This window comes from Eublepharis macularius, chromosome 4 (genome assembly GCF_028583425.1).
Source record: "Eublepharis macularius isolate TG4126 chromosome 4, MPM_Emac_v1.0, whole genome shotgun sequence".
NCBI lineage: Eukaryota > Metazoa > Chordata > Lepidosauria > Squamata > Eublepharidae > Eublepharis > Eublepharis macularius.
This window is the reverse complement of record NC_072793.1, coordinates 161,992,780-162,064,868: the sequence shown is the minus strand read 5'-3', so window position 1 is coordinate 162,064,868 and position 72,089 is coordinate 161,992,780. Positions and strand designations below refer to the sequence as shown.

The 72,089-nt window shown below is 42.3% G+C and overlaps 2 protein-coding genes across 2 annotated transcripts in view; both read right to left on the bottom strand.

The window, feature by feature from the left end:
* LOC129327743 (vomeronasal type-2 receptor 26-like) overlaps window positions 1-9,742 on the bottom strand; it is a 21,390-nt gene extending 11,648 nt beyond the window's left edge. The window contains exon 1 of the mRNA XM_054976501.1: window positions 9,461-9,742. Coding sequence (XP_054832476.1) covers window positions 9,461-9,742 — 282 coding nt within the window. The remainder of the gene's footprint in view (window positions 1-9,460) is intronic.
* Window positions 9,743-14,762: 5,020 nt separating this feature from the next.
* LOC129327742 (vomeronasal type-2 receptor 26-like) lies at window positions 14,763-53,131 on the bottom strand. The gene is made up of 6 exons (XM_054976500.1): window positions 52,850-53,131; window positions 41,936-42,742; window positions 36,590-36,820; window positions 35,567-35,693; window positions 34,772-35,244; window positions 14,763-14,930 (listed from the first exon to the last, which is right to left on the bottom strand). The coding sequence occupies exons 1-6, from the start codon at window positions 53,129-53,131 to the stop codon at window positions 14,763-14,765; spliced, it is 2,088 nt and encodes a 695-aa protein (XP_054832475.1).
* Window positions 53,132-72,089: the final 18,958 nt, after the last annotated feature.

Here is a 72,089-nt window from a genome sequence, read left to right as displayed (position 1 = left end):
CTAATGTGAGAAAGCAGGGGCCCCTGAAGCAGAGCCTCTGAAGGTCACTGTATAAGGGTCAGGCAGGTTCATATGGGAGTAGGGAGTCCATCGTGTATGTTAGTCCCAAATCATTTCGGGTTTTGAAGGTCAACACCAGCATTTTGAACTGTGCCTGATAACAGATTGGAAGCCAGTCTAGATCAACCAAGACTGGTGTGACATGGTCCCTATGACCTACTCAGTCAACCTCCTGGGTGCAGCATTTTGCACTAATTGAAGTTTGCAAAAACTTTTCAAGAGCAACCCTGTTGTAGATGAGAGATATAAAGATGCCCTTTAATTACCCTCCCTTCAGATCCAGAGAAGACTCTTTCCCCGGAAGAAAGCCCTCAAAGTGCCAACCGAGCAGAGATGATGTTCCAACCAGTTGCTTCACCATAAATTGCCCTGGAAGGATGACTGTTTTCATAAACTATGCAGGGCAAGAAAGCCCTCTGACTATATGCCTTTTGTGTATTTCTGGTAAACCCACAAACCCACACATCCAGAAACTAGTATTAAAAAATGCTTCTGATGTTCTTCTCTCTTGTATTTTGTAGTATAATACAGATGGTTGCAGCAGGCCATGGACTGCACTCACACAATGCTCTTGGTTTCTGGATGTGTGAGTTTGTTTATTTACTATAAATATTGTACAATTGACCTTTGAGGAAGGTCTTGGGGATGAAAGGGGTATGATCTATTTTAGTGTTGGTCATTTGACATATCATTAACTGTATATGGAGAATGGTTTATCCTCTGGTTGGGGATCATGGTGGTCTGAAGCAGCTCAGGGTGCTGGGCTGTCCAAGCTGCTGTTTGTTTGGGATGGTGGGGTGCAAGATCACCCACGGCCCCCTGCTCTCAGGTGGAGAACAGGCAAGAACACTTGAGACCCCGAGAGTATGTAGATCTCGGCTGAGGGGGGGTTCTGCACAATGAACTCCCTCCCAGCCTTGAGGTTCCGCTCTAAGAAGCGTGGCAGAAATCTCTGCAGTGGCTTTGGAGTCATCGATTTGGCATAAGATCACCGTACCAAAGCTTCAGTAACTGATTTGGACTAATCTGAGCAGTCGAAACAGTGATTACAACCCATAAAAAGACTCGGCAAGGTAAAGATCGATATATCTCTTATGAAAATAAAAACTGAAGAGTTAAATTCAAGCGGAGAACTAAAGTGGAAGGTTTTTAAAGACTAATTAACTGTATTCCGGCAAAAGACGTGTTAGAAAAGAAGCTTTTATAAAAGAATTAGATCAGGAAAAAGATTATTATTTACATACCTGCAGTCTAAAGAGATAGTGAACTGTGGGAAACGAGAAAAATCATGAGAGAATAGCTGTGTTGAGAAGGAGAAGCAGGAAGTGCATCAAAAATGATAGAGTTGTGGGCTTGAAGCGGCCCTGAAAGATGAGACGGAAAAGGAAGTGTGCCATTTTGGAAGAGGGTAAGGGCACGGCCTCACCGCAAGTGGAAGTGTGCCATCTTTGAGAAGGGTAAGGGCAAAACTACGGACTAAAAACCATAGAGAAAAGTCGCCCGCCATTTTGAACAGCTAAAGTGTTAAACTGTGAAGAAATCGTGGAAAGTAAGTGTTTAAACTTTAGAAATAAAATACCTAAGCTACGGAGTCGCGAAAGAGAGCAGACTCATGGGAGCAAAGTAAATCAAGCCCCATGTTGTCAAAAAAGGACTGGCAGTCGGCGCTTGACAGCCTCAGTAAAAAAGTGGTGGAAGGTAATAAGGAAATTAAGGATATTATACAAGAGATGCTGAAGGATCTTAAAGAGACAATTAAATCTGAAGTGGCGGAGCTAACTAAAAGTATTGATGAGGTCAAGAAGGAGTTACAGACGACACAGCAGAAAGTTAATGAAGTGGAAGATAAGACAGACAAACTAACCACCTAATTTAAAACAGAAACCATGGGCTTAAACGAAAGAGTGGAGGTGATGGAATGTAAATACATGGAGAGACAACTTAGATTTTGAGGCGTCTCAGAGGAAGAGGGGAAATCAGCCCAAGAACAGATATCGGAAATATTTGCAGGATTCTTGAATTGAACGGCAGAGGAGATTACATGTTACCTGGATGTGGCGTACAGAATAAATTCAAGGTATGCAGCCCAAAAGAACCTACCAAGAGATATGATTGTGCAGTTCATCACAAGAAGAATGAAAGAAGATATTGTTAGCAGGCAATTCCAAAACCCACTTGTAATGGATGGAAAAAAGGTGAGAATAATTAAAGAGCTACCCAGAAGAATTTTGCTGGAGAGAAAGAAATACAGAGAATTGGTGCAAATCTTGAAGGAGTTAAATATAAGATACAGATGGGAGATTCCAGAGGGCCTGAGTTTTGAATTTCAAACAGTCAGGAAAACTATTAGATCGCAACATGAGATGGAGATGTTTCTATTGGACAATGAAAAAGACTTACCAAAAAGACCTAGAATTTGATCATGGAGTGCAAAGTGATATCTTGGAACGTAAATGGACTAAATTCACCCTCTAAACGTAAAACTATTTTTCATTCGCTATCTAAGCAGCATTGTAATATAATTTGTTTACAAGAAACCCATGTTAAGAAACAAGATATAAAATATTTAAAAAATATTAAATTGGGAAAAGAATTTGTTGCTGCATCGAAACAGAAAAAAGGGAGTTGTTTTGTATATCAAGGAGGAGTTGCAACCTAAAATGATATTTAGTGACTCAGAAGCTAGATATGTAGCGGTGGAAATTACTTGGAATTCCCAAAAAATACTAATGGTAGGAATTTATGCACCAAATGGAGCTAAAGAAATTTTTTTTTAAAGAGCTACAGAAACAATTAGGCGAAGTAACTTATTCACAAATAATCCCGGCAGGTGATTTTAATGGAATTGTGAACATACAGGATGATAAAAAAACAAAGGTTACCCCCCCAAAAAGAGGACTATTGCCAAAATCCTTCTTTGAAATACAAAACCAGGAGAATTTGGAAGATGTTTGGAGAAGAAGTAATCCCAAAGTAAAGCAATATACCTATTACTCGGCGAGACATTCATTGTTGTCAAGAATTGATATGATCTGGGCCTCTAAGGACTTGGTAATATGGTCTAAGGATGTGGAAATAATGCCTAAAATAGGATCAGATCATAATCCAGTTATGTGGAGATTTGGAAAGGGTATTAAAAAACAAAGATGGAGAATAAATGAAGACCTCCTGCAACAAGAGAGTAATATAGAGTTGTTACAGAAAGAGACCAGATTCTTTATACACTATAATTTAAACAAAACTGTTCCAACATACAAAGTGTGGGATACATATAAAGCTGTTATTAGAGGAGTGTTAATGGATCTAAATGCAAGAGATAAGAAGAAAAAAGAAGAAAAGAGGAAAGAAATTCAGGAAAAAAATAAAGGTTAAGGAGAGACAATTGAACAAAAGACCAGGGAAAAAGAAATTGCATCAAGAGATAAAGATCTTGCAAGAGCAATTAAAAACAATGGAGAATAAAGAATTGGAATGGGGATTGAAGAAACTAAACCAAAAAACATTTGAAGGCGCTAACTTACCCAGGAAGTATTTAGCATGGCAACTGAAAAAGAAAAGAGAAAAAAGGGTGATTACTAAAATTCAGGAAGAGGAAAAAATGTTAATGGACCAACCAGCCATAAGTAGAGCATTTTATAAATTTTATGCTAAATTGTATCAAAGTAAAGAGATAGATTTGGACATCATTGACCAATACTTGAGTAAAATCAATTTACCCAAGTTATCAGAGAAATGGAAAGAAAGATTGAATGCTGAAGTAACAGAGACGGAAATAAAAGAGGCAATATAGTCGACTAAATTAGGGAAGGTGCCAGGTCCGGATGGAATAACGGCGAAATTCTATAAAATAATGGCAAAGGAAGTGGTGCCTTTCCTGAAAGTAGTGATGAATGAGATTCTAAAAGGGCAAAAGATTCCTGAAACCTGGAACGAGGCTAATACATCATTGATTCCAAAAGAAGACCAGGATTTATGTAGTGTTAAAAATTATCGACCCATTTCGTTGCTAAATAATGATTATAAGATATTTGCAAAAGTATTGGCGGAGAGGCTGAAAGAATGGCTGGTTGAATTCATTGCAAAAGAGCAAGCAGGATTTCTGCCAAATAGATTAAAGACAATTTAAGAACTGTAATAAATGCTATAGAATATTACGATAGACACTGTGAGAAAGAAGTTGGTTTCTTTTTTGTTGATGCAGAGAAGGCCTTTGATAATTTAAATTGGAATTTTATGTTCACCACAATGGAAAAGCTACAAATGGGAAAAGCGTTCATTCAAGCGGTGAGAGCAATATACAAAGACCAATGTGCAGCAATTGTAGCAAATGATGAACTAACTAAAAAACTAGAAATAAGGAAAGGTACAAGACAAGGTTGTCCACTGTCTCCACTGTTGTTTATTATGATTCTGGAAATTTTATTGATGCAGATACGAGAAGATGATGCCATAAAAGGTATAAAAATTAAGGAATTTACATATAAAGTTAGAGCTTTTGCAGATGATGTAATGGTTATTGTAGAAGACCCAATTCAAAATATGCCGAGATTGTTGGACAAGATAAAAGAATTCGGTGATTTAGCCGGATTCTTTGCTAATAAAAGGAAATCAAAGATATTATGTAAGAATATGGTGAAACAAAAACAACGAGAATTAATGGAAATTACCAACTGTGAATTAACACATAAAGTAAAGTATCTAGGAATAGAACTTACTGCAAAAAATATTGATTTATTCAAGAACAACTATGAAAAGCTATGGCAACAAATAGGCAGAGATTTAATTAAATGGAATAAGTTAAATTTGTCATGGCTGGGAAGAATAGCTGCAATCAAGATGAATGTGTTATCACGGATTATGTTTTTGGTTGTTGTGGGTTTTCCGGGCTGTATTGCCGTGGTCTTGGCATTGTAGTTCCTGACGTTTCGCCAGCAGCTGTGGCTGGCATCTTCAGAGGTGTAGCGCCAAAAGACAGAGATGCCAGCCACAGCTGCTGGCGAAACGTCAGGAACTACAATGCCAAGACCACGGCAATACAGCCCGGAAAACCCACAACAACCATCGTTCTCCGGCCATAAAAGCCTTCGACAATACATCGATTATGTTTTTGTTGCAAACAACACCGATAATAAGAGACAATAAACAATTTGAAAAATGGCAAAGGAAAATTTCAGACTTCGTATGAGCAGGCAAGAAACCTAGAGAGAAAATGAAAGTTTTATGTGATGCCAAAGACAGAGGAGGACTGCAATTACCAAATATCAGACTATACCATGAAGCAGTGTGTTTGGTGTGGTTGAGAGATTGGATGTTGTTGGAAAACTGCAAGCTCTTAACTCTTGAAGGATATAAAAAATTATTTGGTTGGCATGGATATTTATGGCAGGATAAATTAAAAGCAGATTCTATGTTTCTGCATCATTATATTAGACGAAGTCTCTTCACAAGCTGGAAAAAATATAAAAAGTACTTGGGCGAAGGTATCCCCATGTGGGTGGTACTATTTGAAACTATTGATCCGAGAGCTATATATAACAAAGAACAGTGTTTGCCATATAAAGAGATACTGAAAATGGAGCAAAATATGATAAAGATTAAAACAGAAGATGAATTATCTTTTCACTATGTATGGTTCCAATACAGACAGATTAAAGATTTATATGTTTCGGATCGTCTAAAATGGGGGCTTAAATGGAAAAATTGAAAATTGGAAGAAAATATACTTCAAGAAGGCAAGAAAATGATATCTAAAATTTATAACATATTGCTAAAGTGGTACACAGAAGATGACACTGTTAAAGTCCAGATGGTGATGTGGGCCATTAATTGCAACAGAGATATAATGATGGAATCATGGGAATATTTGTGGAAAAATACATTGAAGATTTCAACCTGTACCAATATAAAAGAGAATGTATATAAGATGATATATAGGTGGTACTTAACGCCGCAGAAAATAGCATATGGGAATCCCAAAATGTCAGATAAATGCTGGAAGTGTAATAACCATGAAGGATCATTGTATCATATGTGGTGGACTTGCGAGGTAGCTAAACAGTTCTAGGGAGATATTTTAGAAGCTATTAATGAAATTTTACAATTTTCAATAAAAAAGAACCCAGAACTGTTGCTGTTGAACTTGAACATGGAAGAAATCCCTATGCAACACAGAACACTGCTATTTTATATGACAACAGCACCAAGAATTTTATATGCACAGAAGTGGAAAACACAAGAAGTGCCATCGATTGAAAACTGCATACAAAAATTGCTGTACATGGCAGAAATGGACAAAATGACGAGAAGGCTGAGAGATCAGAATCCAGAAGAATTTTTTAATGACTGGGGGAGACTAAAACAGAACTTAGAGAAAAAGTGGGACGTAAAGGGAAAATTATGGTTGTTAGAAAATTATTAATTTTGTAGAATGGAAGAGATATAGATCTTTGCTAGAGAAGAAGAAAGATAAAATATAATTGTTATCATTAGATGGAGGTTAAAGTATGTTGAAATTAGTAGATATTATCTAGAATAATAATATATTAGGATATGTAATAAAAGAATGGAGAGGTAGGTAATAGAATTTAACAAAGGGTTGGAAGACTGTTGGAAGTCTTAGATAAAGGGGGGGAGGGAAAGGGTGGGGGTATTAGAAATAAGAGTATTAATGGAAAATTTGTAATTGCAATTTATACTCACCCAATAAAAATTTCTTTAAAAAAAAAGAGAATGTAGCCTGAATAGCAGGCTATATGTAGCCTGCTATTCAGGCCTTATGTTTTTATGTTTTAAATTTAAAGTTTGTGTGGTTAATTTAAACTTTGTGAGGCCAGTTTGGTGTAGTGGTTAAGAGCACGTGACTCTAATCTGGAGAGCCAGGTTTGATTCCCCGCTCCTCCACGAAGCCAGCTGGGTGACCTTGGGCAAGTCACACTTCTCTGGAGCTCTCTCTGGAGCTCTCTCAGCCCCACCCACCTCACAGGGTGATTGTTGTGGGGTAATAATAACACTTTGTAAACCGCTCTTAGTGGGCATTAAGTTGTCCTGAAGGGCAGTATATAACTCGAATGTTATTATTATTACTGTCAGCACAGAATATGGGGAAACAGAATGGTCTCCAATTGGCAAGGGTGTCAGACAAAGATGCATATTAACTCCTTACCTGATCAACCTCTATGCAGAGTATATCATAAGGAAAGCTGGATTAGATCTAGAAGAAGGTGGAGTGAAAACTGGTGGGAGGAACATTAACAATTTGAGATATGCACATTCTCTGGAAAAGTCAATAATGCTAGGAAATGTGAAAGGCAGCAGGAAAAGAGGAAGACCTAAAATGGCTTGACTCAATAAAAGAAGCCACGTCCTCCAGTTTGCAGGATCTGAGTAGGTCTGTTAGCGACAGAACGTTTTGGAGGTCTTTCATTCATAGGGTCGCCATAGGTCAGAAATGACTTGATGGCACATAACACACACACAATTTAAACTTTGTGTACACTGATAATAAATACCTATTGTGAATATATTTTAATATTTTATTCTGTAGCATGACCCCTGTCTTTTTCCCTAAGAAGAAGGCTGTGTAAAAGTTTCCACCTGCCTAGATGTTCATCCATGCTCAGCACTCTGCACATACTCAGAGGTTCACCAGTGCCAAACTGCTGGTGAAATGATACAAAACTGAATTATTCAAAAGGCCTTTTTCCTTGGATAAGAGGGCTGTATTGTAGGGAAGGGGGTCTCAAAAGAGATGCTTCACTAACAAGTTAGGGAAACATAGACTTCAATGCTATGTTGCCTTATGCACTCTCTCTTGCTTTAAGTATGTGCTCATATGTACTATCTGTTACTTTCAGTATAGCCCTACTGGGATTGTCTAAGTTTTCTAAAGAATTCACTTCAAAAATTGTTCTCTTTGTGGTTTTTTTATGGGACCACTGCAGTGCCAGAAGCACATGTCATTTCCATTCAGTGCTTTGGATCCCCTGGAACATTTATACAGGCAGTGAGATCTCTAGGACTTTTTCTCCCCCCTCTTCGCCTTCAGCTCTAAAGGCCCTCCCTCCCCAAGGGCTGTTGCTGGGAGCACTGGGCTGGTCCAACACTCAGAAGCTCAAGCGAGGCAGCCTGGGGGAGGTGAGCGGCGTCAACATTCGTATCCAGGGGAAGCAAAGAAGAGCAGAGGAGTTTTCAAAGGCAGCCCTATGTAGAAAGCATTATAGTAATCTATAATGCATGGAGATGCATGGATCATTGTGATCAGTTGATGATTTTTTTTTCAGAAATGGCCACAGCTGACCCCCCCCCCTCAGCAAGACTTCCTGTCCTGCCAGCCGCTGCCATCACATCTGGAAAGAAAGACCCTCTGGGAGAAGCAGATCATTCCCCCCCCCCTTTTTAATTGATAACACACCTAAGGAAAAGACAAATCTTCCTGTTTAGTAAAATTGTACCTATTTATTTTCCTTTGTTACCGATATATTTGTTACCAATTACTCCCAATATAAGGAAAGATAAAAATTGCCTTTTCTGAAAAGTGGCATTTATTGGGCCCCTGCATCCATCTAAACCCTAAATATATCTTATGTTTACCAGTTTAATGTAGCAGTTAAGAGTAGCAGGACTCTAATCTGGAGATGCGGGTTTGATTCCCCACTCCTCCACTTGAAGCCAGTTGAGTGACTTTTGGGTCAGTCGCAGCTTCTAGGAGCTCTCTCAGCCCCACCCAACTCACAGGATGCTTGTTGTGAGGATAATAATAACACACTTTGTAGACCATGCTGAGTGTGGCATTATTGTCTTGAAGGGCAGTATATAAAGCAAATGTTGCTGTTACTAGGTTCAAGGAAAAGACATGAGAGGCTGGTTACCTATAATAATCTATCCAGAGTGAGTTTCCTAACTTCCAAGCTGGATATGGAGAAGGCAAAATGATTTTTAACATGGAGAAATAGAGGGTCTTGTCATAGGTCTCCAGACAAAAACACTTCTAGCTAATGACCAATTGGTGGCAGTGAAAAGTTAACCCATTTCTGTTCGGATAGAGTTCACAGCCACAGTCAGTGCCCCCCCTCCACTACCACCCCTGGGTGGCCTTCGCCCTGTTTGAGAGGGCAGGAGCTGCTGCCTAAAACCAGCTGTCTGAGCCCCAAATGCAGCTGGCATGATTGGTAGCAAGAACCTACTCTTCCTCTTCATCCCCCACCCACCCCTGTTGCTGATTGGCTCTAACTGCTTAAGACTGGGACAGATGAATACATTCCACATGCCAAAAACAAGGGCCTTTCGGGTCTGTTTTACCACATACACTTCTAAGTCCATTGAAGTTGATGAGCTGATAAGGGTGTAACATGGGTTAGGATGACATTGTTAAACACAGCTCCCCTCCCCATAAGACCCGTACCTGCAGCAATTTGTAGATGCTTAACAGGTCTGCAATCTGGCTGGAGGTTTCAGAGTCGGCCCCCTCAAGAACAGCCAAGAGATTATTCCTTCCTCCACAGCTGTAGTTTGGAACATCATTCTGCCCACCAGACAGCAGGTCTGTCACTGCCTCATAAGTCATTCTTGCATTGAAATAGTTCTCATAGACGTTGTACCCCAGAGTGATGTTGGGTAGGAGACTGGGGTCTTTATTGATTTCCTTAGTGGCAAACAGGAAGGGCAGGAGGTCAAAGTACTCCATCCCTCGTGCACTGCAAAGGAATGTATTTGGTCACCTTTCCTCTGATAATCAACATTCACATATCCAAACCCTGCTTTCTTTCCATTAAGGGCCTTTTCAGGCAATAGAAATCTCGGGCTTTCCCCTTTAGACTTAAATTTCTGCTAGTTCACATCCAGAGCCTGAAGTACCATAGCTGATCCTAACAGAGTAGTGGCAGAGACAGATTGGCTGCATTGCCAATGCCATTCCACTTTCAAAAACAAAACAGGGCACAGGGCATTCTTAAAGCTGGAGCAGAGCAGTGCGTAGCCTTGAAAGAAAGAAATTGTTGTAACAAGCCATGTTCACTTTTCTGGTGCTTGCTATGTTTAAATGATAGCATGGGGTGACGGCATTCAGCTTTTAAAAACAGTTGCCATTCTTGAAGCTTTCGGTGGAGAGTCTAGCCCTTCGCTCTATTAGCAAATTAAAGTAACAGCATCCTACACTGGGCCTTAGCCAGAGCGGAGCCAGCAGGTACAACAACTTCCTCGATCCTGTCCAGAGATCTCTTCCCAAGACAGGCTAAAACCAAACACTTTTATTATCACCAAGAACTATTGCCTGGGCTTGCTGCAGGCTCTTCTCTGCCCACTTGATGCTCTAGAGCTCTTCTGCAGTAGCCAGTCCTGCTCTGGCTCCTATCCATCTGCTAACTGCATTTTGTCCTTCCCTTCCTCCATGAAACTCACAGTCTCAGCAGCATTCTGTGACAGGTACCATTCAGCTGCCTCCGAATGCTACCTGCTAGGGGTCCAAAATAGAGGAAGGTTTTGCTCTCTGTGCCTTGTTTGTGTATCTTCCAGACAATTCGTTTGGTCCAATCCAGCATGGATCTTGTGACCTTATATTTCTCCATTTTATCTTCACAACACCCCAGTCAAATAAGGTCAACTGTTGTGACAGCAAAGGGATTTTAGCCTTGGTTGTTCTGAAGCAAATGTGTTAAGAAATAGTCCTGCCTTTCCAAAATTAACCAATATTCAAGTGAACGTTTCATTATACAGTGGAAATGGTTATACTTAGGACAGAACAGGCAGTTTTGCAGAGAACAGAAGGGAATGTGCATCGACACGTCATATCCAAATGATCCCGAAAGAATAATCCTATTCACAGAAAACAGCTTTTGATACAATAATGCATTATCATACTTAACAGCTGAGGATGAGCTCACCAGTTGCAGCACTAGCTGGGCATATAAATTGGGCATTACTGTTTATAAATTCACAGATCTCACCAAAGAACAAAAGCAATATAAGAAAATTAGAAGAGCCATGCTGTATCAGACCAGTTCAACAAAAGAGTGATAGAATTTTCCAAGGATCAATCCCAGAAACCAGGAACTGTCAGTGGCAAAGAGGGTATGAAATCATAATCTTGCTGAGTAGCACTAAATACATTGTTACTTACGCAGTAAAAATAGTAGAGGGAGGTTTGGAGAAAATATATGGACTAAAGATGGTGTTTGCTGTAGATGTGATCCCACTGATGACAAAGTCCCCTGGCCTGTAATAATTCAGCTGGCTCCTTCGATCACTGATCAGAGTGAAGGGGCACTTTGCCTTCAGAGCCCTGCAGGAGAGATGTGCAAGCAGCTGAGAGAGCAGCAGCAGCAGCAGTGCCATCCTGGATGTGCCAGCTCAAGCCATGTCTCCTGTGTGACAGCTCTCAATCACACAGCCAGTTAAATGAAAGAAGCCAAACCCTCTTCTGCCACCAAGGATCCAAGGGCTATTACCAGTCCAGGCGGAGGCTATTGGTGGCTTCATATGCAATGGGATGGTGATGAGTCTTGTCTCCCCCCTCCCCAGGTTCTCAGGAATTATTTGTGAACGTGCCTTTTCAAGCACAGTTCAAAAAGTTGCTGTCTCTTGCTCTTCTATAGTCCACTGTTTACGTTATTTTTTTCAGAGGTTGATGCTGGGAGAAATCCCTCAAGCATTAGTGAGAGGAAGAGTAAATTACCATAATTTTCTTCATTTTAGTGGAAAGTGCCACCTTTGCAACATCTTTGACACTGCTTGACTCCATGTGCAGGTGCATGGCAGGAAAAACATGTTTGTGACACTCATAGCAGTGGCTCTCTACTCTTCAATGGGTCAGATAGATGGGGGTCAGACTAAGGCGGCCAGGTCCCCCGATGGGGGCGGGGATTCTCTGCACCCAGCCTCTGCCCCCCCAACCATTCACCTGACCAGTGGGGGGGGGGAACGGCCCAGGGAATGGGCCAGGGATGCAAAAAAACTTCTGGTTTTTTACACATGTGTAGCAGTGGGCATGATGTTGTTGCAAGCTGTCTTGGACCTCCAATGCAGGGGAAACAGTAGGGTAAACGCATGGGACTCCACATTAAATTGTGGGGTCATAGATGAAAAGCACTGGTCTGCCAGTGGAGATGAATGTTGGCCTTTCACTCCTCTATTCTTAATCTAGAGAATTGCCAGGGAAGGAAAGGGGGACTTCCTTGGCTTGTCTGGCATGAAGACAGCTGGATGCCTCACACAGTAGCACCTTCACTGAATGTAAGGATGGCAGGAAAACGGAGCCCAACTCCTGCTTCTCCAGGAATATTCTTAGCATGTTGTGTTACATGTGGAAGGAATGTCCATGGCTGACAGAGCGCATAAGGGGGAGGGTCAAACACTGAACTATGGGTACTGCGCTTGCTGCCAAGCAACATATGAGCTGGGCCAAATCAAAGTGCTGCTTCTGCCAGCACTCCTCTGTCTTAGCCACTCGTGGAGACTCAGACCGCTGATGTACTGAGAAGGACAAGTAGAGCTTCCAACCCAAGGCTGGCAAATGGCAGGAGACTTCCATGGGGCTGGGCTATTTAGCAACTTTGTGGCAGCCGTTCCGGGACAACCAATAGAGTTTTAATGATAGCATTTGGGGTGAATGCTAAAGCAGGGTGATATGGCATCACCAGCAACACTGATTCCTCCCCCCATTTCTCCCTGGATTTTTCATCACTGCCCAGCTGAGCAGCCATGAGGAGAGCTGGCAGAGAGTGGGAGCTCTCCTGCCAAAATGGGAGGCCTGGCCTCCCCCAGGACAAGTTAGGAAATCATCTGGACTAGAACTTGGACTTGCGAAGTATATCAGGAACTCTTCTCAACGGTAGTTGTGAAACAAGGGTCACATTACTCATTAAAGAAGGGTGGTGAATTGTTCTTATTCACTTAATTTTTATATCAAAACTTTTTAGGCCATCCTTCTACTCAACTTCGGGTTCCCAAGGAGGCAAACAAGATAAACATTAATACACATACACATAAATTAAAACAGACACTTGAACAGACACATGAAGAAAGTCAGTAAAAATCAGTGAGAAAATACCAAACAAAAGGGGAAAGTGTTCATCTAATGGTGGAAAACAATGATAGAAGGCGACAGTCAGCTATCCCTGACAAGGAAATTTCATAATTTTGGTTTCACAAAAGGCTCTTTCTCAGGTTGACACCCATGTTAAAGAATTATATTAGTACTAGAAACATAGCCCATTGTGAAAATAAATACAACGGGCTCTAGAAAGCTGGGGCTGGGGAGGGCTGGAGGGGAGGGGGCAGTCTGGGAAGGGATGGCAGGCAGGTCCGGGGGGTCTGGAAAGGGAGGCAGGTAGGGGATTCTGGGAAGGGCTGGCTGGAAGGTAAGGGGTCTGGGGATAGATGGCAGGTGTGGGGGTCTGGTAAGGGCTGCGAGGAAGGAGAGGGTCTGGGAAGGGCTGAGAGGAAGGAGGGGGTCTGGGAAGGGCTAGCACTTAGGCAGGGCAAGAGGATCTGGGGAGGACTGAGACACAGGAGGGTCTCAGAAGGGCTGGCAGGTAGGGGGCAAGGGAGGTCTGGGGATGGCTGAGATGCAGGAGGGGTCTGTGAAGGGCTGGCAGGTAAGGGAAAAGGGTGTTCTGGGAAGGGCTGAGAGGCAGGAGGGGTCTGGAGAGGACTGGCAGGTGGGGGCAAGGGGGGTCTGGGGAGGGATGGCAGGTGGAGGGGCAAGGAGGTCTGGGGAGGAATAGCAGGTGGAGGGGGAAAGGGGGGTCAGGGGAAAGCTGAGATGCAGGAGGTGTCTGGGGAGGATTGACAGGTAGGGGGCAAGAGGTGTCTGGGGAGGGATGGCAGGTGGAGGGGCAAGGGGGTCTGAGGAGTGCAGGCAGGTGGAGAAGCAAGGGGGTCTGGGGAGAGCTGAGATGAAGGAGGGGTCTGGAAGGGCTGGCAGGTGGAAGGGCAAAGGGGGTCTGGGGAGGGCGGAAACACAGAAGGGATCTGGGAAGGGCTGGCAGGTGGAGGGGAAGGGGGTTCTGGGGAGGGCCGAGATGCAGGAGGGGTCTGGGGAGGGCTGGCAGGTGGAGGGGCAAGGGGGTCTGGGGAGAGCTCAGAGGCAGGAGCTGTCTGGGGAGGATTGGCAGGTAGGGGGCAAGGGTGGTCTGGGGAGGGCTGAGAGGCAGGAGGGGTCTGAGAAGGGCTGGCAGGTGGAGGGGCAAGGGGGGTCTGAGGAAGGCTGAGATGCAGGCGGGGTTCAGAGGGCTGCAGGCGCTTCACCTCTGCCCTGTCGCCCCGGCTCCACCAAGCACGGCCCAGCCCAGCTCAGCAGGGCTCAGAGGGCAGCGGGCACTTTGCCCTCGCCCCAGCTCCACTGAGTGCATCATGGCCCGGCTCCAGCAGGGCTCAAAGGGCAGCAGGTACTTTGCCCTCACCCCAGCTCCGCTGAGTGCGGCGTGGTCCGCCTCTGGCAGAGCTCAGAGGGCAGCGGGCGATTCACCTTCACCCCGTCGCCCTGGCTCCACCAAGAGCGGCACTGTCCAGCTCCAGCAGGGCTCAGAGGGTGGCGGGCGCTTTGCCCTGGCCCCATTGCTGTATCTCCACCAAGCGTGGTGTGGCCCAGCTCTGGCAGGGCTCAGAGAGTGGCAGGTGCTTCTCCCGTCCCCTGTCGGCCCGGCGGGGCTCAGAGGACAGCGGGCGCTTCACCCCAACTCCACCACAGTTTGTAGGCATGCCACTCTTCATTCACCGCCCTCCTCTTCCAGCTGGACTACGTAGCCTGGCGGCAGATGACTGGGCAGTCTCACCTGGCCATCCACCAGCAGCAGTGCTCTCCCAAGGTGGTGTTTGACAGCACACTTTTTATCCTGGTGCACCCGCACAGGCACACTGAGATAAACATGAGTCGTCTGAAACCCGTGAAGACAATTGTTATAGGATCATTCTATCCTGTAGGGTTGTATATGTGCCATACTACACCTAGTGTTGGTGGACCCATATCTTTAAAAATGGTTCTACCCCATTCACAAATACAGTAAGCAGTATGGTTCAGTACAAAAGGACATTACAGGTGGGTAATTCAGAATCCTTTCTCTGCTTTGCCTCTATGATTAATGTAATTTCTTTTCCCTTAGCTAATGAAATGAAATGTATGAGCTGAGGAAGGATCCCTCTTCAAAAATGTATACATATCTTCCAAGAGATGGCTTACAGGGTCTTATGGAATCATGGTTAAAGTCCACAAGGACTGCCCTTTTTTCTCTGGTGCCCCCTAACTTCCTGAGTGGACACAGTCCCCTACACTCTTGGAGCACAATCAAAGCAACAGAGAGACTCTTCTTCCTCTATCACCTTGGCGTATCCAGGATGGCAGCTTTCAGTGCACCTGGAACGAGGCACGGTCTAAACATAAATACAGGGAGTATCAGGCAAACTGTGTTAGGTGCATGTGATTATTCTGTAGAAACAACTTTGTGATTTCTAGTCCCAAGTGCAAGTGTGCCAGGCCCTCTTTTAGGACAGTATCTTTGACTCACATCTACATGGATGGGACAATGCTTTAATATATCTGCTTTGCTGCTCTACAGTAGCAGGACAGGGAGGAGATTAAAGTGTTAAGGGCAACCCTCACTCCCAGCCTCTGCCCCTCCCATATGGTCAGTGGGGGGAGGTGAGGGAAGGGAACCGCCCCCCTTGCACACTCCAGCGCTCTCCAGAGCACTTTTGCATCGTGCCAGGAATGACATCATTTGCAATGCAGAAGTGCTCTGGGGCATGCGCCAGAGGTAGGTCTCCAGAACAGGGTGCCCTACACCCTCCCTGTCACACGTTTTCATGGCTGGGAGACCTGGCAACCGTAGTTAAGAGCCTAATGACAGGTTTATGAAAGAAATGAGAAGCAGACCCCTTCTTTATACGGGTGAGTAGATGTCAGTAGCACCCTGAATTCCACAACTCACAGAGCAATGACGGGGAGGGAACTCTCTGGGGTTTAATATGAACAATTTTTTAGCTTTTAGCTATTCTGGCACCTCTTCATTGGTCAGCCCCAAAAGGTGACCTGCCTTCAAACAAACTGTCTTCAACATCATCTTCTCGTTGCTCCTCTGGTTGTGATCAGTGCACCATCAAAGATGTTGTGTATTTGGTGCACTCCAGATATGAGACATGATGTGCACAGCCAGCCCTGGTACAGTGGCAGTGGCCAGCTCTGCCTGCATCATTGCCGTGCATGCACAGTACAGGGATGGCAACACATTCCTGCTGTATTTGCTGCTTGATGGGATGTAGTACCCAGGCACACAGACTTCCACCAGCTGCCTAAATCGTACCTGGGCACCATGTTGAATGAGGCAACTCCCACTGCAATCAACTGACCAGTCAGCCTGGTTAATTCTTGAATAAAGAATAAGCCATGACAAGATAGCAAAGATAAATCTTTATACTACTTTCAGTCAACAATCATTTGTACAGAAGTATATCAATGGACCTTAATTTAGGAGAAAATGTATCAAGTGGTACACCTACAAGTGAAAATTATATATGGAAGGCAAAGCATCAAAAAAGTCAATATCACTTTAACACAACCATAGTTGTGTGCCGCCATGTAAACATGTATAATATAACAATATTCTTACAAAGAAAGTGCCAATGCCTATTCCTATTCCTAACAAACGTAGAATACAGTACCACAAGTATTTCTAAGAGTCAATCCAAAATTATTTCTCAGACGGAGCAGACAATTCCAGTCTGAATATAATTTATCAAGTCTATATCAACATTTGTAATACATCTTTTTATAGAAGATTCTTCTGTAGGGATCCAGTAGTAAGAGTTGGAAAGTTGTTGATAAAAACTGCCACAGGAAGCCAGCAAATAAACCCATTTCAAAATAATTTCTTCATCTAGGCAGTTATTAAAAGTATAAATAGATCCTTAAAAAAATCAAAAAAATACATTTAATAATAGTTATTACATAATATAAAATTCATTTAAATACAGGTAAATTTACACAAATATTCTCACAACTACAGCAAGCAAGTAATATATTATAGGTACAAACAGCAGCCATCCTCCATTTCAGCAAGTGTCGCAAGTTGCTTACTTCTCCATTTTAAAGGTATATATGTTGTAATTCTTTTTTTTTAAATAAAATTTGTATTGGATTAGAATCAATTAATTTCACATTACAATCAATTCCCCCATTTCCCAATTTGTAACCCCCTCCCTTTCCCCCCCTTTTTGTAGACTTCCAACAGTTTTCCAACCCTTTGTCCCTTTTCCCTTACTCCTTTTAGATTCTTCTATCTAACAAACATATATTTTCCCTTTATTCTAAGCAATAATTCTTTAACTATTTTTAATACTCTGTACCCTATCTTTAAATCCCTTCTTCCATATTAGACAAACAATTTGTCCCATTTTTCATAATTTCAAATATTTCTATAAACCATAAACTATATAAACCATACATTCATATAAGTCAACCAATTTAACTTATACTCTATATGTTACTTTTTCTGCATATCTTGTCTTCATTCTGCTTTAATTATATTTAATTATATTATTATTTTACTCTACTTTGATTATACATCTATATAACTATCATCAAAAATTGTCAATCAATTTGACCCATATATATCTTCAGGTAGACTTATTCAATTTAGTACATTATAGAATTTTTACCAAAAGTAATATTAGTTAGTCAGTCCTTGTAGTTTATTATTTTCTATCAATATTCTATGTATTATTCTATATATAATAATCTAACAAAATAACTGCTTAGAACTTCTCATTTACCTCTCCACCCCCCGGTAAAGTCACCCCCCTCTGCATTTTATTATGTTTCAATAGTTCTCAAACTGCCACAGTTCTCCTCCCACCTCCCATTTCTTCACTAGATATTGTTTCAGCTTCTCCCAGTCTGTGTTGAACTGTCCTGGGTCAAGGTTTCTCAATTTTCTTGTCATTTTGTCCATTTCCGCCATATACAGCAATTTATAAATCCAATCCTCAATGGTTGGCACTTCTTGTACTTTCCATTTTTGCGCATACAAAAGTCTAGCCGCTGCTGTCATGTAAAATAACAATGACCTGTGTTGAGCTGGAATATCCTCCATTCCCAAGTTCAGTAGCAGGAGTTCTGGGTTCTTATTAATTTGAAATTGTAGAATCTCACTTATTACTCTTATTATTTCCCCCCAGTACTGCCTAGCTACCTCACACGTCCACCACATATGATACAGGGAGCCCTCATGTTTTTTACATTTCCAGCATTTGTTAGAAGTGTTCAAATTCCCTAGCGCAATCTTCTTTGGTGTCATGTACCAACGATAAATCATTTTGTAAATGTTCTCTTTGATATTAGTACACGTCGTAGTCTTCATTGTAATCTTCCACAAGTATTCCCATGCCTCCATTGTTATTTCTTTGTTGAAATTTATGGCCCACTTCACCATTTGTACTTTAACTGTTTCATCTTCCGTATACCATTTCAACAGTACTTGGTATACCTTAGAAATTTCCTTCTTGTCCTCTTTTAAAAGTGTCTGCTCTAGTTCCGAATTCTCTGTTCTTATGCCTCCCTTTGCAGAATCCGAATTGTAGAGATCTCTGATCTGTCTGTACTGAAACCAGTCATAATTTGGTGATAACTCGTCCTGTGTCTTTATTTTAAGTTTAGAAGATTCTATTCGGGTTATCTCCTTATACGTTAAACACTGTTGCTCAGTATCGACAGCTCTCGGATCTATTACCTCATATGGAACCACCCATAGGGGGGTTCCTTCTTGTAGATAGTCTCTGTACTTCTTCCAAGTTGCGTATTGGCTTCTCCGTATATAATGATGTAAGAACATAGAGTTCGCTTTTACTTTGTCATACCATAGGTATGCATGCCATCCAAATATTTTTTTGTATCCCTCTAGGGCCAATAATTTCTTATTCTTCAGCATCATCCAGTCTTTCAACCACACTAGGCAGATTGCATCGTAGTAAAGTCTTAGATTGGGCAGTTGCATTCTGCCTCTTTCCTTTACATCTTGTAAAACCTTCATTTTCACTCGAGGCTTCTTGATAGTTTCCTCTGCCATTTTTCAAACTGCTTAGAGTCTCGGATAATTGGTATTGTCTGTAGCAAAAACATTACTCTTGGTAACACATTCATCTTAACTGCTGCAATCCTTCCCAACCATGACAAATTCAGTCTATTCCATTTAATCAGATCTTGCTCTATCTGAGTCCATAATTTTTCATAGTTATTTTTGAATAGATCTATGTTCTTTGCAGTCAGCTCAGTTCCCAAATATTTCACCTTACTTGTTACTTCACAGTCTGTTATTTCCATTAGCAATTGTTGTTTTTGCTTAGTCATATTTTTACATAATATCTTTGACTTCTTTTTTTTAATATAGAAACCTGCCAAGTCTCCAAACTCCTTAATCTTGTCTATCACTTTTGGCATGTTCTCCGTTGGGTCCTCTACAATTAACATTATATCGTCCGCAAATGCTCTGACCTTGTAAGAAAAGTCCTTTATTTTTATTCCCCGAATTTCTTCATCTTGTCGTATTTGTATCATCAGGATCTCCAATACCAAAATAAATAACAGCGGAGACAACGGGCAACCTTGTCTTGTTCCTTTGCTTATAGTCAATTTCTTAGTCGCCTCGTCGTTCACCACGATTGCTGCATTCTGGTCTCTATAAATTTCTTTAATTGCTCTTATGAATCTTTCTCCCATTTGTAGCTTTTCCATAGTGGCAAACATAAAGTCCCAGTTTAGATTGTCGAACGCTTTTTCAGCATCAACAAAGAAGAAACCAACCTCTTTATCACAACGCTTATCATAGTATTCAATAGCATTGATCACTGTCCTTAAATTGTCTCTGATTTGTCTATCTGGCAAGAAGCCTGCTTGTTCCTCCTCAATAACTTCCGAAAGCCACCCCTTCACTCTCTCCGCCAGTATCTTCGCAAAGATTTTATAGTCGTTATTAAGTAACGATATAGGTCTGTAATTTTTCACATTAGTCAGATCTTGGCCCTCTTTGGGGATCAATGATATGTTAGCTTCATTCCAGGTGTCTGGAATCCGTTGATCCTTTAAGACTCCATTGATCACCTCTTTTAGGAATGGTGCCAGTTCGTTGGCCATTACCTTATAAAATTTAGCTGTAAGTCCATCTGGCCCTGGCGCCTTTCCCAGGTTTGCTGACTGTATTGCCTTTCTTATTTCCTCATCCGTTACTTCATTGTTCAATCTATCTCTCCAAGCTTCCGAAATTACTGGGAGCTTCATTTTCTCCAAGTATGTCGCTATTGATTCTTTGTTCACCTCTTTCTTGTTATACAATTTAGCATAGAATTTATAGAAGGCTCTACTAATGGCTGTCTGTTCCAAATACGTTTTGTTATCTTCACAAATTTTATTTATTGTTTTCTTTTCCTTTCTCTTTTTCAGTTGCCATGCCAGATATTTCCCAGGTTTGTTTGCACCTTCAAACGCTTTTTGGTTCAATCTTTTAAGATTCCACTCCAATTCTTTGTTATCCATTGCTGTCAGCTGTTCTTGAAGAATTTTAATGTCCTGATAAATTTTCTTTTTCCCTGGTCTCTTCTTTAACTGTATTTCTTTGGCTTTTATTTTCTCCGTGATTTCCTGTCTCTTCTCCTCTTTCTTTTTTCTGGCTCTACCATTTAAGTCCATTAGTATGCCCCTAATTACCGCCTTGTAGGTGTCCCAAACCTTGTTGGTTGGTACTTCTTTATTCACGTTGTATTGTATGAAGAACTTTGTCTCTCTTCTCAGCATCTCCATATTCTCTCCCTCTTGTAACAAATCCTCATTTATTCTCCATCCTTTCCTTTTTCTCCTTCTCCCCAGTTTCCACATAATTGGATTATGATCCGAGCCTACCATTGGCATTATTTCCACCTCCTTAGTCCATAACGCTAAGTCTTTTGAGGCCCAGATCAATTCTCGATAGTGTAGAATGCCTTGCGGAGAAGAACGTAAATTGTCTACTTTTAGGGTTTTGTCTTCTCCATACATCTTCTAAAGTTTCCTGTTGTGTCAATTCAAAAAAGAGCTTTGGTAACAGTCCTCTTTTCTTTTGTGCCGTTGGTGATTTTTTATCTAATTCCAAATTTGTCACTCCATTGAAGTGTTGTAATTCTTAAAGAGCCAGTGATCCAGAGGAGTTAGCCGTGTTAGTCTGTAGTAGGAAAATAAAAAAGAGTCCAGTAGCACCTTTAAGACTAACCAATTTTATTGTAGCATAAGCTTTCTGTAGCATAAGCTTCTGACAAAGAGAACGTGATTCTCGAAAGCTTATGCTACAATAAAATTGGTTAGTCTTAAAGGTGCTACTGGACTCTTTTTTATTTTAAAGAGCCAGTGATACTAAACTACACACCCTCATAAATACAATGATAAATTTTGGACAATTGCTTGGAAACCCCCTTGGGATTGAACCCCTCTTCATTCTCCAGTGTGGCCCAGTGCTGCTGCCGCCTTTGCCAGTGCTTCTTTCCGGGAGTTCATAGAATCATAGAGTTGGAAGGGACCATACAGACCATCTAGTCCAACCCCCTGCCCAGTGCAGGATCAGCCTAAAGCATCTCTGACAAGTATTCATCCAGCCTCTTCTTAAAAACTGCCAGGGAGGGGCAGCTCACCACCTCCCTAGGCAGCTGATTCCACTTTTGAACTACTCTGACCGTGAAATGAAAAAGTTTTTCCTAATATCCAGCCGGTACCTTTGTGCATGTAGTTTAAGCCCCTTGCCCTCCTCCAAATGACAGCCTTTCAAATATTTAAAGAGAGCAATCATGTCTCCCCTCAACCTCCTCTTCTCCAAGCTAAACATTCCCAAGGCCCTCAGCCTTTCCTCGTGGGGCTCAGTCTCCAGACCCCTGATCATTCTTGTCACTCTCCTCTGCACCCTCTCGATTTTGTCCACGTCCTTTTTGAAGTGAGGCCTCCAGAACTGCACACAATACTCCAGGTGTGGCCTGACCAAGGCAGTATAGAGAGGGGCTATGACCTCCTGCGATTTCGACGCTATGGCCCCTTTGATACAACCCAGGATTGAATTAGCCTTTTTTGCCACCGCATCACACTGACTGCTCATATTTAGTTTACAGTCCACTCTTACCCCAAGATCCCTTTCACATATACTACTGCCCAGAAGTGTATCCCCCATCCAGTATTTGTGCTTCCCATTTTTGTGGCCCAGATGTAATACTGTGCACTTGATTTTGTTGAATTGCATCCTATTCACAGCTGCCCACTTCTCCAGAGTATTCAGGTCTTGTTGAATTGTACTTCTATCTTCTTGGGTGTTTGCTACCCCTCCCAATTTGGTATCATCAGCAAATTTAATGAGCAGCCCTTCCACTCCTTCATCCAGATCATTGGTGGTGTGCATAACAAAAGAACAAGCCAAAGATACATATAGTTGATAGACCTTGAGAACTAGATGAAGCATGTCCAGTCCCTGTCCCATGGCTGCTGTCAGTGCTGGTGCTGCCCTTATTCTTCCATTCCCTCTTGAAGCAGCACAGCATGGTGCGGCTTTCTGGGATGCACTGATTAGGGGCCCAACCATTGTTCCCCAGCTGAACTGTATCTTGCAGATTTGACTCTCTGCTCACCAGCCATCCCCAGTGAGTTAACAATGCCTCCAAACATGAGACTTGAGGGGTGCCCTGACCTGCCTCATTGGTGGAGTAGCAACATGTACAACAGTACTGGCAGGAGTAAGAAAAGCAGTCTGCCTCTCAGCATCAACCTTTTTTGCCTCTGAGGAGTGGTTGCCAATTGTCCTAAGGGGTCCCTGGGAACTGCTAGGAGGAGGCATTTCTTCTTCCATTTTTTCAAAGTTGTACAATTCCTCCTCAACATCACCACACACACCCCTCCAAAAAATTCAAGGGCCACTGTATCTGAATGAGAAGAGGGGCTGACATTGGCGGTGTGCATCACGAAAGAACAAGCCAGAGATATATATAGAATCCCCCAGTTCGGCTCATTAAAGTAGCGTCTCTGGAACACTCAGCTAAATCCAAGAAACAAGGCTGGAACTACTCCCCCTGCACCAAAAAGATTGTGTATGTCATTTTGCAGAGGCAGCACACACATAACAGGCAATAAGAGGGAGAGGGCAACCATCCACCAGCATCTTGCTTTCCTTAATGGCAAGTCTCTCTGTGCTCATCATACAACTTTTTTGCTCCAAAGGAGAGAGACTGAGCCCTTAGCATGAACTCCATTAGCAGGATGTGTGTGTGTGTGTGTGTGTGGAGTGCATGAGTGCATTTTTCTTCAGTGCTTCCTGGGCAATGACCTTGGCATTGAGTGGCTTATAGAGATCAAAGGTTTGCTTTGTAGCTATAGGAGTGGGAGCAGCATATGGCATGGTGCCATCAGTGCCAGAGTTGCCATCTCCATCCCATCCTGTTCAGTTTAACTCCCAGTGCAAGGAAAGGAGGGGCAACATCCAACATGGTTGCACACACGTGGATTTGAGGAGGGATATGTCTCTTTCAGCCTCTGAGCCCCTGGCTGCCACAAAGGCTTATCTTATGCAGATTTGGGTGAAAATTGGAAATAAAAAGCAATTAAGAGAGAGACTCACCAAGAAGATGCCAGACATGTGAAGCTTGTTCATGCATGTTCAGAGGCCATCTACTGCTCATGTCCTTTGCTTAGGTGCCATGGTGCCAGGCCACTTATTGTGACTTAAGAAGTCCACCAAAGATGGTGGGTCAAGGAGCACTAGGAGAAATTTAATCATGCCCAGAAAGTCTTCTGGCTTTGGGGGCTTTTCTGATTAAAATTGTTAACCCGACATTAAATGATGGGGAGGGAACAGGTGTGTGAATTGCACACTTCTACATGCCCCCCTCCCCGATATATGGAGAATTTCTCACTGACGTCACTAGAACGAAGTGGGGGTTGTTCACAATGTGATAAATATGATTGGAAAGAAAGGGGAGTATTTCTTATTTTCAGTGTCCTTTCTGCAGTTGACTGTACAAATGGGACGAAAGGGGGAATTCCTTTGTTTGTTCAGAGTTTGCAATAAAAGCTGTTTGTTACTTCTACACTTCTCTCCAGTTATTCCTGGAACACCGGGGGGGTGGGGAGAGATGTTGTGGTGATTGCCTTGCAATGAAGGGCAAGCTGTTGCCCACCACCATCCACCCAAGAATTGCTATGGCTAGCCTAAACTGTGGGTTACTATCCTCCTATCAAGCATTCTGGTTAACTGTTGATGGGGGGAAGGATGTAATGGTATTTTCCTTGTACCAGACTGCAACCTATTTAGCCCCCTTCTCACCAAAAGTTTGCCATTTTGCTTCAAAGTACTGCAAGCCTACTTCCAAGCAGGACACTCCATAAACTATCAGGGATTCCATTTGCTTTAACTGAACTTGCTCCAATCTACTGTAGCAAAACTCCACTGACCAATTTATAAAATGAGGACTATGGATGCCCATTCCCCAACACTGTATGAGTTCAAATGATTTTTGAAACAGGCACTGACAGTGAATGTGTGGGCAGGAAATGAAAATGGTGACAAACCGTGTCTCTGCCCAGGGGCCAGGGAAAGGGGGAAAGCCAATCAATAATCGATATTTGATTGATTGACAGGGGACCTATATAGTTAAGATAGCAGGGGAGGTCTGTGTATACCATCAAAACAAAGAGGACGCCAAGTCCAATACAGACCCAAATATACTTCCAAATGGCTCAGTTTCATATAAACAAATTTTTACTCAATCAATGTACACTTAGAGAATCCAGATTGTAACTACCTTAACTGGGTAGCCCCTAGACACTACTACCTTAACTGGGTAGCCCCTAGACACTACTACCTTAACTGGGTAGCCCCTAGGCAAGGAAGATGGGAAAGGCTTTTTTGTCTAGGGCTACCCAGTTAAGGTACTAGAGCAGGCTAAACACAGAGCTATGGCAACCTCTAGGGATTCTCTCCTAACCACACAAAGTAGACAGTATGCATCAGGCATCACGTGGTCTATTGAATACTCTCCTTTGGCCTCTGATATTGTTAAGATAATTAAATGTAATTGGCTTGTGGTGAGTAGAATACCAGGTTGTAAGAAGCTCCCAGTGGTGGGATTTAGGAGGACAAAGAATTTAAAAGATTCCATAGTGCACTCTGACTTCAAAGAATCGACCCCACAAAAACAATTGCCTGTAGGACATTTCCCGTGTGGGTGCTGTAGTGTATGTCCCTTGTCGATAAGAACACAGAGAGTGATAATTCAGTTACCAAAAAGAATCTCTATACAAGAGACTTTTCCACGTGTGCTACACCATTTGTAATTTATGTCATTAAATGCCCTGTATGTAGGGAGCACCACGCGTCTACTGAGACTTTGGATACAGGGACACCAATCTTGAATTAGAACTAGGAATTTGACAGCTCCTCTTACACAACACTTTGTGGAACATCATTTAAATGAGCGGGACATCAGCTCCACGGAGCAAAGTGATGGGTGGTGGGTCTGGCAGTGAGCTAAATACCCGACTGCCGGACCTTGGAGAAGACCGCAGCCCCCAGGCCCCGCCCTCTCACTCCTCCGACCTGGGCAGCCGTGATTGGCCGCCCGGGGTTTGAACTAATTGGCCGCGGGCCCGCCCGAGGCATGCCGGGCGATCCCGCGGCCATGGCCGCCGCATCTTCCCGGCCTTCCTCCCCCCCCCCGGTGGCAACTGCGACCTTGGGTAAGTCTGGAGTCGCCGTTTCTCAGTGGTGAAGGTACTGGATTATAAACACATAGCCAATGCCCATCAAACACTTCTTCGGTGGGAAACAGAATGGATTTTTAGATTAAATATGATAGCCCCTAATGGACTGAATCAGGAAATGGATTTTTCACCCTTCTTGTAATGTGTATGGGTCCCTTTAAGGGAGTGAGAACTCCTTAATTAACTCCTCGGCATTAAGTACATATTGAATACTGGCAACAATTTAGATTTAGAGGAGAAGCAAAAAGACTTGGAATTGGAATGTTCAGCTTGTTAAAAACAAGTGTCTGCATTGCAATCCTTTTGATTCTATGTGAAATTCCATGAGAGAAATGTATGTATCAATGGCATTAAAGGTATAATAGTAATGAATGATAACAAAATTATTGTACAACCACAAAGTAATTTATTGTATTTCATAGATATGAGATAAAGGCTGTGAAAAAGCAGGTCTCAGCGAAACGGGGAAAAAACCAAAGCCGGCAAGCCTGTTGTCAATCTCCCGTCGGGAGTGTCCTCACCACCAGTCCTTGACATTTGCACTCATCATTCCATGCATGCCTTAATCTCCCAGGTGGGACTCAGCAACATTCTGCCCAGCTGGATGGAATTCGCCTCTGATGCAGATCCAGGCTGCATTAATCCAGGAGTTCTGTGGTTTTATATCACAGGCAGCAATTAAACAGCTATTAAACATGGCGGAGGTTGGAACTGACCACAACTACACTGATGTGCCTTTATCGTAAGAGTTCCAGGAAAACCATGGTGATTGTATAAGGTGGTACAACTAGGTTGATTCTGGCATATGTGTAACAGCCTGCCTTTTTTTCTAATCATCCCCTTCCAGATCATGGAAGGCTTCCTGGGGCTCGCTTTTCAAACTGTATTGGCATGGTAGATGGAACACACAGTCCCATCCGGCAGTCGAAGAGAAGACGTGACCAATACAGCAATAGAAAGTACAGCTCTATTCTTCCCCAGTGCACAGAAGTCCACAAAGGCCAATTTAGAGATGCAGAGGTAGGCTTGAGTAGTAGAAACCAAAATGCATTTGTTTTTGCCAGTTCTACAATCTGCACTACATTTGCTTGTGCTCAATCCTACTTTAGCCCTGGAGAAGGTTATCGTTCTGCCACTGATAATGTTCATTGCTGCCTACCCTCTGAAGAAATACCACATGAAGCCATGAATCAGGACATGTTGGGAGAGACACTTTGACTATGCTCTCGTAGGGCATGGGACATAGTAGAATGTGCCTTCAGATCCTTGAAGAGTTTCTGGAGCCACCTCTCCTCCAGACTGTTTTTGAGGAGAATGTCATTAGTATAATAACAGCCTGTGTTATCTTGCACAAATGTGCGAGATAAAGGGACATGCTGGTCTGCAGGACTGCCAACTGCCAAAGCCACTGCTGGTGCCCAGCACAGAATAATATGTGAGGGATAGGTCAAAGAAGTGTGGGACTTGCTTTCCAGATATATGGAGAGAATCACTCACTGATGTCACTGGAACGAATTGGGAGGGTTTTCACAATGCGATATACATGATGGGAAAGAAAGGGAAGAATTTTCCATTTTTAGTATTCTTTTTGCAGTATGTGTGGGATGAAAGGGGGGACATCCTTTGTTTGTTCAGAGTTTGCAATAATAGCTGTTTGTTACTACTGTACTTCTCTCCAGTTATTCCTGGAACATGTGGGAGAGGGATGATGTCATGATGTTTGCCTTGCTATGAAGGGCAAGTAATAGCCCACCACCACCCATCCAAGAATTGCTATGGCTAGCCTAAACTGTGGATTACAATCCTCCTATGAAACATTCTGGTAAACTGTTGATGGGGGGAAGATGTAACGGTGTTTTATTTCCACCAGTTCTGGGAAGCTGCAAGTTCCCAGTCATGGGAGTGGCTTTCAGAGCTCTTACAAGACAAAGGGGGAGCCTGCGCCCTCTTCTTATAGCTTGGTACACAAGAGGAACACAAGTAGCCACAAATGTAGCAAAGATTGATGGGAATTCGTCATAGCACAGTGGATGCAAACAGGAGCTCATTTAGGTGATCTCAAACAAACAATTAGGAAGTATTGTATAATTTTTTAAATTAAGACATGCTTCAAGGCCCAACAAAGAAATACAATAACCATATTAGGTGATATTCATACAAATCTATGAGAAATCAAGCTGTGATCAAGGATAAGCATATAACATGAAAACAAAATGGCCTATAGGTATCTGATGTTATTAGACATTTTCCATTACTATGCAACATTAGTTCCTTTAAAAAAAAATTTTTTTATTGGATTAGAAATCAAATTATTATTCATTACAATCAATTCCCTTTAAATATTCCAATTCTAACCCCCTTCCCCCCCTTTTGTTGACTTCCAACAGTTTTCCAACCCCTTATCTATTTTTCCCCTTACTCATTTCAAACTTACTTTATTCTATTAAACATACACTTTCGTTCTCTTCTAAGCTTATCTATTATAACACAGTGCTATCTCTATTCCCTTTCCCACTTAACTTATCAAATTAAGTATTACATTCCTAACGTATATTCTTTAATAATGTAACATTTTATCTGATTTTCATTCTCTATTCTCTAACTTGATCATTCTAGTCTCGTCGATATGGGACAATCAATTTGTCCCCTGTTCTGCATAACTCTAAGTACTTCTATAAACATTGTATACATTCAATATAAGTCAATCAATTTAACTTATACTCTATATGTTACTATTTACTTCCTTCCACCTTTCTTATATTCATTCTATTTTGATTATATAGTTTACCTATTATACAATTATCTGCCAGAAACATACTTAGTTAACTTATATCCTTATAATTCTTAGAATAACACCTCTATTGTTTAATACTGTATATAATAATCTAATAAAACAATTGCTTAGAATTTCTTATTTAACTTCCCTCCCCCCGGTAAAGTCACTTCTCTCTTCTTTTATTGTATTTCAGTAATTTTCAAACTGCCACAGTTCTCCCACCTCCCATTTTTCACCAAATATTGCTTCAGCTTCTCCCAAACCATATTAAACTGTCCTGGATCGAGATCTCTCAGTTTCCTTGTCATTTTGTCCATTTCTGCCATGTACAGCAATTTGTAAATCCAGTCCTCCATAGTTGGCACTTCTTGTACTTTCCACTTTTGTGCATACAAAAGTCTAGCCGCTGCTGTCATGTAAAATAACAATGTCCTATGTTGTGCTGGAATATCTTCCATTCCCAAGTTCAGTAGCAGCAGTTCTGGGTTCTTATTAATTTGAAATTGTAAAATCTCACTTATTACTTCTATTATTTCCCCCCAGTACTGCCTAGCTACCTCACAAGTCCACCACATGTGATACAAAGATCCTTCATGCTTTTTACATTTCCAGCATTTATTAGACGTGTTAGAATTCCCTAGCACAATTTTCTTTGGTGTCAAATACCAACGATAGATCATTTTATAAACATTTTCCTTAATATTAGCGCATGTCGTAATCTTCATCGTCTTTTTCCACAAGTGCTCCCACGCCCCCATTGTTATCTCTTTGTTAAAATTTATTGCCCACTTCACCATTTGAACTTTAACTATCTCATCTTCTGTTAGCCATTTTAACAACACTTTGTAAGTCTTAGAGATTTCCTTTTTATCCTCTCGCAGAATTACCTCCTCTAGTTCCGAATTCTCCATTCTTACCCCTCCCTTCACACAGTCCGAGTTATAAAGATCTCTAATCTGTCCATATTGAAACCAATTATAACTTGGAGACAACTCATCTTGCGTTTTAATTCTTAATTTAGAAAATTCTATTCTTGTTCTCTCCTTATACGTTAAGCGTTGTTGTTCATTATCGACAGCTCTCGGATCTATTACTTCAAATGGAACCACCCAGGAAGGGATTCCATCCTGTAGGTAATTTCTGTACTTCTTCCAAATTGTAAAGAGGCTTCTCCGAATATAATGGTGTAGAAACATAGAGTCAGCTTTTACTTTATCATACCATAAGTATGCGTGCCATCCAAATATTTTTTTGTATCCCTCTAGGGCCAGTAGTTTGCGGTTTTTCAGCGTCATCCAGTCTTTCAACCACACCAGACAAATTGCATCATGGTAGAGTCTTAAATTGGGCAGCTGCATTCCACCTCTCTCTTTTGAATCCTGCAATACTTTCATTTTCACTCGAGGCTTCTTGCCTGCCCATACAAAGTCCAATATTTTCCTCTGCCATTTTTCAAACTGCTTGGAATCCCGAATAATTGGTATTGTTTGTAACAGAAACATCACTCTCGGCAACACATTCATCTTGACTATTGCAATTCTTCCCAACCATGACAAATTCAATCTGTTCCATTTAATCAGATCTTGCTCTATCTGAGTCCACAATTTCTCATAGTTGTTCTTAAATAAATCTATATTCTTTGCAGTCAGTTCGATTCCCAAATATTTCACCTTATTTGTTACTTCACAGTCTGTTATTTCCATTAATTGCTGTTGTTTTTGTTTGGTCATATTTTTACATAATATCTTTGACTTCTTTTTGTTTACATAAAATCCCGCCAAGTCTCCGAATTCCTTAATTTTCTCTATCACCTTTGGCATATTCTCAATTGGGTCCTCTACCATTAACATTATATCGTCCGCAAATGCTCTGACCTTATAGGAAAAGTCTTTTATTTTTATTCCACGGATTGCATCATCTTCTCGAATCTGTATCATCAATATTTCCAAAACCAAAATAAACAACAGTGGGGACAACGGGCAACCTTGTCTTGTACCTTTACCTATGCTCAGTTTCTTAGTCACCTCGTCATTCACCACAATTGCTGCACTCTGGTCCTTATAAATTTCTTTCACTGCTCTTATGAATCTTTCCCCCATTTGTAGCTGTTCCATGGTGGCAAACATAAAGTCCCAGTTCAAATTGTCAAATGCTTTTTCAGCGTCTACGAAGAAGAAACCAACCTCCTTATCACAACGTTTATCATAATATTCAATAGCATTTATCACTGTCCTTAAATTATCTTATTTTGTCTATTTGGTAAAAAACCAGCTTGTTCCTCCGCAATAACTTCGGACAACCATCCTTTTACTCTTTCCGCCAGTATCTTCGCAAAGATTTTATAGTCATTATTCAGTAACGAAATAGGTCTATAGTTTTTAACATTGGTCAAGTCCTGTCCCTCTTTAGGGATCAATGATATATTGGCCTCACTCCAAGTATCTGGAGTCCTTTGGTCCTTCAGTACTCCATTGATCACTTCCTTTAAAAATGGCACCAGTTCATTAGCCATTACCTTATAAAATTTAGCTGTAAGTCCATCAGGGCCTGGCGCCTTTCCCAAATTTGTTGACTGTATTGCATTCCTTAACTCTTCTTCCGTTACTTCACTATTCAATTTATTCCTCCATCCTTCCGAAATTACTGGGAGCTTCATTTTGCCCAGATATCTCACTATTGAGTCTTTGTTCACTTCTTTTTTATTATATAACTTTGCATAAAATTTATAGAAGGCTCTACTAATAGCGGTCTGTTCCAGGTGAACTTTATTGTCATCACATATTTTATTTATTATCCGCTTCTCCTTTCTCTTCTTTAGTTGCCACGCCAAATATTTCCCAGGTTTATTTGCCCCTTCAAACGTCTTTTGGTTCATTCTCTTAAGATTCCATTCCAGCTCCTTATTGTTCATTGCCATCAACTGCTCTTGAAGGATTTTAATGTCCTGATATATCTTCTTTTTCCCTGGTCTTTTCTTTAATTGTATCTCTTTGGCTTTTATTTTCTCCATAATCTCCTGTCTCTTCTCTTCTCTTTTTTTCCTGGCTCTTCCATTTAAATCCATTAGTATGCCTCTAATCACTGCCTTGTACGTATCCCATACCTTGTTGGTTAGTACTTCTCTGTTCATATTATGCTGTATGAAGAATTTAGTCTCCCTTCTCAGCGTCTCCATATTTTCTCCCTCTTGTAACAAGTCCTCATTTATTCTCCATCCTCTCCTTTTGGTTCTTTTCCCAAACCTCCACATAATTGGATTATGATCTGAGCCTACCATAGGCATTATTTCCACCTCCTTAGTCCAAAGCGCTAAGTCCTTTGAGGCCCAGATCATATCAATTCGTGACAGCGTTGAATGTCTCACCGAGAAAAACGTGTATTGTCTACTTTTAGGATTCTGTCTTCTCCATACATCTTCTAAGGTTTCCTGTTGCATTAATGTGAAAAAAGTCTTTGGTAATAGTCCTCTTTTCTTTTGTACAGTTACTGATTTCTTATCCTGCTCCAAGTTAGTAACTCCATTGAAATCTCCATCAAGAATTATCTGGTCATAAGAAAGTTCATCCAATTGCTTCCTCAAATCCTCGAAAAAGCTTTCTTTTGCTCCATTAGGTGCATAAACTCCAATCACCAACACTTTCTTTAAATTTCATATACATTCCACTGCTAAAAATCTGGCTTCCACATCTCTCACCACTAATTTTGGCTGTAGCTCCTCTTTTATATACAAAACCACTCCCCTTTTTTCTTTTTTGAGGCCACTACAAAGTCATTACCCAATTTATTCAAGGTATTTTACATCCTGCTTTCTGATATGGGTCTCTTGTAAACACACAATATCACATTTTTGTTTTAATAGCCAGTGGAAAATGTTTTTTCTCTTATTGGGTGAATTAAGTCCATTTACATTCCAAGATAGAACTTGACACTCCATATTCATAGCCTTCTTGTTGGTAAGTCCTTTTCATTGTCCCTAATGAACTTTTCCATTTCTAATTCAGATCTAATGCGCTTTTTCACTCCCCCAAATTCAAAGGACATTCCTTCAGGCAATTCCCATCTGTACCTTATTTTCATGTCCTTCAGAATCTGGACTAGAGCTTTGTATTTTTTCCGATCTAGCAACACCGATCTAGGTAACTCCTTCATGATGATAACCGTCTTGCCATCGACCTCCAATGGATCCTGAAATTGCTTACTCACAATCATTTCTCTTACATTTCTAGTCGTAAACTGCACAATCACGTCTCTTGGTAGTTTCCTCTGGGTCGCAAATCTTGAATTTATTCTGTACACCACATCTAGGATAGCCACAGTTTCCTCCTCCTCCTTCCCCAGGTATTCAGCTAATACCTCAGTAATCTGTTCTTGGGCCGTCTTTCCTTCCACTTCCAGCAAGCTGTGAAACCCCAGCTGCTTCTCCATATGTTTACTCTCCGCAACTGCCATTCTGCCCCTCATCGCCCTCATTTCAATTCGTTGCGTGTCTGCTAGGGTCTCCACCACATTTTCTACTACATTAACTCTTTGCTGTGTCGCTTGCTAGTCATTTTGTATTGTTTCCATACCCTTCTTCACTTCTGCCAGTTCATTTTTAAGTGTCTCTTTAAACTCTTTCGCCAACTCTGGTATCATTTCCTTAAGCTCCTTAATCCCTTCTGAAAGTTTTTTGTCCAAGTTCTCTATCACCGCCTGCCACTCTTTTTCGACATCGTGGGGCTTGCTTTAGCTCGCTCCGATGAGTCCGCTCGCTTCCTTAGCTCCGTGGCGTTTGGTTTAGTCTTCTTTTATTTTAAATGTCCCGGTCTTTTCCCAAAAAAGTCATTTAAAGAGTCCAAAATGTCAGGCGTCTTTTCTCTATGGTTCCTCTATGGTTATTCCCCTTTATTTGTAATCCAATATGGCTTACTTCCTCTTCCGCTGAAGCCGCGGAAGACGGTGATTCCCTTCTTCCTGTAGTCCAGAAAGAGCCGCTTCTCTCCAGCAACTCTATCACTATTACGTATTTCCTGTTTCCCAGCCTCCCACAGCAGTTCTCGTGATGGTAAAACTTTCTCACAGCCCGATATCTCCTTGTAGCCACAGGTATGTAAAACAATAGTCCAATTTCTTTAATAACTCCGTTTTCCTTAGTCCTTTTTTTAATATAGTTCTTGCCGGAACTTCCCCTCCTTATAATCAATCTGTTGCAGTTTAAAAGTCTACTTTAATGCTTCATTACTTTAAGTAATCTGTCCCGTTTCAAGAGATAGTGATCTTTACCTTCTTAAGCACTTTTCGCGGGTTGTAATCGCTGTTTCAATCCCAATTCCCATCAATTCTTCTTATCCCTGTTGAAGCTTGGGCATGTAGGTCTTATGCCAACCGCATTGGCTCCAGGGCTGCCGCAGAGATTTTAGCCGACCTGTCTTCGGGTGGGACCTCAACGGACGGGAGAGAGTCTGTTGCGCAGGACCCCCCTCGCCCGAGATCAATGCGTCCTGAGGTTCTTGAGCATTCTATGCCTGTTCTCCGCCTGAGAACAGTTCGTGCCCCTCCAGCCACCAAAACAGCAGCCCGGACAGCTCAGCACTTGGAGCTGCGTTAGACCTTCATGGATCCCAAACCGGAAGTCACAACATTAGTACCATTTGTAATGTATTTGAAAGTAAGAAAGGTTTGATCTAATGTCAGCTTATGGGAGTTAACTCCTAAGACGACTGGATTTGTAATGAGGTGGACACAGATTTCAAACATTAGAAAGAATGTACTCAAAATCTGATCCCATCTTTATCTTTCATCATCAGGTGTTCTTTTGTATTCAGACGAGGCCTCAGGAGAATGATGTAGCATTTGGGAAGAAAGATGCAGCCCAGTAAGCCCAGACTGGAGGCCAAGATTGAGAAAACCTGCACCGCCACCATGTATTTCCCCTTCGTGCTCAGGTAGGTGGGCACAAAGGACACCCAGACACTGCAGAAGACCAGCATGCTGAAGGTGATCAGCTTGGCTTCATTGAATGCCCCAGGCAGCTTTCTGGCTAGGAAAGCCACAGTGAAGCAGATGGCGGCCAGGGAGCCCATGTAGCCCAGGGCAGCATAGAACAGAGCAACTGACCCTTCATTGCATTGTAGTACGATCTGTCCGGGCTGGGAGTTCATGTCTGAGTCTAGAAAAGGGGGAGAGATCCCCAGCCAGAGAATGCAGATGCTCACTTGGATATTGGAAGAGGAAAGGACAATGAAGATGGCCAAGCTCTTCCCCAGCCAGTTCCTCATCCTGCTGCCTGGCCTTGAGGCCATGAAGGCCACCACCACAGTGACAGTTTTTGCCAACACAGAAGAGACGGCAACAGAGAAGATGATGCTGAAGGCAGTTTGTCGGAGGAGGCAGGTCACCTTCTGGGGCTGACCAATGAAGAGAAAAGAGGACAAAAAGGAAAGCAGGAGGGTGATGAGGAGAACGTAGGAAAGGTCCCGATTGTTGGCTTTGACAACTGGAGTTTCTAAGTATTTAATGAAGATTCCCAAAACAAACATGGTAATCAAGGTGAAGAAAAGAGTAAGGAAACTTAGGATGATCCCCAAAGGTTCTTGATAGGACAGGAAGGTTAATTCCTTAGGAACACATTGATCTTGGACCTTGTTTGGATGCTGATCTTCTGGACATTTATCACAATGACTTGCATCTGAAAAGAGCACATTAACTTTAGTATCACCACATCTACTTTTCATCCATGATAATCTTTGCTCTTTTATATTCTCTGAGAATATATGATTGGAAGCGTGTAGTTAACGTGCCAGAAAAAATAGGACAAGATAGGGTTGGAAAGAAACAGAAACTAACAAAGCATAATAGGGATGGAGGTGGGAAACAAGGGAGGATTAAGACTTGATTTGATCTAGTAGGAGTGACTGCTAAAGTGAGCCAAAAAGGACAAACTGAGGCATTATTGGTGGATGAAGCATTATTTTTGTCCTTTCAGACTGGGGCTCTGGTATGTGACTTACCTTCCTGAGTGGAGACTGTCCCTTCCACACACAGAGAACAGTCATAGCAGCAAATAGGTTCTCCTTCCTTAATCACCTTGGTGTATCCAGGTGGACAGTTCTCAGTGCACCTAGAAAGAGGCAGGGTCTAAGACAAGGAACATCAAGCAAAACATGTTAGAGGCTTTGCTTATTGTATTTCTGTGCACTTGAATACAGAAAAGTTTTTGCGTGCAAAAACAGCTGTACCAGAGCTTCATTTCCCTACCTCTTGAAAAGCACTCGTGATGGGCCAAAACTGATGAAAACCAAAAAAACAAACAGATCAGATCAGAGGATCTGTGCTTTCCCCATAAGTTTTCATTTTCCTCTGGTAGGGTTGTTTTTCAGAGTAAGGACACATTTGCTATTTGACTCAGAAAAAGAAAGAGCCCTGAATGACTATGGAAGCAATTGTAAACAGGTCTACTCAGATGTAAGTCCCCTTTTATTCATAAGTCTTTATTCCAAGTGAAATATCTTTCAAATTGCAGCCTGTGATTTAAGTCTCCCTTCCAAACATTTCCAAAGCTGAAAGCAGGGGAAGGGAGAGGTCGCCCCTTGCAAGGACTGGATTGGCAGGGAGGCAGAGAATATCATTTCCTGGGGTGGGAGATGGGAAGATGCACTCATATGCATATGTCTCATTCCCCCTTCCTGCCAATCTCTCTCTCTCTCTCCCCTTGGGATCTGATCCGAGCTGTTCAGGAAAACAAGCTGCTGCCCTGCTAAGCAAGCCCAGTGCCTGCCTGCTGCTTGAAGGTATGAAACACACAAACTCTCTAGCGAGAGGGACTTGTTACAATTTAGTTTCCTGGATTTGGTTCAGCATTCCAGAAGATGTTTTAACAACTCAAACCAGTGAGTTCTTTGTGTATTTTCAGCTTGATTTTTCTGTTATGCACACCTCTAGTTTTTAGACTGTAAACTGATTTTATGGGAATAACTACTGACAAGTTATTAGAGTTTTTAAAGGGTATAAAATGAAATAAGTGTTTTCCCCACCTCATTAAACCATCTGGGCCACACAATGGCATCCTGATTCATGGTGAACTTTATCTCTGGAGAAGATGTTTGTCTCTCTATACTCCCAACTTGAACTCTAACAATAGACCGATTGGGCATCACCACCCAGTTCACTATATCAAAGTCGACTTCCATGTCCCCATTTTCATCAAAATAAACTCCTTTCATGGAATTACTGTAAAACCAGAAGTTTCTCAGGAAAGGATGAAGCTAGAATGACATCAAAAGCAGAAATATTAAGAAATCACAAGACACCACAGCGTCTTTTTACTGAAGGTTTAAGGACAGTGTCCAACTGATGGTGGTGTAATTCAAAAGATGGATCTCTTAAGCATATGCTTTAGTCATGTTTAGTAATTCAGCCCTTTTGGGAAGAAGTTGTTAGTCATATTAACTTTATATTAGAAAACCCATTTATTTTTGAGGATTTTAATGTTCCCTCTAAGCTGTGTAGTGTTGTTAGCCAAAAATCTACTTCATGAGCTGAGATAACAACTTGCATTAAAGTTGTGAGCGTGCCTTCTTTTTAAAATATATATATATATTTCAGTCTACAAACATACAAACAAACTTCAAACTAATTTGTATTGTCTCTCACTTAAAAACAACAGTCATTCATACATGGTTGTTTGTATGGGTGACTAAGTTGTGGTATAAATGCTGCAGAGGTTCAAGTCACTGTCCTGTGGTTAGACTGAACAGAGCCTTGCCCACCCCAACTGGCAAAGGAGAACCATGGTGTAGCATTGCACCAGTGCTAATCTATTTTTGTGCCAGCATTACCCTGGAACATCTCCAAAATTCACTGGCATGTCATACTAAGCTTTTCCTGCACTGCTTTGGGACTGCTTTGTTAATCCAAATATTGCAGCCTTGGGTTTTGTGCTCTGCTGTTTTCTCCTCAGACTTCTTCTCTTCTGGGACCCTTGATGGGTCCACTCGTGGCAGATGCTTGAGGAATCTGTGTATTATTTTGCCCAGTTTTCTTTTCTTTTTAGTGAGAAACACATCAGTTGCTCATTGAAGTGCTGATTTGCCAAGTAAAAGGCAGTGAGACCAGGAGTTCATTTTCAAAGCTATGAAAATGCCTTTCTTATATGTGCCAAAATAAATTGTGACTATACAGGAGGTTAAAACCTCCATGCTCTGATGTGTGTGTGCACAGTGACTTCTAGTGTACAGCACATTCAAAAGGAATTTTTAAGCCCCTGCTGTAGGTTTGAATTTTTTTACTGATGGGCCCGCCCATCACTGCAGCCTTCTCCAGCTCTTGGCACTGGGATGGAGGGACCTCATGGCAGGCACAGCGAAGAGGCTGCGTAGGTGCCTGCTTGCCACCTCCTCCTCCAGCTCCTGGCACCAGGATGGAGAGGCTGCTTGGTGGGCCGGTGAAGAGGTCACATGGGCACCCACCCTCCACCACAACTTCTTCCTCCAGCTCCTAGTGCCAGGATGGAGGGACCCCGAGGTGGACATGGCAGAGAGGCTGTGCAGGTGTTGGATCACCCCCACCACCTCCATCTGGCTCTGGAATGGACAGACTGCTCAGAGGACCTGGAGGGGAGGCCATTCAGCCAGCCACCCACCATCGCCTCCTTTTCCAGCTCCCAGCACCAGGACCTAGAGACCAGAGAGGGAATTCCTCCATGCCATAGCAAGAGTCACACTAAGCCCTCAGGAAGGCAGGGCCCAGGGCAACCCTTTGTGCACGGGGCTTCTCTCATTGTGAGCTAAGTTATAAAAAAAATGTGTGCGATTGCCATAAGTGCACGTTAGTAGGAACAGTGATGTTAATACACTGTTAAACTACTTGCCTGTCTGTTGGAATCTAACTAATGGTCAACAGAAATGGATCCTCTGTGCCTTTACAGTTGCTAAAAGATTTATACTTCAACATTGGAAAGACATAAGCCGATCTCCTGTAACCACTGGACTGAAGACCTTATAAACTTATCAGCATTTGAACATATCGCATATAGAAAGCGACTTTGCCTCGACTTATTTTTAGATGTTTGGAAATCTTTCATAGATACCTAGAGAGAGAGATGCCAATAGTGTTTGGTAGCCAGCTGGATGTACTGGAACCTTTCTGTCACAATCTGTCTAGATGTAAATAAATTTGGTTGGGATGGAAGAGACGTGGTTCTGGTAGCAACAAGGAAAGGATATATATTTATTTTACAAAATGTATACCGTCTTTTGCCCTCATAAGGGTCATCAAGATAAAAAAAAACACATCAAAAAACAAACCAAAAATCTTAAAATCTTAAAAAGTTGTAAATCAAGCAAAACATCACATCATTAAAACAAGCTGAAATATACATACAAAACATAAAACAACAATTAAAACATTGGGTAGAAAGGAGGGATTACTGAAGGAATCAGTGATTCCTGGTGGAAGATGTCAATAGAAGGGGCAGAGAGTTCCAGGGTGTTGGTGCCATGACTGAGAAGCCCCCTCCCAGGTTGCTACACCCATAACCTCGGAAGATGTGATCACCTGAAGCAGGGCCTTGGAAGATGGCAGCAGTGTTCAGAAAGGTTCATAAGGGTGATCCTTTGGGTATATTGGTCACAAACTGAGTAGGGCTTAAAGGACAACACTGGCACTTTGAATAGTGCCTAGATCAAGAGCCAGTGCAGATGGTCCAAGGCTGGAGTTATATGGTCCCATTGACACACTCCACTCAATATTCTGGCTGCAGCATTCAACACCCATTGAATTTGCAAACACCCTTCAACTGCAGCTCCATAGTTGCATTGCAGTAATATAAGCTATATGTAACAAGGGCATATCACTCTGCCTCTATCTCACTTTATCATCATTTGTTATATCCTATGATCTATGACCAGAATCAATTGGCTTCATAGGAGGAGGCTGTTTGCAATTTCCCAACATTCTCCAATTTCCCCACTACCATATGCCACCCAATTTATGATGATTAGCCCCCAACCCTACATGGCAGCCATTTTTTGAGGCAGTCATTCTCAGTTTCAAATTCAGAAATCCCCACAGGGTCAATAAGACTGGGAATGCCTGGATTAAACATATTCAATTGAGAGCCAAAACAGACGTGACGAGTTTCCTAAGTTCAACTTGGGTTTCCTTACCTCAAGGTTTGACGGGAAGTGTAGGCGTCCTTGCAGGTGCATCACTGCATTTCTCCTTCCCCTGCTTGAGTGGCCTGGAGCTATATAGCCCCACGTGCTCTGCCCCCATCACACTGAGTGTCACTTCATCTCCACCCCTCACCTGGCCCAGCCCCCACAGACCAACACCGGGCTGCACCGAGAGAGCAGGAGGAAAGGCTCCAGGAGTATGTTGGATCTTCCTCTCACTTGCCCAGCCCCCACCAGAAGCCACGCAGACCAGAACAGCGGGGACTGGGCCAGACGAGGGAGGGGGGAGATGAAGTGACGCTCAGTGTGATGGGGGGAGGCAGAGCACGTGGGACTACATAGCTCCGGGCCATGCAAGCAGGGGAAGGAGAAATGCAGCGATGCACCTGAAAATACGCCTACACTTCCTGTCAAACCTTGAGGTAAGGAAACCCAAGTTGAAGTTCGGTAACTCGTCACGTCTGTTTCGGCTCTAAGTATTCCTAAAAACAGAAGAAAGGGAGCAAAAATGGAGTTCTGTAACAGAATGAGATTGTGAGAGCAAGTGCATGTTATAACAAAAGGTCTATCAGGTTCTCTGAATAACCAGCTTTCGTTTTTTAAGGTAAGTCTCTAGGCACAAGTCTAGAAATGGGAATAGTTTGTCTCCAAAATGAATTCATCACTATTATAGAGTGTCTCATTCCAAATTTTGGTTCCTCTGAAGCCCCGAGAACTACAGGAATACACCATGATTCTATGGGGACACACAAAGAAATGCATCCCAACATTGTCAGAAACAAGTCAAATGCTGTGAGCAGAAACAGCTAAAACATATATAGATTAGCATTGGTGCAAATCCGAACTATTCAAAATGGCTTTTTACTCAAATGAGAGGACGGTATCATCGAGATGGGGTCTCAGATACTTCGCTAATGAGTTAGACTTCATCATTATATTGCCTTACATATTATCTGCTGCTTTAAATATGTACTCCTATGTACCACCAGTGCTCCATGTTGTCTAATGTTAGTCCTAGAATTGATTATGTTCTGCTTCAGTATTTTTACTACTCCATACTGGATTCTTGCTAATACTTTGTCTTTTAAACTTGTACCTATTTACCCTCTGGCATGGTTTTTGGGAAAATGTCCTTGATACTGTACAATCTGCTCTGAGTCTCAGTGAGAAAAGCGGACCATAAATGACATAAATTAAATAAATATATACTTGAGTATCCCCCAGTGTCTTTTCTGTTTTTATTACTGATATAACTCTCTGATTCTGATAGATTCCTTGTTTCAGCTTGTCATTATGGTTTTTTGCATGATGAGAAAACCCCAATACACTTAGGTCATAAGCCTTGACCTCTATTCATTCCCTCTACACCTACAATTTTGGCTTTCTTCACCTAAGGAGAATTGGTCCGGAGGTACATGGAAGGTAGACATCCAAAGAAACCTCACAAACGGATTTGCCTTGGAAATATAGAGAAGTGTACTTGTATGTACAAAGTCTCCAGAATCTGTATTTGGAATCACACTATTAACAGTAATTTTCAATGACACTGTCTGCAAGATTCAAAAGATAGAGTGAATAAGCAAAAAAAGTCAGACGCAAGGTGCAAAGTGGGACAAACAAACAAAATTAAAACTTTTGCTGGCATCTGAGCTGATTCTGACAGACCGAGAAAAAAACTAGCAGAAACTACCAATAAAAATGGGGCACTCCATGCTAGGGATCATTAGAAAAGTGAGTGAAAACAAAATGGCTAGTATAATAAAGCTCATAGAAGTCTCTTCTGCGGCCAGATTTGCTATGTTCTAGTCAGCACTTTTTACTTGGGAAAACAGGTGACATGATAGAGGTCTAGAAAATTATGCATGGTGCATAGAAAAGGAATACAAAAAAAAATCTTCTCCCAAATTAATAGAATGTGGGATCATCCTATGAAATGACTTTCTTCGGGCTTTTTGTTTACTTTTTCGTTTATTATGCTGCAGGAACATAATAGTTATACAATGGGTAATAGCTCAAAGCACGCCAAAGGAAGATGTATTACTTCATGAGAGAGGTAGACGATTTCTGTCACAAACTTCCACAAGATGAGGTGACAGCCATTGCTTTAGATAAATTTAAATGAGGTTGGAAAGATATATGGAGGATAGGAGGACTATAGTCGGCTACTCCCCACAATATTCCTATGAACTTAGACAAAACAAATACCTGCCATGGCTGAGCTTTCCGAAGTCCCAGCCGGTCACTCTTCAAAATCTGATTAGATCTCGACAAGTAGGCAGCATTCAAGGCTTGTGCCACCAATTGGACGGAGTTGTAGATGGAATAGCTGTCTTGAGACAGGATACTTTCAAGCTCATCCTGAGATGGAGTTTCCACTTCCTCTTTCTCTCTGCATCTTATCCAGCCTTTCACAGACCAACCATGATTAAAATATGAACAATGAAATGCTTCCTCTCCTATTTTATTGATGGTAGAGAGAAATGATTTGAAATTGTCATATGTGGTCTTGATGCTTGTCCGGATCAAAAAGGAGAAAGAACCATGGATGTGGTGGGTATCAAAGTATTTGAAAAACCACCTCATGCTGAGATCATGCAGGACTGCTGTGATCCAAACTTTCCCCAAAGGGGATTTTGTGTCTTGTTCAACATATTTTATTATAAATCCAACACCCATTATGGAGAGGGAATCTCCATGGAAAACAGATACATTACATTTTCTCTGTATGAGAAATGAATATGTGCGCAAATTCATATTGTATAGTTTCAGTTCTGGGATGGTGTCTGTGAAGGCAATGCAAATCCCACTCCTGATGATCACAGGGGTCAAGGTCTTCAGGAATCTTTCTCCTCTAACATTGTCTGGAGCAAGGAGACCAACCCACGTCCATCTGAAATGCAGGAGCATCTTGATAATCCCCATGAAATATGATTCTTGTTTGGAGGCCAACTGGTAGAAAAAAGGGTGATGAGTTTCATCTGTGGGAAAACGATGATCAAAACTATAACTGATCTAGAAAGGAAAGGAGGAGATTGGTGTAGTCAAGACAAAACTCGCACACTTTTTCACCTGTAATGAAATTTCTCTGAAATCAGCCACTGTACCGGAGGATTGGAGAATAGCAAGTGTTACACTCATTTTTAAAAGGGGCTCTAGAAGGGAACCAAGAAATTACAGTCCAGTTAGCCTAATGTCTGTCATAGGCAAATTAATAGAAACCATAATCAAAGCAAAAATTATTAGACACATAAAGGAACAAAGCTGGCTGAGGGAAAATCAGCACGGCTTCTGCACAGGGAAGTCCTGCCTCACCAGTCTTTTGGAGTTCCTTAAGAAAGCAAACAAGCGTGAAGATAGACATTATACTGTTGGACGTTCAAGAGGCTTTTAAAAAGATTCCTCACCAAAGACTCCTAAAAAAATTATTGTAGGGTATGAGCTATTGTAAGACACAGTTCATGTTTTTGTTATTCTTAGAGTGTTACTGGTTTCTTGCTCTTTTCTACTGCTACAGACAGACTAAGAGCAATTATGACAGCCGGTTTGGTGTAGTGGTTAAGAGCGTGGGACTCTACTCTGGAGAACCGGGTTTGATTCCCCACTCCTCCACTTGAAGCCAGCTGGGTGACCTTGGGTCAGTCACAGCTCTTTGAAGCTCTCTCAGCCCCACTCACCTCACAGGGTGTTTTGTTGTGGGGATAATAACAGACTTTGTAATCCGCTCTGAATGGGTGTTAAGTCATCCTGAAGGGTGGTATATAAATTGAACATTGTTGTTGTTGTTGTTGTTGTTGTTGTTGTTATTAACATGGTTACCCATCCTGAAGGACTCCTAAGTAAAGTTTAGTAATCATCAGATAAGAGGACAGGAAAATGGGCTCAGTTAAAGGAAGCAGAGAGTAGGAATACCTGAACATGCTTCTCAATGGAGGTAAGTAAATAATGGGGTCCCACAAGGATTGGCATTAATGCTATTTAATTTGTTCTAAACAATCTAGAAATGGGGGGAGGAGTGCAGTGACCAGCTGTGCAGATGGCACAAAATGATTCAGGATGGAGAAAATCAAGACCCTCCCCCACCCCCTTAGGTCCGTGTAAAGGGGATCTGAACTTGTTAAGACTGAAAAGGAAAGAATGGGATGTAAAAGGAGAACTGTGGCAGTTTGAGAATTTTTAAAGAAAAATAAGGATAAGAGAGAGAGGGGGGATCTTACCATATAGGGGAAATGTAACTGTAATCTAAGCTACTATAAGGGTTAGGGGAATTCTTTTTCAGAGTATATGAATAAGAATATAGTTAAATAAATATATTAATGGGGTATATTATATATACTATATGTAATATATTATGTTAGTGGATCAGATTGTATATTATATAATGACTGTGTAATACGGTGTTGGGTGCTGTGCCACATTGGTGGCATGGCGCACAGTAGGGGTTTTATAATACATATTATATTGACAGTAGTATACTTGATAGAAAATATGCTTAAAAGAAATAGAATATGTTCAAACTAAGATTTTTGTTATATATTATACTATATTATACTGGTCTGCTATATTGAGGGGTATAAGATGTATACTATATTGATAGTATAACCGATATATGTATACTATATCGATAGAATATTTGATAGTATAACTGATAGATGTATACTATATTGATAGAATATTTGATATATAGGATAGAATATCTGAAAAAAAAATTAGAATGTGCTTAGAGTAAAGGTTTTCATTAAGTAATAAGAGAGGTTAAGGGTTGGAAAGCTGTTGGAAGTCGATAGGGAGGGGGGAGGAAAAGGGTGGGGGATAGGGTTAATTAGATATTGAGGGAATGTATGTATTAAATTTGAAAGATATACTCACCAATAAAAATTTAAAAAAAAAGACTGAAAAGGAAAGAGACCTTGAGAGCGCAGAGGATAGCTCAATGACAATGTCCACCCACTTCTGCAGCAACAGTAAAAGGCAAAGTCTCCTATGAGGATTAATAGCGAAGGGTTTTTTAAAAATGGGCAATATGATAATGCTTCTGTATAGATCTATGGCCTCATTTGGAATTCTGTGTGCAATTCTAGTCACTATGTTACACAAAGGACATTGCAGAGCTGGAAGAACGATAGAAGAAAGCAACCAAGTTGCTTAGGAAGTTGGAGCACCTTTCCTATGAGGAAAGACTGAAGATTCTGGGAATTTTCAGTTTAGAAAGAGATGATGAAAAGGGGAAATTATATTTTATTTATTTTTTAAATTTATTCCTTACCTTCTTGCCTTCCAAAGGCTGCTAACAAATTAAAACATATATAATAATATCACATCGTTTGAAACCTTAGGGGAGAAAACCATCAAAACAAAACCAGAACTAAAATATACGAGGGAACACTGACCAATAAAAACAACCATAGATGGAAGATGGCAACAGAAGAGGACAGAAAAGTTTTGGTGTCATGACTGAGAATTCCCTCTCCCATGTTGCCACCCACCTAATGTGAGAAAGCAGGGGCCCCTGAAGCAGAGCCTCTGAAGGTCACTGTAGAATGGTCAGGCAGGTTCAGATGGGAGCAGGGAGTCCATCGTGTATGTTGGTCCCAAATCATGTTGGGTTTTGAAGGTCAACACCAGCATTTTGAATTGTGCCTGATAACAGATTGGAAGCCAGTCTAGATCGACCAAGACTGGTGTGACATGGTCCCTACGACCTACTCAGTCAACATCCTGGGTGCAGCATTTTGCACTAATTGAAGTTTGCAAACACTTTTCAAGAGCAACCCTGTTGTGGATGAGAGATATAAAGATGCCCTTTAATTACCCTCCCTTCAGATCCGGAGAAGACTCTTTCCCCGGAAGAAAGCCCTCAAAGTGCCAACTGAGCAGAGATGATGTTCCAACCAGTTGCTTCACCATCAAATTGCCCTGGAAGGATGACTGTTTTCATAAACTATGCAGGGCAAGAAACCCCTCTGACTACGTGCCTTTTGTGTATTTCTGGTAAACACACAAACCCACACATCCAGAAACCAGTATTAAAAAATGCTTCTGATGTTCTTCTCTCTTGTATTTTGTAGTATAATACAGATGGTTGCAGCAGGCCATGGACTGCACTCACACAATGCTCTTAGTTTCTGGATGTGTGAGTTTGTTTATTTACTATAAATATTGTACAATTGACCATTGAGGAAGGTCTTGGGGATGAAAGGGGTATGATCTATTTTAGTGTTGGTCATTTGACATATCATCAACTGTATATGGAAAATGGTTTATCTTCCGGTTGGGGATCATGGTGGTCTGAAGCAGCTCAGGGAGCTGGGCTGTCCAAGCTGCTGTTTGTTTGGGCTGGTGGGGTGCAAGATCACCCATGGCCCCCTGCTCTCAGGCGGAGAACAGGCAAGAACACTCGAGACCCCGAGAGTGTGTAGATCTCGGCTGAGGGGGGGTTCTGCACAATGAACTCCCTCCCAGCCTTGAGGTTCCGCTCTAAGAAGGGTGGCAGAAATCTCTGCAGTGGCTTTGGAGTCATCGATTTGGCATAAGATCACCGTACCAAAGCTTCCGTAACTGATTTGGACTAATCTGAGCAGTCAAAACAGTGATTATAACCCATAAAAAGACTCGGCAAGGTAAAGATCGATATCTCTCTTACGAAATTAAAAATTGAACAGAAGAGTTAATTTCAAGCGGAGAACAAAAGTGGAAAGTTTTTAAAGACTAATTAACTGTATTCCGGCAAAAGACGTGTTAGAAAAGAAGCTTTTATAAAAGAATTAGATCGGGAAAAAGATTATTATTTACATACCTGTGGTCTAAAGAGATAGTGAACTGTGGGAAACGAGAAACATCGTGAGAGAATAGCTGTGTTGAGAAGGAGAAGCAGGAAGTGCATCAAAAATGATAGAGTTGTGGGCTTGAAGCGGCCCTGAAAGACGAGACGGAAAAGGAAGTGCGCCATTTTGGAAGAGGGTAAGGGCACGGCCTCACCGCAAGTGGAAGTGTGCCATCTTTGAGAAAGGTAAAGGCAAAACTACGGACTAAAAACCATAGAGAAAAGTCGCCCGCCATTTTGAACAGCTAAAGTGTTAAACTGTGAAGAAATCGTGGAAAGTAAGTGTTTAAACTTTAGAAATAAAATACCTAAGCTACGGAGTTGCGGAAGAGAGCAGACTCATGGGAGCAACGTAAATCAAGCCCCATGTTGTCAAAAAAGGACTGGCAGTCGGCGCTTGACAGCCTCAATAAAAAAGTGGTGGAAGGTAATAAGGAAATTAAGGATATTATACAAGAGATGCTGAAGGATCTTAAAGAGACAATTAAATCTGAAGTGGCGGAGCTAACTAAAAGTATTGATGAGGTCAAGAAGGAGTTACAGACGACACAGCAGAAAGTTAATGAAGTGGAAGATAAGACAGACAAACTAACCACCTAATTTAAAACAGAAACCACAGGCTTAAAGGAAAGAGTGGAGGTGATGGAATGTAAATACATGGAGAGACAACTTAGATTTTGAGGCGTCCCAGCGGAGGAGGGGAAATCAGCCCAAGAACAGATATCGGAAATACTTGCAGGATTCTTGAATAGAACGGTAGAGGAGATTACATGTTACCTGGATGTGGCGTAGAGAATAAATTCAAGGTATGCAGCCCAAAAGAACCTACCAAGAGATATGATTGTGCAGTTCATCACAAGAAGAATGAAAGAAGATATTGTTAGCAGGCAATTCCAAAACCCACTTGTAATGGATGGAAAAAAGGTGAGAATAATTAAAGAGCTACCCAGAAGAATTTTGCTGGAGAGAAAGAAATACAGAGAATTGGTGCAAATCTTGAAGGAGTTAAATATAAGATACAGATGGGAGATTCCAGAGGGCCTGAGTTTTGAATTTCAAACAGTCAGGAAAACTATTAGATCGCAACATGAGATGGAGATGTTTCTATTGGACAATGAAAAAGACTTAACAAAAAGACCTAGAATTTGATCATGGAGTGCAAAGTGATATCCTGGAACGTAAATGGACTAAATTCACCCTCTAAACGTAAAACTATTTTTCATTGGCTATCTAAGCAGCATTGTAATATAATTTGTTTACAAGAGACCCATGTTAAGAAACAAGATATAAAATATGTAAAAAATATTAAATTGGGAAAAGAATTTGTTGCTGCATCGAAACAGAAAAAAAGGGAGTTGTTTTGTATATCAAGGAGGAGTTGCAACCTAAAATGATATTTAGTGACTCAGAAGCTAGATATGTTGCGGTGGAAATTACTTGGAATTCCCAAAAAATACTAATGGTAGGAATTTATGCACCAAATGGAGCTAAAGACAATTTTTTTTAAAGAGTTACAGAAACAATTAGACGAAGTAACTTATTCACAAATAATCCTGGCAGGTGATTTTAATGGAATTGTGAACATACAGGATGATAAAAAAACAAAGGGTACCCCCCCAAAAAGAGGACTATTGCCAAAATCCTTCTTTGAAATACAAAACCAGGAGAATTTGGAAGATGTTTGGAGAAGAAGTAATCCCAAAGTAAAGCAATATACCTATTACTCGGCGAGACATTCATCGTTGTCAAGAATTGATATGATCTGGGCCTCTAAGGACTTGGTAATATGGTCTAAGGACGTGGAAATAATGCCTAAAATAGGATCAGATCATAATCCAGTTATGTGGAGATTTGGAAAGCGTATTAAAAAACAAAGATGGAAAATAAATGAAGACCTGCTGCAACAAGAGGGTAATATAGAGTTGTTACAGAAAGAGACCAGATTCTTTATACACTATAATTTAAACAAAACTGTTCCAACATACAAAGTGTGGGATACATATAAAGCTGTTATTAGAGGAGTGTTAATGGATCTAAATGCAAGCGATAAGAAGAAAAAAGAAGAAAAGAGGAAAAAAATTCAGGAGAAAAATAAAGGTTAAGGAGAGACAATTGAACAAAAGACCAGGGAAAAAGAAATTGCATCAAGAGATAAAGATCTTGCAAGAGCAATTAAAAGCAATGGAGAATAAAGAATTGGAATGGGGATTGAAGAAACTAAACCAAAAAACATTTGAAGGTGCTAACAAACCCGGGAAGTATTTAGCATGGCAACTGAAAAAGAAAAGAGAAAAAAGGGTGATAACTAAAATTTAGGAAAAGGAAAAAATGTTAATGGACCAACCAGCCATAAGTAGAGCATTTTATAAATTTTATGCTAAATTGTATCAAAGTAAAGAGATAGATTTGGACATCATTGACCAATACTTGAGTAAAATCAATGAAAATGGAGCAAAATATGATAAAGATTAAAACAGAAGAAGAATTATCTTTTCACTATGTATGGTTCCAATACAGACAGATTAAAGATTTATACGTTTCGGACCGTCTAAAATGGGGGCTTAAATGGAAAAATTCAAAATTGGAAGAAAATATACTTCAAGAAGGCAAGAAAATGATATCTAAAATTTATAAGGTATTGCTAAAGTGGTACACAGAAGATGACACTATTAAAGTCCAGATGGTGAAGTGGGCCATTAATTGCAACAGAGATATAATGATGGAATCATGGGAATATTTGTGGAAAAATACATTGAAGATTTCAACCTGTACCAATATTAAAGAGAATGTATATAAGATGATATATAGGTGGTACTTAACGCCGAAGAAAATAGCATATGGGAATCCCAAAATGTCAGATAAATGCTGGAAGTGTAATAACCATGAAGGATCATTGTATCATATGTGGTGGACTTGCGAGGTAGCTAAACAGTTCTGGGGAGATATTTTAGAAGCTATTAATGAAATTTTACAATTTTCAATAAAAAAGAACCCAGAACTGTTGCTGTTGAACTTGAACATGGAAGAAATCCCTATGCAACACAGAACACTGCTATTTTATATGACAACAGCGGCAAGAATTTTATATGCACAGAAGTGGAAAACACAAGAAGTGCCATCGATTGAAAACTGCATACAAAAATTGCTGTACATGGCAGAAATGGACAAAATGACGAGAAGGTTGAGAGATCAGAATCCAGAAGAATTTTTTAATGACTGGGGGAGACTAAAACAGTACTTAGAGAAAAAGTGGGACGTAAAGGGAAAATTATGGTTGTTAGAAAATTATTAATTTTGTAGAATGGAAGAGATAATAGATTTCTGCTAGAGAAGAAGAAAGATAAAATATAATTGTTATCATTAGATGGAGGTTAAGGTATGTTGAAATTAGTAGATATTATCTAGAATAATAATATATTAGGATATGTAATAAAAGAATGGAGAGGTAGGTAATAGAATTTAACAAAGGGTTGGAAAACTGTTGGAAGTCTTAGATAAAGGGGGGAGGGAAAGGGTGGGGATATTAGAAATAAGGGTATTAATGGAAAATTTGTAATTGCAATTTATACTCACCCAATAAAAATTTCTTTTAAAAAAAAGAGAATGGTTTATCTATTTTCAATCTATATATGTAGCCTGCTATTCAGGCCTTATGTTTTTATGTTTTAAATTTAAACTTTGTGAGGCCAGTTTGGTGTAGTGGTTAAGAGCACGTGACTCTAATCTGGAGAGCCGGGTTTGATTCCCCACTCCTCCACGAAGCCAGCTGGGTGACCTTGGGCAAGTCACAGTTCTCTGGAGCTCTCTCTGGAGCTCTCTCAGCCCCACCCACCTCACAGGGTGATTGTTGTGGGGTAATAATAACACTTTGTAAACTGCTCTTAGTGGGCATTAAGTTGTCCTGAAGGGCAGTATATAACTCGAATGTTATTATTATTACTGTCAGCACAGAATATGGGGAAACAGAATGGTCTCCAATTGGCAAGGGTGTCAGACAAAGATGCGTATTAACTCCTTACCTGATCAACCTCTATGCAGAGTATATCATAAGGAAAGCTGGATTAGATCTAGAAGAAGGTGGAGTGAAAACTGGTGGGAGGAACATTAACAATTTGAGATATGCACATTCTCTGGAAAAGTCAATAATGCTAGGAAATGTGAAAGGCAGCAGGAAAAGAGGAAGACCTAAAATGGCTTGACTCAATAAAAGAAGCCACGTCCTCCAGTCTGCAGGATCTGAGTAGGTCTGTTAGCGACAGAACGCTTTGGAGGTCTTTCATTCATAGGGTCGCCATAGGTCAGAAATGACTTGACGGCACATAACACACACACAATTTAAACTTTGTGTACACTGATAATAAATACCTATTGTGAATATATTTTAATATTGTATTCTGTAGCGTGAGCCCTGTCTTTTCCCCTAAGAAGAAGGCTGTGTAAAAGTTTCCACCTGCCTAGATGTTCATTCATGCTCAGCACTCTGCACATACTCAGAGGTTCACCAGTGCCAAACTGCTGGTGAAATGATACAAAACTGAATTATTCAAAAGGCCTTTTTCCTTGGATAAGAGGGCTGTATTGTAGGGAAGGGGGTCTCAAAAGAGATGCTTCACTAACAAGTTAGGGAAACATAGACTTCACTGCTATGTTGCCTTATGCACTCTCTCTTGCTTTAAGTATGTGCTCCTATGTACTATCTGTTACTTTAAGCATAGCCCTACTGGGTTTTTCTATGTTTTCTAAAGAATTCACTTCAAAAATTGTTTTCTTCGTGTTTTTTTTATGGGACCACTGCAGTGCCAGAAACGCATGTCATTTCCATTCAGTGCTTTGGATCCCCTGGAACATTTATACAGGCAGTGAGATCTCTTGGACTTTTTCTCTCCCCTCTTCCCCTTCAGCTCTAAAGGCCCTCCCTCCCCAAGGGCTGTTGCTGGGAGCACTGGGCTGGTCCAACACTCAGAAGCTCAAGCGAGGCAGCCTGGGGGAGGTGAGTGGCGTCAACATTCGTATCCAGGGGAAGCAAAGAAGAGCAGAGGAGTTTTCAAAGGCAGCCCTATGTAGAAAGCATTATAGTAATCTATAATGCATGGAGATGCATGGATCATTGTGATCAGTTGATGATTTTTTTTTCAGAAATGGCCACAGCTGACCCCCCCCCCCTCAGCAAGACTTCCTGTCCTGCCAGCCACTGCCATCACATCTGGAAAGAAAGACCCTCTGGGAGAAGCAGAGCACCCCCCCCCCTTTTTTTTTACTTGATAACACACCTAAGGAAAAGACAAATCTTCGTTTTTAGAAAAATAGTACCTATTTATTTTCCTTTGTTACCGATATATTTGTTACCAATTACTCCCAATATAAGGAAAGATAAAAATTGCCTTTTCTGAAAAGTGGCATTTATTGGGCCCCTGCATCCATCTAAACCCTAAATATATCTTATGATTACCAGTTTAATGTAGCAGTTAAGAGTAGCAGGACTCTAATCTGGAGATCCGGGTTTGATTCCCCACTCCTCCACTTGAAGCCAGTTGGGTGACTTTTGGGTCAGTCACAGCTTCTAGGAGCTCTCTCAGCCCCACCCACCTCACACGGTGCTTGTTGTGAGGATAATAATAACACACTTTGTAGACCATGCTGAGTGTGGCATTGTTGTCTTGAAGGGCAGTATATAAAGCAAATGTTGCTGTTACTAGGTTCAAGGAAAAGACATGAGAGGCTGGTTACCTATAATAATCTCTCCAGAGTGAGTTTCCTAACTTCCAAGCTGGATATGGAGAAGGCAAAATGATTTTTAACATGGAGAAATAGAGGGTCTTGTCATAGGTCTCCAGACAAAAACACTTCTAGCTAATGACCAATTGGTGGCAGTGAAAAGTTAACCCAGTTGTGTTGGGATAGAGTTCACAGCCTTGGTGATTTTGGGACCCTGATCAAAACTGTGAACACCCACAGTCAGTGCCCCCCCCCTCCACTACCACCCCTGGGTGGCCTTCGCCCTGTTAGAGAGGGCAGGAGCTGCTGCCCAAAACCAGCTGTCCGAGCCCCAAATGGAGCTGGCATGTTTGGCAGCAAGAACATACTCTTCCTCTTCATCCCCCACCCACCCCTATTGCTGACTGGCTCTAACTGCTTAAGACTGGGACAGCTGAATACATTCCACATGCCAAAAACAAGGGCCTTTGGGGTCTGTTTTACCACATACACTTCTAAGTCCATTGAAGTTGATGAGCAGAGAAGGGTGTAACATGGCTTAGGATGGCATTGTTAAACAGCTCCCCGCCCCATAAGACCCGTACCTGTGACAATTTGTAGATGCTTAACAGGTCTGCAATCTGGCTGGAGGTTTCAGAGTCGGCCCCCTCAAGAACAGCCAAGAGATTGTTCCTTCCTCCACAGCTGTAGTTTGGAACATTCTTCTGCCCACCAGACAGCAGGTCTATCTCTGCCTCATAAGTCATTCTTGCATTGAAATAGTTCTCATAGACGGTGTACCCCAGAGTGATGTTGGGTAGGAGACTGGGGTCTTTATTGATTTCCTTAGTGGCAAACAGGAAGGGCAGGAGGTCAAAGTACTCCATCCCTTGTACACTGCAAAGGAATGTATTTGGTCACCTTTCCTCTGATAATCAACATTCACATATCCAAACCCTGCTTTCTTTCCATTAAGGGCCTTTTCAGGCAATAGAAATCTCTGGCTTTCCCCTTTTGACTTAAATTTCTGCTAGTTCAGATCCAGAGCCTGAAGTACAATAGCTGATCCTAACAGAGTAGTGGCAGAGACAGATTGGCTGCATTGCCAATGCCTTTCCACTTTCAAAAACAAAACAGGGCACAGGGCATTCTTAAATCTGGAGCGGAGCAGTGCGTAGCCTTGAAAGAAAGAAATTGTTGTAACAGGCCACGTTCACTTTTCTGGTGCTTGCTCTGTTTAAATGACAGCATGGGGTGACGGCATTCAGCTTTTAAAAACAGTTGCCATTCTTGAAGCTTTCGGTGGAGAGTCTAGCCCTTCGCTCTATTAGCAAATTAAAGTAACAACATCCTACACTGGGCCTTAGCCAGAGCGGAGCCAGCAGGTACAACAACTTCCTTGATCCTGTCCAGAGATCTCTTCCCAAGAGAGGCTAAAACCAAACACTTTTATTATCACCAAGAATTATTGCCTGGGCTTGCTGCAGGCTCTTCTCTGCCCACTTGATGCTCGAGAGCTCTTCTGCAGTAGCCAGTCCTGCTCTGGCTCCTATCCATCTGCTAACTGCATTTTGTCCTTCCCTTCCTCCATGAAACTCACAATCTCAGCAGCATTCTGTGACAGGTACCATTCAGCTGCCTCCGAATGCTACCTGCTAGGGGTCCAAAATAGGGGAAGGTTTTGCTCTCTGTGCCTTGTTTGTGTATCTTCCAGACAATTCGTTTGGTCCAATCCAGCATGGATCTTATGACCTTATATTTCTCCATTTTATCTTCACAACACCCCAGTCAAATAAGGTCAACTGTTGTTGACAGCAAAGGGATTTTAGCCTTGGTTGTTCTGAAGCAAATGTGTTAAGAAATAGTCCTGCCTTTCCAAAATTAACCAATATTCAAGTGAACGTTTCATTATACAGTGGAAATGGTTATACTTAGGACAGAACAGGCAGTTTTGCAGAGAACAGAAGGGAATGTGCATCGACACGTCATATCCAAATGATCCCGAAAGAATAATCCTATTCACAGAAAACAGCTTTTGATGCAATAATGCATTATCATACTTAACAGCTGAGGATGAGCTCACCAGTTGCAGCACTAGCTGGGCATATAAATTGGGCATTACTGTTTATAAATTCACAGATCTCACCAAAGAACAAAAGCAATATAAGAAAATTAGAAGAGCCATGCTGTATCAGACCAGTTCAACAAAAGAGTGATACAATTTTCCAAGAATCAATCCCAGAAACCAGGAACTGTCAGTGGCAAAGAGGGTATGAAATCATAATCTTGCTGAGTAGCATTAAATACATTGTTACTTACGCAGTAAAAATAGTAGAGGGAGGCTTGGAGAAAATATATGGACTAAAGATGGTGTTTGCTGTAGATGTGATCCCGCTGATGACAAAGTCCCCTGGCCTGTAATAATTCAGCTGGCTCCTTCGATCACTGATCAGAGTGAAGGGGCACTTTGCCTTCAGAGCCCTGCAGGAGAGATGTGCAAGCAGCTGGGAGAGCAGCAACAGCAGCAGTGCCATCCTGGGTGTGCCAGATCAAGCCATGTCCCCTGTGTGACAGCTCTCAATCACACAGCCAGTTAAACGAAAGAAGCCAAACCCTCTTCTGCCACCAAGGATCCAAGGGCTATTACCAGTCCAGGCGGAGGCTATTGGTGGCTTCTTATGCAACGGGATGGTGATGAGTCTTGTCTCCCCCCTGCCCAGGTTCTCAGGAATTATTTGTGAACGTGCCTTTTCAAGCACAGTTCAAAAAGTTGCAGTCTCTTGCTCTTCTATAGTCCACTGCTTACGTTATTTTTTTTCAGAGGTTGATGCTGGGAGAAATCCCTCAAGCATTAGTGAGAGGAAGAGTAAATTACCATGATTTTCTTCATTTTAGTGGAAAGTGCCACCTTTGCAACATCTTTGACACTGCTTGACTCCATGTGCAGGTGCATGGCAGGAAAAACATGTTTGTGACACTCATAGCAGTGGCTCTCTACTCTTCAATGGGTCAGATAGATGGGGGTCAGACTAAGGCGGCCAGGTCCCCCGATGGGGGCGGGGATTCTCTGCACCCAGCCTCTGCCCCCCCCAACCACTCACCTGACCAGTGGGGGGGGGAATGGCCCAGGGAATGGGCCAGGGAAGCAAAAAAACTTCTGGTTTTTTACACATGTGTAGCAGTGGGCATGATGTTGTTGCAAGCTGTCTTGGACCTCCAATGCAGGGGAAACAGTAGGGTAAATGCATGGGACTCCACATTAAATTGTGGGGTCATAGATGAAAAGCACTGGTCTGCCAGTGGAGATGAATGTTGGCCTTTCACTCCTCTATTCTTAATCTAGAGAATTGCCATGGAAGGAAAGGGGGACTTCCGTGGCTTGTCTGGCATGAAGACAGCTGGATGCCTCACACAGTAGCACCTTTCCTGAAAGTAAGGATGGCAGGAAAACGGAGCCCAACTCCTGCTTCTCCAGGAATATTCTTAGCATGTTGTGTTACATGTGGAAGGAATGTCCATGGCTGACAGAGCGCATAAGGGGGAGGGTCAAACACTGAACTATGGGTACTGCGCTTGCTGCCAAGCAACATATGAGCTGGGCCAAATCAAAGTGCAGCTTCTGCCAGCACTTCTCTGTCTTAGCCACTCGTGGAGACTCAGATCGCTGATGTACTGAGAAGGACAAGTAGAGTTTCCAACCCAAGGCTGGCAAATGGCAGGAGACTTCCATGGAGCTGGGCTATTTAGCAACTTTGCGGCATCCGTTCCGGGACAACCCATAGAGTTTTAATGATAGCATTTGGGCTGAATGCTAAAGTAGGGTGATATGGCATCGCCAGCAACACTGATTCCTCCCCCCATTTCTCCCTGGATTTTTCATCACTGCCCAGATGAGCAGCCATGAGGAGAGCTGACAGGGAGTGGGAGCTCTCCTGCCAAAATGGGAGGCCTGGCCTCCCCCAGGACAAGTTAGGAAATCATCTGGACTAGAACTTGGGCTTGCGAAGTATATCAGGAACTCTTCTCAACGGTAGCTGTAAAACAAGGGTCACGTTACTCATTAAAGAAGGGTGGTGAATTGCTCTTATTCATTTTATTTTTAAATCAAAACATTTTAGGCCATCTTTCTAACCAACTTGAGGTTCCCAAGGAGGCAAACAAGATAAACATTAATACACACACACACAAATTAAGACAGACACATGAATGGGAAGAAAGTCTATAAGAATCAGTGAGAGAATACCAATCGAAAGGGAAAAGTGTTCATCTCCTAGTGGAGAACAATGATAGAAGGGGACGGTCAGCTATCCCTGACAAGGAAATTTCATAATTTTGGTTTCACAAAAGGCTTTCTCAGGTTCACGCCCATGTAAGAATTATATTAGTATCATTCTATCCTGTAGGGTTGTATATGTGGCCATACTACACCTAGTGTTGGCAGACCCATATCTTTAAACATGGTTCACAAATACAGTAGGCAGTAAGATTCAAAGTACAAAAGGACATTACAGGTGGGTCATTCAGAATCCTTTCTCTGCTTTCCTCTGTGGTTAATGTAATTTCTTTTTCCTCAGCTAATGAAATGAAACGTATGAGCTGAGGAAGGATCCCTCTTCAAAAATGCATACATATCTTCCAAGAGATGGCTTACAGGGTCTTATGGAATCATGGTTAAAGTCCACAAGGACTGCCCTTTTTTCTCTGGTGCCCCCTAACTTCCTGAGTGGACACAGTCCCCTTCACTCTTGGAGCACAATCAAAGCAACTGAGAGACTCTTCTTCCTCTATCACCTTGGCGTATCCAGGATGGCAGCTTTCAGTGCACCTGGAACGAGGCACGGTCTAAGCATAAAGACAGGGAGTGTCAGGCAAACTGTGTTAGGTGCATGTGGTTATTCTGTAGAAACAACTTCGTGATCTCTAGTCCCAGGTTTCTGCAAGTGTGCCAGGCCCTCTTTTAGGACAGTATCTTTGACTCACATCTACATGGATGGGACAATACTTTAATATATATGCTTTGTTGCTCTACAGTAGCAGGACAAGGAGGAGATTAAAGTGTTATGGGCAACCCTCACTCCCAGCCTCTGCCCCTCCCATATGGTCAGTGGGGGGAGGTGAGGGAAGGGGGCAAGACCCCCCCCCCACAGCACACTCCAGAGCTCTCCAGAGCACTTTCACATCCTTGAACCAGGAATTACATCATTTGCAATGCAGAAGTGCTCTGGAGCATACACAAGAGTAACATCTCCATTACAGGGTGCCCTACACCCTCCCCGTCACACGTTTTCATGGCTGGGAGACCTGGAAACCCAAGTTAAGGGCCTAATGACAGGTTTATGAAAGATAGGAGAAGCAGACCCCTTCTGTATACAGGTGAGTAGATGTCAGTAGCACCCTGAATTCCACAACTCACAGAGCCATGTGTGGGTACCAAACAAAATACTACTGTGGTTGTTGTGGATTTTCCGGGCTGTATAGCTGTGGTCTTGGCATTGTAGTTCCTGATGTTTTGCCAGCAGCTGTGACTGACATCTTCAGAGATGTAGCACCAAAAGACAGAGATCTCTCAGTGTCACAGTGTGGAGAAGATGTTGGCAGGTCATTTATATCTACTCAGGGAGGTAGGGTTGGGCTGAGTCATCCTATAAGAGTTTCCCAGAGTGTGGAATGCTAACAGAGGAAGGCTTCACTATATCCTGAGGAGGTTCTTTTGCATATGGATTGGTGCTTGATATGCTAATCTTCTCTGCAGAGCTATTGTAGAGTATAGAGTATTTTGTTAGCCTGGTGTTTTTCAGAACTGGAAACCATGCTCTATTCATTCTTAAAGTCTCTTCTTTCCTGTTGAAATTGTGCTTATGCTTATGAATTTCAATGGCTTCAACTCATAAGCATAAGCACATGTTCCCAAGTATACCCAGCCAAGATGGCAGCCCTAGTCCAAAGGAGCCCAAACATGACCAGCCTGCAGAGCAGAAGACACACAGCAGCTGTGGGGGGAGGGCTCCACTCCTGCTGCCTTCCTCCAAGCCCTTTTCCTGTGCCAAAACACTGCTGGGAGAGAGTGCTTTCCCGATTTTCATTGCAGAATTTGTCCAGAATACTCCACTTGGAGCAGCAGAATAGGCAGAATGTGTCTGTAATCTACCCTGAGCCTGCTGGGAATGTGGGAATGCAGCTAAAAGCTTGCATACAAACAAAGGATTATAAGGTGACAACCCAAGCAATTAACATAGCAGCTGAATAGTTTGCAAATAACTTGCAAAAAAAGACTAGCAATAACCGCTACGAGTTTGCATGCGAGGAGTGCCCGTTTCTGGTTTCCCCTTCTTCCTGGCAGTTACAGATAAAGATTCCAAGCTAAGTCACACATATTTCCAAAAGCACAATGGCCATTCGCTCAAGGGCTGATCCCTCGCTTGGGTTGTCACCTTATAATCCTTTGTTCATACCCAAGCTTTTAGCTGCATTGAAACTGATTTATATGCTGATGGGATTGTGAGCCCTTGTATTGTTGTACTGTTAAGAGTTCAGCGTTTGCACTTTGCAATCTATTTTGAATGTTTATGTGGAACTCGTTATATCCCTAATAATTGTGTACCTGCTGTACTATTCACTTTAATTATTTATTGACTGTATTAAATTTGTATATTAGTATTTCTGAAATTGCTCTAGGTAGTCGGTCACAGTTTCGTTTATTGTTTGCCTGTTACTCTGTGACTCTCCCTTTTTTGCTATGGAAATGTGGGAAGGGCAGGATATAAATCAAAAATAAATAAAATAACTCGCTCAACAGCAGTTTTAGCATGAGAAGACTGCTTGGAGGGAGGGAGGAGCCCTTCCCTCTCCCCCACCCCAGTACTGTTCTGAGCTGTTTGACCTCTTCTTAAAATAAGTAGTTTCCCACAGCTGCTGAAAGGCTGCAGCGATCAAGTGAAAACCTGTGCCAGCTCCTACAAAAAAGTAACATCTGGTTTGGCTCTCTCAGGGCCAAGCTACACATGACAAATGACACTTGAACGGCAAGTGGATTGAGTGGAGGGCAAGTGAACAGGGAGAAATACACTTGCTGTTCAAGTGTCATTCGTCATGTGTAGCTTGGCCCTCAGACACACAGCTGGGAAGCATGACTCAACCCAGAGAAAAAATGTTTTGTGTATTAAGCCTACAGATTCTTTAACTGGAGATACCGGTGGTGTATCAGAACTTTCTGCATTGAAAACATGCGCTCTGCCAATGACTCATGGAATGTGAGCAAGATCCTGCATCAGCCACCAAAGGGAACAGCGGTTTGAAACATGGCAAACTGTGACTGAGAGACAGTATGACTGGGTGTTTATTGTGGCAAACAAGAAGTGCAGAAGGAGGTGCAAGTATTTCATTTAATCAATACTGCAACAGAATATATGTGGGTACATTTCATCTACCATTCACTGGCAAGATGGCAAAATCCTGCTTCTTTTCCATTAAGGGCCTCTGCAGGCAATAGAAATCTCTTGGCTGTTCCCCTTAGCACTAAGCTCATGCTAGGTCAGTCAGAGCCTGAAGTACAATAGCTAATCCCAATATAGTAGCAGGGAAGACAGCTTTGCTGAAAGGTGAATTGCCATTTTGCATTTGTAATAATAAGGCTTACAATATAAGAAAGCAACAGGCCATAAATACAACAAATCTACCTGGCAGAAACAAACTAATCCATGGGAAGGAAATGGTATACAGCAAATGGTAAAAGCTCTGCCCCTGGTGTCAATAGTCTCTCTCTAGGCCTAGAACTGAGGAAAAATGCCTTTATCTACTAAGTCACTGTGTACGGCCACCTTCTTAAAGAATAGGAGTTAACTAAAGTTTCCTTCCCAAAATGTTTTTATGGATGACATTATTTGTTTAAGGAAGACATTCATTGCATGTATTTGCAAAATAGTATTTAGGTACCTCTTGGCAGACACCAAAATGCCTACAGAAAAGTGTGCTCGGTAACCAGATTAAATGCAGACCAAAGAGAGAGTCACGGTAAAGAATCCAGGAAAAAAGCAAAAGCCATGACCGACTAACTAATTGTAATAAAAATCAATGTCCAAGCAACATTGCAAAAGGTACTTTTATAAAGTTAAAGGCAAGTAAAAATAAGCTCTAAGTGGTAGTTAGCTGGCACAAATTGCTAACAGGTACCATGTGGGGGCGAGTCACAAACAACGCGTAGGAAGTAAGTGCTCGCACGCTCCACCCAATCACCTGAAATAACCACAGAGCAAACAGAAAAAGTCTACAGTAGCTGTTAGAGCTTACATATCAAAATTTCTGTAACAGCATTTAACATGGCATGAACCAGGTGCCTAACCAATAAATATTTGAAAATTCATTTAGATGTAACCGCAATGGGTTAGCTAGCAAGGAGTCTTGTTTCAGGCTTCCCCTTCTTCTTGGCAGTTACAGAACATCAAGGTAAGTCACAGCCACAAATCATGCACACTGACGGCTCGCTCAATGGCGGAAGAGGCCTGATTTCCCTCCGAGAAGGAAAGCTGCCAGATTGTCAGCTGCCAATTTGGTGTAGTGGTTAGGAGCAGCAGGACTCTAATCTACAGAACTGGGTTTTATCCCCCCTTCTTCCGTTCAAAACCAGCTGGGTGACCTTGGGTCAGTTATAGCTCTTTCAGAGCTCTCTCAGCCCCACCCACCTCACACGATGATTGTCATGAGGATAATAATAACAGACTTTGTAAACTGCTCTGAGTGGGTGTTAAAGAGTTATATAGAAATCAAACGTTATGTTACTATCATCTCACACTAAATGATTATCTTCTCAACAGTCACATTGTAAAACCATGTGCTGATCTGGGAAACTAAATCCAATCCTTTCCAGGAGACCTCTTCTCATAAACATAGTAGAAGCTAAAGTATAATGTTGTCCATCTTATCACCGTTAAAAATACATGTTATTCTCCACCAATCTTTTCAAGCTCAGCTTGAGAAGTTACTGCAGGGTGTTCCTAATTGTAGTGATTACATTATTGTCTTCAAAGCTGACAGGAGAAATCCCTCAAGCATTGATGAGAAGTATAAATCACCATGATTTTCATCATTATAATGAAACGCCGCTGTGTGCTAAATCTTTGCACGTGAACATTTTTTCGCTTGATTGTGGAATCATTTGTGTAGTATTGATGGAAACAAGATTGGCCCCTGAGGAAGTGGATGTGCTGTGAAACAAGCTGAATGATCAAGCCGGCAGCTTGTAGGGCCAGGGGAGCCCCCTGTGGGCTCTCCCTCCTTCCTTGAGATCCACCCGGTTGAAAGAAGACAAAGAACAAGTTTTGTCAATTTCAATTTTGTATCAACTCGTCTTTACTTACCTTCTGCCTTCTCATCAAGGGATAAGTTCCAGCTCTTGTCGGGTTGATTCTTTCCTTCCACCATAGACTGCATGTTGGAAGATTACTCAGCATTTACCCCACATAAGGGAGTATCCGGTGTTTGATGCCAAGAACAAATGCAAACTTGAAGATTACATTTTCTCTGTGGGACTACCTTAAAAGGACATGGTCAATATTTGTCTTTTGTATTTGTAACCTATGCATTTGAAATGTTTGTATAATCAGAAATAATTGTACGAGAGTACTTTGTTGCAGTGAGCACTTTAAATTGTTGGAATAATTTCTATAATAATTATAGTAAGTTATCTTAATCACTCGTGATATTTTCTATATTTACCTGGAGGTGCTGTTGGTTAGACAGACCTCCTGCTATGGCAGGAAGCTTGCCAGCTGCAGCACTTACTGGTGCCTCAGGCACCAGCAGGAGGAACTGGGGGACAGAAAGGCCTGACAAGTCAGCTAAAGCGAAGCATTTGAAAACGAGCCAGCAAGTTCAGAATGACAATGGCAGTTATGCAAAAATGAAAGGAATTGGGACATCTGTTGACATAGTGAGCCAAGAAGCATGTCTATGTCTTGCTGTTTGTATCTGTCATGTCACTACTGATGTAAAAGATCTATTTGACAGGTCCTTAGATGATGCAAGAGCAGAGAAACAACCTACGACACCTCACCAGATGTGTTATGATTGGACACTGGGGGGTGCTATGGGAGGATATAAGCCAGCAGTATCTTGTGCTGGAGTGGAGCTTGTTTCATTAGGTGCTTGGCGAAGCACTTTGACACTGAGAACAAGATTCTGTATATAAGTCACTGTAAATAAACTGTACATACACTTGAATGCTATAAGTGTGTGGAAGCCTTATTTATAGCTCAGCTACAGTTCAAACCACACTGCGCCAACAACATCTTGACTCAGGTTGTCTCCAAATCTCCTCCCCAGGTGCACTGGAAGATGCAGTTCACTGAGGAATTAGAAGAACATCCTGACTCATGTAATCCTTACTCCGCACCCCCTCATTTTTGCCTCGGGATCTATTGTTATCTGTGGCAGGCATAACTCAACTGAAAACTAATCTAGGGGTTTCAAAACTGACGACGAACTTCAGGATGATAGTAGGACTTGTGGTGCCAAACATGAAGGGAATGGCACCATCCTGGCACAGATTTCCTCACAAACAAACCTCAGGTATTTGCAATGGAAGCAAAGATTTACTCATGAGCAGGGCTTTTTTTCAGCAGGAATGCGGTGGAACGGAGTTCCGGAACCTCTTGAAAATGGTCACATGGCTGGTGGCCCCGCCCCCTGATCTCCAGACAGAGCGGAGTTGAGATTGCCCTCCGCGCCGCAGCAGCGCAGAGGGCAATCTAAACTCCCCTCTGTCTGGAGATCAGGGGGCGGGGCCACCAGCCATGTGATCATTTTCTCTGAGGGCAGCCCACTGAGTTCCACCACCTCTTTTCCCGGAAAAAAAGCCCTGCTCATGAGAAGCCAGAAAAGAGCCAGCAGTACAGACAGAGAAGGTGAAAAAAATCTCATATTTCACAAAACCAAAGGAGTTTAATAGCTTCCTTGTTGTGAGGATAAAATTGAAAGACAGGAAAACATTGTGTCCTATTGGGTCCTTTGGGGCCTACTGGGAAGAAAGACGGCACAGACAGAAAGGGTGGAAAATATCCCTCCATTCCATAAGAAAGGGAGTTTAAGAACTTCCCTGAGCTATCAAAGGCAGAGTGGTCCAGTGGTTAGAATGTCAGCTTAGGATCCAGGAGATCCAGGTTCAGACCCTCACTCAACCATGGATGGCTGCTGGCTGAGCTTCGGCAAGTCACATGCTCTCAGCCAGAAAACCTCACAGGGTTGTTGTGAAGATCAGTTGAGGCTGGTGAGCAGAGCCCGTGTGGTGTAGGGGTTAGAATGTCTAACTGGGATCTAAGAGACCCAATTAAGAGTCAAGAGAACAAATTGTTTGTGGAAAGATGTTTATTAAAGTTTAACAAGGTCTTAAAGGCGGGATGATGATCGTTATACAACAACATCAAATAAAGCAGGGGAAGACAGGGGAGCCCTGACACCTGCTTGAGGTGTTACTCCACGGGGAGCATTGCTGGTCACACATCTATGCAGTTCCCCCTCAACCAGCAAGAACCAAAGACCTTGAGACTTGCCTATCTTTTACAAAGTTGCTGCAGCCTAATTGCAAGCAAGCACCAGCACTTGTCTGTGAGACGGAATCTCTCACCAGCAGGCTGTTCGTCGCCTTCTGCATTATCTCTAACAATGCCCTGCTGGAGCAGAGGCTGATTAGACTGAAAGTCGTTAATGCCTGGAATAGAGTGAAAGAGGACAGATAGAGGGCATGGGTGGGGCTGTGATTCGCCATCTTCTTGCCCTCCAGTGGTCTTACACATGTTAATCCACTTTAGGCAGGAATGGGATCCAGACTTTTTCATCCACACAGGTGCCACCTTGGCTTTGCCAAAATATTGCTACAAAACAGGCTTGAGAAAGATTGCAGGGAAACCCAAGAGGGGCATGGAAATACTACAACACTGCAGAAAAGCAACAGGGGGAAAAACACTTTCCCAATAGTATCCAAGTCAGGGCATACCATGCTTATGGGTGGAGGGCACTCGGCCATAAGTGGAAGTGAAATTAGGCATTTTTGTTCCTGGAGTGTTGATAAGGAAGTCAGAAGATGTAAAGGAACTCCTTGGCTTGGCAGGGCATGACGGTGGTGAGGTGATGGTGAGGAGAAGACAAAAGGTCCAACTCTTCCCCATGAGCAAACTCTGCAGAGCTGTTGCACAGAGGAAGAGTGTGTCTGAAGAGAGGCAGGCATTCTGATTTTTAACACAAGACTGACTCACTAGCAGTCCTGGTTGCCAGTCAAGGCTCTAGTTGGGCCAAATTGCCATGCTTCCTCTGTGTGACTCAAGCAGCTTAGTCACTTGTTTGGAGACTCACAATGTAGATGTCTTGAGCCTGATAAATTAGGGAATCCTGTAGTCTAGAACACAGGTTCTTCAAGTATGCTAGAATTCTTCTGAAAAACTAGTTTTCAGAATGTGAGGCAGCACCCCCCCCCCCACACACACACAAAAGCACAAACAGATGCAATTCCTCTGCATTCTCGTCCTGTCTTTGTGCATACCTTTTCATTTAGGGTTCAGAAAACCTTACTAAAAATGAAATAGACAGCTTCCTCCCTTTCCAATCAATGTATTGATCAATGGTGCCAGAGGTCATAGCCAGCCAAGATTATGAGGAAATGTTTAGTATGCACCATTCCTCATATAATTCCACACAAAAAAGAGCTAGAGATTTCCTTTTTAAAACATGAAATAAATAGAAACTTAAAAATTAGTACATTGTTGCAATAGCTCATTGCAATGTTACTATGCTATCACAATCTTGCAGTTCCCTATTTTTTTAAAAAAAAAATGTCTGTAAAAGACTTCTAAGTTGTATGTGGTGGAAAATGGAGCCTGAGAAAATGGTGTTGATGTGAGCACAACCTGCAAAAGTGCACACCCTCCAGGCTACACGGTGGCCAAAGCCACTTTGACCACAGTTTTTCCAAAACCCAAAGCAGCTTTGAGAACATTGTCGCAAAGCAGGGGGAAGCACAGAAGTAGGATAAACAGAGGGTGACATCATGTCGAGGCTCCTGAAGAATGCCAAGGTGGAGCAAAACTTTCATGTGGAAATAGACCTGCTTTTGCAAACTAATAGTTAAAACAAGCCATGTTTTCATGTTATGAATCAAGCCTGCGTGCGTGGTAATGGAGACAGTTGTCCTATAGTATGCCACAAGGTAATTTAGATCAGATCAATTACCTTGATGTGATAGTAGTCAAACATTGGACAAGCACATTAGGTGTTAGACCCTACAGAAAAATTACGGATCATAATTCATACCTATGGTACGGATCTCATCATCCCAGACAGCTGAAGAACAATGTCCCTTACGGGCAGTTTCTGCATATTAAACGAAATTTGACCTAAGAACAGGATTACACCAGGGAGAGTCAGACATTAACTACACAATTTGAAGAAAGGGGGTATCCACAGAAAGTTATTGAAAGAGCTAGAATTAGTGCTTGTGGAGTGGATAGGACAGAGTTATTAAAAGCCCGACCTAGGAGAGAGGAGCAGTAGATTTTCTGGGGGATAGAGTACACAGACATGGCACCACGTATAAGTAGGACTATCAAGAAGTACTGGTATTTAGTGGCACACATACCAGGCTGTAACAACATGCCATTTGTAGGATATTGACGTACCAGAAATTTGAGAGATTTTTTGGTACATTCAGATATGATGGAAGAACGAATGGAAGCCATTCCCCCGAGGGGCCACTTTCACTGTGGCCATTGCACACTGGAAAGCCTGGAGACATTTGGAAGATGATTTGACATATTCGGTAGTGGAAATGGCCACTTATAGAGGGGGTAAACTGTCACATAGGGTCTTGTTACAGAAAGAATCCAGGTGGATTTTTGAGTTACAAACATTGAGTCCGAAGGGTTTGAATTTGGAATGGGACTTGTCTTGTTACTTGTAGAAATATCTCTTTAATATCAGATGACAGCCTGAGATTTAAATAGGACTGTTAAATGCTTTGCCCCTTTATGGAAGCAGTTCCTGTCAGAATGAGCTGTCTGGGTTTTTGAAATAGGATAACAAGACAGTTTTGAGTACTGGATTTCATTTATTGATTGTTTATACTATTGGAGATTGGAAGGTATTCTCATTTAATATTTTTCTTGGGGTCCAGCAATAATTGTTTGCCCTTGAGAAAGCACATATGTGTGAAACAAATATGGCCAACAGTCTGTAGGGCATTCTTATGAAGCAGAGAACAACGGGAAGGCGTTTGAAGAAATTTTCATGGCTTGAAGGGGGCTTTGTAGCCACCAAGACCGAGTAGGACAGTTGTGGATTGATTATATGAAGCCTTGGTGATTAACTTCAGTACACTCTACCTCATTACCAACTCTACAGAATCGCTATACAACCGTTTTTTGGGCCACTGGTATTTATTGGACTTGATTTAAACATATTTAAATGGACTGTATCCTTCATCGAGTATCCAGGAATTGATCCATCTATGTTACTTATCAGCTTTTGTATGTGTATTTAATGTATTCATGGAACGTATTTATTGTATTTGTTGATTAATTATGAATGTATCTTCCATGCATTTATCGCACACATGCACTTTGAATACCAATTGAATATTGATTGATTGTATGGTAAGAAAGATCCGTTACAGGGAGTTTTGTTTGGCATTACTGAAAAAGCAGACAAAACAGAAGAGGTGGGCGCTGCCAATCCATCCCCTCGTCAGAAAGCTTCTAAAATGTCTTTTAAAACCACACCCAGAAAGGGAGAAGAGGAACTATGAAGAAGCAACATTGAAATAGGAACTTTTGCTGGCACCAAGGCACATGCTGTTCTTAAAGCTGACTCAACAATATGTTCTTTTTAAAGTTTGTTCTATAGAGATATAGGGGTTTTACAATTGTGGCTCCCTCCCTCTGGAATGCTTTAACAGACTCTGGGATTTGGTGAAATTCTCTCTTTTTTTATTTAAAATTTTTATTGGATGGTTTATTATATCAATTCACACATACAACACATTATTTTATCTCCCTCATATAATAATATCCCCCACCCTTCCCCCTCCTTTTCCGTTGACTTCCGACAGTTTTCCATTCCCTTCATCTAATTTACATTACTACCTCTTAGTATATAATCCTTAACCATCCTAGACCCTATATAACATAATCATCTAATAACATATAATATATTCTAGCAATATGTACCATATATTTAATACTATATAATATCTAATATATTCCAGTAATAAATCATGTATTCTATTACCCAACATATACACTCTCTATAATAACATAATCTATAATAGTATAATCTATAATATTCCATATCCAAAATAATATATATCTACTACACTATGTCTATAACATTCAAAATTATTGTTATTTTCAATAGTACTTTAAGATATATTGTCTCATTTTTTCCTCTTACAACTTAAATTAGACATTTATTATAATGTCCTACAATCTACCATAATCTGGTGTATCATATAATCCTTACCCTATAGATCCTATCTTCCATTATAACCTATTATAACAAAATACATCACTATAACATGGTATATTATCACAAGCTATATTATTCTTTTCCCATATAATATTAAAATTTCTATCTCTATATTCAGTTAAAGTAAAAGAGCACTGTCCTCCCCTTAAAAAGTATCCAAAGACCACACCTTCCCTTTAATGTCCCACTTTTTTTCCATGTAGTTCTTAAATTTCTCCCAATTTATTATATATCCTTCCACAACTTCTTCTCGTAGTTTCCTCGTAAATTTGTCCATTTCTGCCAGGTTCAATGTCTTCAAGATCCAATCTTCCACCGATGGTATCTCCTTTGTCTTCCACAACTGTGCATATAATATCCTAGCCGTCGTAGTCATATAAAACACCATTATCCTGTCCATTTTATCAAATTCTTCAAGGTTCATACATAACAATAACAATTCTGGGTTTTTAACAAAATTTTCCTGCAATATATCTGACATAACGCCTACTATTTCCCCCCAGAACTGTTTAGCTTTTTCACACGTCCACCACATGTGGTAAAAAGAAGCTTCATGTTTCCCACATTTCCAACATTTATCTGACATCTGACTATTTCCCTTGACTAACTTTTTTGGCGTAAGATACCATCTATAAATCATTTTATAAACATTTTCTCTTATCGTGGTACATGTTGATATCTTTATAGTATTCTTCCACAATTTCTCCCAAGCTTCCATCAATATATCCTTATTGCAGTTTATTGCCCATTCTACCATTTGAATGTTTACTATCTCTTCTTTGGATTTGGTGAAATTCTCAAGGGCTTGTAAAGCAGAGAGGTTTCATCCAGGGCTAATATTGATATTGTTATTGACTTGACTGTACCACTGATTTATTTTGGACAACGAGCATGAGTATGACAGAGCGATGGTGCTATTCTTTATGATTTATGGGGTTTAATGTATTGCCAGCTGGCTGACCTTGGGTCAGTCACAGCTCTTCCAGAGCGCTCTCAGCCCCATCCACCTCACAAGTTGATTGTCGTGAGGATAATAACAACAATCTTTGTAAACCACTCTGAGTGGGTGTTTTTGTCTTGAAGGCCACATTGCCATGCAGGAGGGTGAGCTGCAGCAGTGGAAGAAGGAGCTCCATAGAGAGGTGTGCAGGTTCCTGGCCGAAAAGGCAACACAGAAGGAACAGGACAGGGGCGAGGGGGAGGAGGAGGAGGAGGTGAACGAGCCAGACTATGAGAGCCCTCCCAAAATGGGCCCCCTCAAAATGTGGTCCTCATTGGTGGGCTGGGCAGTTGGCAGCAGCAGGGTAGGCGCTTCTGTCATGGTGGAGAACTCAGTAGGGGCCATGGTGCAGGAGTACCTTGCCAAGCCCACTGAGATTCCCCATTCCAACCCCCTGCAGTATTGGGCACAGAAATCTGCCAATTGGCTGGACCACTCCATCGTGGCCACTCTCCTGCCCTCCCACCATTGTCCATTGTCCAGAGTGAGCGGGTGTTCTCCCACCTGGGAGACCTCCTCCATCCCAGCCACACATGTTTGCTCCCGGACCTGATGGACATGCTGTCCTTCATTAAGGTCAACCTCCACCTGCTTGGCTATCCCTCCCTGGACCTGGGCTTATCTGGGCTCTGAGCCACCCCAGTCTATCGGGGTCTTCAGTTCCAGGGCGAAGCTCCTCTCCTGCAGCTCAAAAGGGCCACCATCTGGTTCTGGGGCCAAGCCAACTGAGCACCTCGGCTGAGGGCTCACCATTGGTATGTGGCAGGGTAGGGCTCTACTCCTCCCATCTCAGGTCCACTGTCTGGCTTTGGGGGCAAGGTAAGCGGGCACCTCGGCTGAGGGCTCACCCTCTTTTTTCTTTTTGAGTTTATTCTTCTTCTCTTTTTCTTTTGTGCACCTGTCCTGCCTGCTTGGGTCAGGTCTCTCTGTGTGGGGCGGTAGGGCTCTACCCCCCCTGTCTTAGGGTCCCTGGCAGACTCTGGAGCTAAGTGGGCACCTCAGCTGAGGGCTTACATTTGTCAGACTATGGAATCCCAGTTATCTAGAGTTCATCTCCCCCCTTCTGCAAGAAGCACAAAGTGTCTTGGTTCCGAAAGGTTTATTGGAAGATCATACTCAGGATACAGGTGTCCACAATCCAAGGGCTTGAGGCCCTTGGCTGAACTACAGCTTTGTTGAGAATGACACACAAAATGAAAGTAACAATACTTCAAACTCCCATTCCAAGCCTCCCCCCTTGGTGCGTCTGCGAAGGCATGAAAAGCCGAGGACATCAAGGTCGTTGGCCGGAACGCGCTGATAATGATTCTTCGCTCCCATGGATATATGTGGCCTGGGTAACACCTGGGCCTAGAGGGAGGGAAAGCTAAACAACTACAGATTATGGCACACATTAAAATGGCATAGCTCTGGCTAGAGAACTGACAGGAATACCGACACTCTGACAACGTTGTTCTTTCTCTTTGATTTGATTACTCTCTCTTTGTTTTGTGCACCTGTCCTGCCTGCCCAGGTCAGGTTTCTGTGAGGGGGGTGGTAGGGCTCTACCCCCTACTGTCTCAGGGCCACTGTTAGGCTTTTGGGCCACTCTGTCTTCCTGGCCCAGCTCCACACCGTGGCCAGAAATCCTTAGTTCTCCTCGTGACCTAGCTCCCGGTTCCCAGTCTCAATCTCTCACTCTGGCAGCATTTTCAAACCCTTCCCAACAACCCCTGTGTGGCACGGTGCCGTTCCTGTGATGGCCTGATGCGTAGGGGCCAGGGGCTACTATCTCTTTATTTTGTGCCACAGTCCTGCCTGCTCAGGTTGGGTGTCTGTGTGCGGTGGGTTAGGGCTCCCAAACAACAAGGATTGATGTCTCCGTCCATTCTGGGTTTAACTTGCTCCTATCTATGGGACTTGGTTCCCCCCTCCCATTGAGGGGAAAGGGTTCCGTCCTTGCCACTACGGCTGGCAGGCGGGTGATGTCAGCTGCCACGTTTTTTGGTGCAGGGTGGAGGTGAATAATTTCTCTGTGTGTTCTGTGTTGTCCTCCCCTGGCAGCCCTAGAAGAAGCATTCCTTGAGGGCCCTGTTTTCCTGATGCCAATAAGCTGCACCTGCTCATGGTGGGGCGTGCACCATGAAGGGTTGTGGGACTTCCCCCCAAGGAGGAGGAAGCATCCTTCTCATCCGCCACAGCCGGCAGATGAGTGATGTCTGTGTCCACCACTGCTCAGCTTGAGGAATGGTGTTACACATGTCGCTGTGCAGGACCGTGGTAGGGTCCCCTATCATGGTACTTGGTGTATCCCTCAACCACTGACCGGGGGAAGGGGTTCTGTCCTTGCTGCCATGGCTGGCAGGTAGGTGATGTCTGTGGCTATCACATCCTATCCTACCTGCTGCAGGCTCAAAGTCTCAGAGCCACTGTCTGGTTCTGGGGCCAAGCTAAGTGGGCACCTCGAAGGGGGGCCTACACTCTTGTTCTTTCTTATTGAATTTATTACTCCTCTCTTTTTATTTTGTGCACCTTTCCTGCCTGGCCAGGTCAGGTGTTTGCGCATGGTAGGGTAAGGTGTCCTCCCCCCCATCTCAGGGCCACCACTGGCCTCTTGGGACAAGCTAAGTGGGCACCTTGCCCGAGGGCCCACAGGACCAACTTTTGTTTTCTGTTCTCATTACTCTTGTTTTGTGCCCCTCTCCTGCCTGCGAAGGGGAAGGCTTTCCTCATGGCCCCCATTTTCATGATGTTTTCTTCTGGGTCTTGTGGCAGTTTCCCACAATCTGTGAAAGGCAATGGCGGAAGGCCTCTATCGAGGCTTTCCTGTTGGTTAGGTGGGTTATGCCCTTCCCGCTGCTTCTCCCTAGAGGGGAAGGTGTTCACTTTCTTTCCTCCTCCCCCCAGCAAGGGGACTTCCAATCGGTTGACAAAGGCATCCTTGACTGCCGCCAGTGTCTGGCAAGTAGGTTTTGCTGCTGAACATAACACTTTGCAAGGTAACCCCTTCATGGTCCCCAAGAGTGGTACTTATAATAAGCTCCCCTCAAGGAGGGGGAGGCCTCCATCATTGTCACCACGGCCTGACCATGGGTTTTGTTGGCAGCTGCATCCCTTACAGCCCCCATACATGGGATTAGGTTCATCACTCACTCCCCCGGGATGTTTCAGGAGCTGCTCTTGTTCTGCCAAGAGAAAAAGCCCCTATCTCACCACCCAGACATCTTCCTAAGTGGGACAGGTGCTGCAAGAAAGAAGACTTAAGAGACAAAATAGAAAGGACTACTGTGTGCCTTCAGCCAAGGAACACATTATGCTAGGTCAAAGAATCTAGCAGTGAGCATGGGGCCCATGGGTTATGT

Excerpts from the sequence above, each read along its gene's own strand:
- LOC129327742 (XM_054976500.1), bottom strand. The coding sequence starts at position 53,131 with ATGGAGTACTTTGACCTCCTGCCCTTCCTGTTTGCCACTAAGGAAATC. Across the intron at positions 36,821-41,935 it reads GGAAAGCTCAGCCATGGCAG|CTTCATCCTTTCCTGAGAAA; the intron begins GTATTTGTTTTG and ends ATGTCATTCTAG. Across the intron at positions 14,931-34,771 it reads TTTCCTCTTCCAATATCCAA|ACGACTCATGTTTATCTCAG; the intron begins GTGAGCATCTGC and ends CACGGGTTTCAG.